Genomic DNA, 71,713 nt, shown 5'->3' on the forward strand with positions numbered 1-71,713 from the left:
ATCCTTACCTATTTTCCTGACATACACATGGTTCTAAGTACAAGCAGGTCTTCTTTTGACAACATTTGCAATGTTCCCTATATAATCCCACCCAGAAATAGTGGGGCAACTCTAGCTTAGATCTCTGGCTTAGAATTTGTAATCTCTCTTGTCTGTGTGGATAGCCATTGCTATATTTATTAGGAATGAACTTCATTCAGCTCGAGCAAATGGGTTCAGGTCCAAAGACAACTCCGTTGGTAAAAGTTGTTTAACTGGATTTTTGGATTAGTCCATTTTTCCTGTGAACATACAAAGCACTAACACATATAATTGTCTGAGCTTTGCACAACATACTAAGCCATAAAGTTAACATTAGCCAAGTCTAGGATTGCATGCCGATACAACTCCAAAATCTATAACTGAGTGTTGTGTGGAGGCAGGCAACAAGGGAGGCCTTAAGGCCAAACTTTTTTCAATGCCGCAGCATCTTTTCAAAGGAAGATGGCTGGCAGCAAAGTTATTTTGGTTTCTTTAATTGTCAGTCCACCGGCAGTCAGAAATCCTTGCCAGTCTGCAGCTAATCACTCAATGATCGGTAGATTTAAATCTATTTTCCACCTGAACTAATGGACCATACTGTTAGGTAAGTGAATGCATCTTTCTTTCTCAGACTTCTCATTTCTTACCTGTCATTCTAAATCTGCTGCTTGTGTTGTTTCTTTTCCCTGTGAACATTCCATTTTCTTAAAAGGTTCACACGCCCATATTCTCCATGAGAGCAGACTGCCAAAGTTCCTTAACTTCCTTTCGGAAGATATGCACACACGCACAGAACAAAGTAATAAATTATATATGTGTGGCTATGATGTATCACTTTGTTTTTGCATTAACTGACAAGAGTCAGAAATCTTTATGAATTGGCGACCCTATCCACGTTCATTTGAGACTAATCCCCATTAAATTCAACATGGATAAATTTGAAAAATGGAAGTAGGTCATGTGTCTTAACATCGAGAGCAGCCTGTATTCATCAGGATTCAGAAGCTAAGCAGGACTGGGTTTTACTAGTCTTGGGATGATGACATCTCCAAGGAATGACAAGGTGCTAGACTAAAGTGAAAAGACCCAGAAGATGGCAAAAGCAAACCATTCTGTATTATTGCCATGAAAACTATCATTTATGTCTGGAAGGCCACCAAAAGTTGAACTCAACCTAAGGAAGACCCGGTCTTTAATACACAAATAGTGTGAAATAGCATCCTTTTGAATTAATGTACTCTAATGTAATTTGGGGTAAAGTTCAAATAAATGACATAATTTAGATTTTGTACTGATCCACCCATTGGAAAGCACCTTTGGGACAACCATGACTTGGATGACTGAGAATCTTCATAGACATTGTTCCTCCCATTCGTTTTAGAAAGATGCTTACAAGTAAATCACTGAAACCCTGAAGGTGCCTCTTGGGTGTCCACATGGTCCCTAACCCCCACATGAAAGTCTCTGTGTGGGCTGTATCTTCAAGTTATGGAGCCAGTTTAAATTACTAATGAAAGTGCAATCTGAATTCATGCATATCCACTCACAAGTAAATTCCCCTATTTATCCAGACTCATTAAATTTACCTCTAAGAAATATTACATAGATTTTTTCCCCCAGAGGGATTTTTCTAAAAATAAAATAAACAAGCCCGCAATGATAAGACCTTAATTTGCTTTATAGGAATTAAAAAATATATTGAACCACCACTGGGAGATCCCTATTAGTAGCTACCAACTAACCCAACAGCTTTTACCCCAAAATAGGGACTCTCCAAATTTTGAGAATAAAAAGTCAAGAATAACAGAGGTGCTTTGACATAGTGGTGAAGTTGTTGGACTATGGCCAGAGAGACCCAGTGGGTGGAACTTCCCTGGATGACTTGGTTAATTCCTCTCCCTCTCATCCCAACCTACCTTAAGGAGTTCTGGTTGTGGGAACAAAAAGAGAAGTGAAGCCTAGGCTGCCTCAACGGAGGAATAATATCGAGTTCACATAAGATACCACTTTATACTGCATTGGAAAGACCACACTTGGAATACTGCATCCAGTTCTGGTCACCACAATAATAATAATAAAAAAAGATTGAGACTCTAGAACAGGGGTCTTCAAACTTGGCCCTTTTATGACTTTTTTTTAATCCCATTTATATCCCGCCCTTCTCCGAAGACTCAGGGCAGCTTACAATTTAAGCACAAACCAATGTGCTTAGCAATAGCCTTCATTCTATGTATATGCCTGCTTATTAGGGCTTTCGCCCCCCCCCAGCGGCATTATTACAAAGTCAGCTTATTGCCCCCAACAATCTGGCTCCTCATTTTACCTACCTCGGAAAGATGGAAGGCTGAGTCAACCTTGAGCCTGGTGGGACTCGAACCTGCACTAATTGCAGGCAGCTGGTGTTACTTAAGGAGGCATTAGCCCACTGCTCCACCAAGGCTGAGGAATTGTGGGAATTAAAGTCCACAAGTCATAAAAGGGCCAAGTTTGAAGACCGCTACTCTAGAAGGAGTGCAGAGAAGAGCAAACAAAGATGATTAGGGGACTGAAGGCTAAAGTCTATGGTGAATGGTTCCAGGAACTGGGTATGTCTAGTCTAATAAAGAAGAGGACTAGGGGTGACATGGTAACAGTCTTTCAATATCTAAGGGGTTGTCACAGAGAAGAGAGGGTCAACTTATTCTCCAAAGCACCAGAGGGCAAAACAAGAAGTAACAGATGGAAGCTTATCAAAGAGAGATTCAACGTAGAACTAAGAAGACTTTTCCTGAAAGTGAGAACAATTAATCAATGGAACAGCTAGCCTCCATAAGGTGTGAGTGCTCCATTACTGGAGGTTTTTTAAAAAAGAGACTGGACAGCCATTTATCTGGAATGGTATTAGGATCTCTTGCTTGAGCAGGGGGTCAGACTAGAAGACCTCCAAGGTCCCTGTTATTCTGTATTCTGCACGCTACTCTGAGCTCATGTACAAAAGCAGAATGCAAGTCTGCTAAATATAAACAAACAACAGCAGCTTAAATTATATCTAAAGACCAGATATTGGCAACCATTTTGGACAACTAGGACACATTTTGAAAATACTATTTTCTCTCCAAAAATGATAAAAGATGGTTGGTAGGTCAGCTTTTTGCTTGCCACTCTAATGTTTTCACAATCAGTTGTGGTCTATTCAACCAACCATGTTTAAACATACAATTCTTAGCACTGATGGACTTCTGTCTCTCAGCCAAAACTGTCTGAAAAGAATTATTGCGAAGACAAGATGGTTAAAATGAACCAGGTGGAAAGAAAGAATAATTAGGTTTTCAGCATTTGCTCATCCCACTTAATTGTGCTTAAAGAACATATTTATAAAGAAGCAGCAGAAAGCTAGGTTAGAGTCTTCTTCCCACCACTTTCAAGCTGTCTAATACTTTATTTAGGTCTTTTTTGACACCATGTGTTAGTTTTCATAATTCAGCACAAAGTGCCAAGTACTTTAAATGAACTTATTAATGACTCTTTAATTTACTTTACCAGGGCTAAATTCATAAAACATTCATGTTCCATTTACACAGAACTTTTCCAAGACTCCTTAGGGCAAACAATTGACAGGATCAACCAGGATAACAAAAGAGAATATTTCCAGGCATCAGTTAACTCTTTTCCCTCCTCTTTCCAAATTAAAAAGATTTGTGCTAGATGTAAGCTCAGACTCTGGCAGATAATACATGGTTTATAGATTCATTAGTTGTATGAACCAGCCAATGGTGGCCTAATCAATAAACCAAGGTTAGAAAAACTATGGATGTTTATATCTGAACTAATTATTATAACATGCAGTAGGATGAGCAGTTTTGTTTTGCCCCATATTCATACTTTATAAAATTACAATATCTTCCCAACCTTTACCAAAGTTTGCAGTTTTCTTCATAAAGATATACAATTCCTTTCGAACAATTCATGATTTTTTAAGACACCAACAAAAACTCTCATCCATGTACATACAGACAAGTGTCCCGTAATGAACTGAAAGGATAATTTGTGCCATCAAGTCACATAGCTGTTAAAGATGAAGACTTTGTCAAGTAAAAAAAAAGATATCAACTTTCATTCAGTGTTCACAAAGCTGACGGTTATTAACTCTGTATTTCTTTGCTATGTTTTGAAAATAGAATCGCCAAGCAAAATAGCTAGATTAAGATAATCCAGCTAGAAACCCTTCCCTTGATGATTTAGATCTACGGAAGCTTAATTTTTGAGTTCTAGAAATGACTTCCAGCATTATCCAGCCCAGCCCCCAATGTTCATTCCAGAATCCACTTAAAATCTCTGCTTAAAATGCACCAAAGAGGCCTTCCTCAGCCCAGCTGTCTTCGTTCTTAAGAAGCTAAACACGGTTCACGGTTCAGTTGATAAAACATGGTAAGACAAAACAATTAAATAGACCATGGCAGTGTGCAATGCAAAAATCACAGCCAGAGAAATGGTTTTCTTATGAAACGATAAATGAAACTCCTGTCCAAAGAGACAGAATTTTCAAAATATGTTACTACTGTATTTCAAATGAAAAGAAAAATATATTTATACATGAACAATGTAAAACCACATTAAAAATAAAAAGGGGGGGAGGGAGTGGAAAAACACCAACAAAAACACTCCCAAAGGATTGACCCAATTACTATAAGGTCCTCTGGTCTGTTTGCCAAAAGCAAAGCAAAAAGACAATTTCAAAGGTCGACAAACAACTTAGACCAGGGTCTTCAGACTTGGCCTTTTTATTGCTTGTGGACTTCAACTCCCAGAATTCCTCACCCAGGCATGCTGGCTCAGGAATTCTGGGAACTGAAGTCCACAAGTCATAAAAGGGCCAGGTTTGAAGACCCCTGACTGAGACCCATCTTTTGCTACAGATTCCTAGCCTCAGTGAACAAAATGTCCAGACGTCAGAAGGGACAACGTGGTTGGCCTCCAACAGAATTGGCTTATCTCTACATCCAAAGAAGAAAACTTTATTGGGATTCACTGGCAGCCTGGGGAGGTCCGAAGTAGTTGTGATCCATGAGAGCTCCAACTTTTGGCTCTAAGCAATTGTTTGCCCAAAAGAAAGTGCTCACTTGGGAGGATTGAGAAGCCAAAAGTGGCAGACTGGCAGCTCATTCTGACAATCACAACAGCCAGGAAGAGAAGTTGGAGGGTAACCTGAGTGAGAAGAGAGACGGCTTGGCTGCGGAGAGGCAGCACTTTGCATTTCTTAAGTGCTGCACCAGCAAAAATGTGTGGAGATTTATTGGGAATGCCCAGTGCTTTGCTGACACCAGTGTTCTAAGTGACGGTAATGTAGAGCAGGTGGGTCCTTTCCAGAAACAAAAGAGAAGGTCCACAAGCATTATTCGCTCAATCCCAGAATGCTCTGCTGCCAAGATAAGGGTACCCCCCCAAGCACTGGAAGGGGTTACATCAGGGGTCTTCAAACCTGGCCCTTTTATGACTTGTGGACTTCAACTCCTTGAATTCCTCAGCCAGGCATGCTGGCTGAGGAATTCTGGGAGTTGAAGTCCACAAGTCATAAAAAGGGCCAAGTTTGAAGATCCCTGATTTAAACAGTGCCGCTAATTTTCTGATCAGCTCCAAAGAGCAAGGTGATATATGAATATGTAGGTCAGGGAAAAACTGGCTGCCAAGAATAGGGTTGGGTTGTGTTTTTTTTAATTTGCTGGAAGCTATGAAGAAAGCCAAAACAAGTGGGAGAAACATTTTAATTTTTCCTAGGCCCATGCTAGATGTAATTTGAATAATCCTCCATTTTATCCACACCTAGGTTTCTTCTTCTTCTAGGCTAAAGAGCTCCGGGTATCAGAGGGATACAAATGGCCTTGTAATTTTCTCCAACAAGTTGCAGACAAAGAAATCCGATGAACGGTTTCCCTGAATATTTCGAGTGGGGGGGAAAAATCCATGACATGGGTTGGACTCCCCCGATCGATGACCACAGGCCCTCAGCAGAAATTTCCTTCTGATATCTTCTCTTAAGAATGCATCGAAGCATGGGGAGCCAGGAAACCTGCTCAGAGCTGGAGAGGGGATTGAATAACAAAAGACACCGCACGCCATCTCATCACTAAGTAAATGTAAGAAAGACATAATCCATCCATGGGAATTTCACCATGACTGTTTGGAAGACATTCCTCAAGCCATTTCTCTTTCATCATGGAGCCTTGTGGAAAATATACATTTTTTTTTTGCAAGGCATTTCTCCAAGTAGTGATGAGAATAACTCTGCTAGCCAATGTATCTCTACTCAGGTAGTCAAAATTTAGTCAGTCTTGGCAGTTCCCATTTATGTTGAGACCAAAGGACTACTGAACATTCTCCGGGGGGGGGTCAGTCTGGTGCACCCCAGTCCTAGACAGAAAACCACAAGGGATGGGTACCTTGCAAACAACTCACAGGGAGAACAAATATGCACTTTTGGCCTGCCCTGTGCGGTTTTGGCATTTGTTCCTTTTGGAACAGCAACTCTTCTAAACGCGGATCCAGACTGACTTTTCTTTCCAGCTTCATAGTTAAAAACACATGGATGTTATTTATTATATGTACTTAGAGTGGAAACACTGGCAGGGAGAGAAGACCAATGTTTTAAATTATATATACAGCGTTCCGTGCGCCTTTGGTGTCTAGTCATGCTGGCCACATGACCAGGGAGACGTCCTCGGACAAGCGCTGGCTCTTCGGCTTTGAAACGGAGATGAGCACCGGCCCCTAGAGTTGGGAATGACTAGCACGCATGTGCAGGGGAACCTTTACCTTTATATGTGTGTGTGTGTGTGTGTGTGTGTGTGTGTAGGTCTTGGCGTATTCAGGTCTTTTCCTGTGTAAGATTGAGGGTGTCTTGGCGACGTTTCGACGAGGTCCCACTCGTCATCTTCAGGCTGGTGTCTTTGGCTTCGTGCTTGAGCAGCACGAAGCCGAAGACACCAGCCTGAAGATGACGAGTGGGACCTCATCGAAACGTCGCCAAGACACCCTCAATCTTACACGGGAAAAGAAGACCCGAATACACCAAGACCCACATACCTGTACCCGTGAATATATATATATATATGTGTGTGTGTGTGTGTGTGTGTGTGTGTGTGTGTGCGTGTATGTCTCCAGCATGTGTGTCTCTAGCTATTTTCTTTTTATGACAAAATTCTACTCTGTTCCATGATAACTAGAATCTGGAAAGTACTTATTTGAACCTCATTAAATTCACAACTTCTATAGGCTAGGCTAGAAAAAAAGCTGCAGTTTTGAAGCACTGCCAAAATAGCATGTAAGACAGACCAGCAGTCTTCTGGATTGGAAAAGGACTTCCTATCACTCCATAGTCTGTATAGGCCAGTATAAAGAGTTGTATAGGCCACTATTTCTCAGCAACTTTAAGACAGGTGATTGCAATTCCCAGAATTCCCCAGCCAACATGCTTAAAGTTGGTGAAATTGAGAAACACTGGTTTTGACTAGGGTTCTCCAAACTTGGCAACTTTAAGACTTATGGAGCTCAACTCCCAGAATTCCTCAGCCAGCATGGAAGAATTCTGGGAGTTGAAGTCCACAAGTCTTAAAGTTGCCAAGTTTCTAGACCCCTGGTCTAGAACAGAGTAGCCTGTCTTACAAACTGTATTGAATCAGCTATTGAAGTTTGGTGGGGTAAATTTTGAAGCATCCCATTTGTATCTCATTTTCCACAGTGGGTTATTTAGGCCCTTGAATTCAAAATGCTTGACTAAGTCTCAAAGCTGATTGCTCAATGGTTTTATGTCTCTGGCCCAGTTGTGACACAATCTTTTTGGCACTGTTTGTGTTGATTTCCTATGGTAACACACCAAGCAGGACTCCATGAGGAACAATGGCAACAATCCTTGTTCTTGAACCAATTCTGTTGGCTGGTTATGATGGAACTGTAGTCCAGCACAGCTGGAAGATCAAGTTGGGAAAAGTGAAAATTAGATCAACAGTTTTCTACTCAATTACAAAAAAGATTCTCCTTTACCAATCACCTCGCAAAAGAGGCTTCTATTTTCCTACTTTATTTCCAGAGTGCTTGATGATTTCTAGAGTGCATCTCTTGGAAGTTCTTTGAGGCTTCCTTTTTTGGTTATGGGTGGTCAAGCGCTCCTAATAGTGCTCTTTTGTATGACTTCTTCCCAACCCTCTGTGGTCTCCCTAGCTGTCTCTACTTCCCAACTGGAGACAGTCCATGAAAAGAACCCCCCTCTTGATGTCTTCCTTGGCTCTGAAAGGAAACCAGGAAAGCTACCAACTGCTGGAGTTAGAGCTGCACAATGAAAGACAAGACATTGATATATGAACCTTAAGTTATCTCATATATTCCAAGCTAATAGCTTGGAGAGTAGAAGAGTTTGGTGCAATTCTTGCCTTTCGTTAAGAAGATGCCACACGCAAATGTCTGCATTATCAAACAGAAACTGTTCACATGTAGGCATCCAACTAGACACATACATGGGAATATACACAGAGGCTCACATGGGGATAGTAGCAGTGAGAAGCACCGTGTGGCAACTGGAACCTCTTATAGCAGGGGTGTTCAAGCTTGGCAACTTCAAGACTTGTGGAATTTAACTCTCAGAATTTCACATGTCTTAAATTTGCCACGGTTGGATATCCCTGTCTTACAGATTGGTTTAATCCTGGCAAATTACAACTGACTGCATGTGCATAAGAATCCTAACGCATGGACAACAATTTGCATGTCACAATTCATAGGATTAATGGTAAATTTATAATTTACTTAAAACTACTATATACAAGATTCGGTTTTTATCTTCCTTTCTAAAAAAATATATCAATAAATGATACATTTAAAAATTCATAGGATTCACATGATATGCTAAGCCAAAACTAACAACCAGACTATGGTTTAGAATGCTGCCTGTACCAGATCACCCAACACAATAAATCTTCAACTTGAATGGGTTAATAAACCACTGTTGCTGTGTTTATATATGGGATGCTTTGCTGAAAGAAATCAAACATATCAAGGCTTTAGATCAGGGATGTCAAACCTTGAGAACTTTTAAGAATCCAGTTTTGGTCACCACGATGTAAAAAATGATGTTGAGACTCTAGAAAGAGTACAGAGAAGAGCAACAAAGATGATCAGGGGATTGGAGGCTAAAACATATAAGGAACAGTTGCTGGACTTGGGTATGTCTAGTTTAATGAAGAGAAGGACGAGGGGGGACATGATAGCAGCGTTCCAATATCTCAGGGGTTGCCACAAAGAAGAGAGGGTCAAGCTATTCTCCACAATGCCTGAAGGCAGGACAAGAAGCAACAGATGGAAACTAATCAAGGAGAGAAGCAACCTAGAACTAAGAAAAAATTTGCTGACAGTTAGAACAATTAATCAATGGAACAACCTGCCTCCAGAAGTTGTGAATGCTCCAGCACTGGAAGTTTTTAAGAAGAGATTGGACAACCATTTGTCTGAAATGGTATAGGGTTTCCTGCCTGAGTAGGGGGTTGGACTAGAAGACCTCCAAGGTCCCTTTCAACTCTGTTATTGTATTGCATTGCATTGCAAGACCTGTGAACTCCCAACTCTCAGAATTCTCCATGCTGGGGAATTCTGGGAGCTGAAGTTCACAGGGTCACCCCTGATTTACCTACAACTGGGTCCCCAATAACACCCTGAACCGCAAACAGCTAAACTATGTTAGTGTAGACTAGCACAATGTGGCAGTGTCACCTTCTGCTTCAGTAAACAATAAAAAGAATTGCAACAAAAAGTCTTCCCTGCTCACATGCCCTGGGATAGATGGGCAGCTGTATAAATTTGTTAAATAAATAAGAGACAGTGACAAGAGAACAACAGTAGACCTTTCTTGCGTTAACATTTGCCATGCACTGCCACACAGTTCTATGAGATTTCTAGCAGAGTGAAGGGGGCTCTGAAAAGGCAAGCTGTGTGTGTGTGTGTGGGGGGTGGATTTATTCTTTTGAGGGGGCACCTAATAAGGTGAAAAGACTATTTACTCAGCTGAGTTCATTAGAACAATGTGGTAGTTCATCCAGCAAATTATCTTTCCTTTTTGCTACTTTTTGTTCTTCTTGTATTGAGGCCCATCAAGCAGTGATCCGACCATTTTCTGACCAGAATTTGAATGGGCCTTATGGAGGGGAGGGGAAGGGAGAAGGAGACCATAGGCAGGAATATGGGATTAAGAACACCAGAAATTGGCTTTTGTGAAGTCAAATTAAGTCCCACTTGCTATTGGGACAGGCAAATGCATTTCCAATCCAGGATTATGGCATAATCCAAACCTTGCTCCTTCAGCTGAATTGAAAAGCCATAATTAACTCTCTACTTTGTTGGTTTGGCTTTCCTTTTCTTTGCTATTTTTTTCCCCCTGTGGTCGTAGCTTTTGCTCAACAAAACCCACCTGAGCATTACTACTTCCACACAGCATTTTATCCCATTATTCAGGATTTGGGAGAGGGGTGGGGGAGAAAAAGCAAGCATAACTGATCTGCTTTTAAGGGGGTGTAAAGCGAACTCTGGCGCCATGGTGTTAAGCCTCAGCATGGTGTTAAGCCTCAGCCTCAGTCCAATGATGATGATAACTTTATTGTCACTTTGAATGTACACCACTCGGCATACATCAAAATGAAATTTCATTGCATACAGCTCTCAAAGGGTCACCACCTCCGATATATACTTCTTGTTCGTGGCCCGCTCAAATTTCACATTGTCCATTTTAGTCTCTAGGGAGTGAACGATGGCACACAGGACAGATGGAAATGGGGTTCCATGTGGATTAGCCCTCAAATTTGCTTGTATTCTGACAACCTCGCCTTCTTTCCTTTTTCTGATCCTGACTCTTCTTTTCCTTAAAGAGGCCTTGCTTCTTTTCACCCCTGGAGCACGCTGCTGCCGCTGCCACCAACTCCTCCAAAAGCCTCTCTCTCTCTTCCTCTGGGCCTGCCGACAGCCTCATCCAGTTCCTTCGCTCCATAAGCTCCAGGTCCTCTCCTCCTCTGCCTCCTCTGGAAACAGCCCTAATTTGCAGTAGAATCCATCACTGGGCCAGCAGTCAGATCTTGCTGCTGGTAGAACAAATTCAAACAACGCCAACGACTTTTAACGGTCTCACCAGCAGTTCCAAAACAACTAGAAACTCGCCAGGCCAGCAAAGATTGTTGGGCATATTCTCCCCCTCCCCTCAGACTACATTGTTAGAAACACATCTGGATCACCTTGCAGCTGGAAATTCCTTCAAGAAGCCAGGGTCGGTTTGCATTTGCAGATGCTAAAAATAAACAAGCCAAGTGCATTGTTGTCGTTGCAGGCACTCTGAGCTTTAAGAAAACAGCTTTAAAATGTTTTAGAAAGCGGGTAGAGCAAAGGAAGATTCTGAGGTGATCAAAGGCCCAAATTTAGTAAGGATGCGTCTTATACCTGCATGATGGAGGCCATGGCTATTAGCACTAAGTGTTTTTGTATCATTAGCAACAGTAGTTTGTTGATACCAGATCATTTCATAGGTTATCTTAAAAAAACAAACACATTAGTACAAGGAATCCTGCATTCTTTGTGAAGCCATCAGTAAGATACGTACAGCATATTGTCAAGCCAAAGATAATTCACCACAACTGTGAATTATGTTATTGTTGAAAAGATTTTGCCAGCTGTCCAACAGGGATTGTAACAATGACAGCAATGGACTGAGTTTGAAGTGGCTAGGATCAAAATTAATAAGGGAGGCTCAGCCAATCTCAATGTATAGATGGTTGTACTTTAACAATAAAGGTTCATTCATTCATCTAAATCATCACATAGTCATATAGCAACTCCCTTATTCACCCAACACTTTCAAGCTGCAGTGCAAGCCAAACAAACAGTGGTTTATTCAACAACTCATTGTTAAATCCTAAATTAAAAATAACAATGTGCAAACTCAGTGTGGCTCTCTTAAATGGGGCAGACAGAGTATCCTTCCCTGAATATTCTTTTCAGACACTGGATCACACAGTGTCCAGCTGCCATTTGAGAGCTTACATAGGAGAAATAGCCTTTCTCCAATTAACAAATACTGTGCTTAATTAGATAGCTGGTCTAGATATTAATATATAGAACACTTATCCTATTCTTATGAATCAAGGTATTTTAAAATGTAACTAGAATAACAGAGTTGGAAGGGACCTTTGAGGTCTTCTAGTCCAACCCCATGTTCAAGCCGGAAACGCTATATACCATTTTAGACAAATTGTTGTCCAGTCTCTTCTTTAAAAAATCTCCAGTTTGGAATATCCACAATTTCTGGAGGCTATATAACTTCTGAACCTATAATTTATATATAATTTTTTGAATTGACTACATATTTCCCTCATACATGTACCCCTAGTATCATGTGCTCCTTCTATATAATGTGCCTTACTGTTATCCAGGTGCTCTCTGCCGTACGCTAAATAAATAAGTCGCTCCCTCACATTATCTCACCTTGCAATATTGTTGTTGGGACAATAATATTGGGAAACATTGGGAAATTCCAGGAAGCTCCTGGAAAATAAAACTAGGTATCCCCCCTCCCCCCTCAAGCATAAAATAAACCCAAGTGTTGGTATTTCCACTTACTCTTTTGAGTATTGTTGGTTGGTATTTTGCTCAGGCTGAAGGGCCAAATTCCTCATGGTTTCACACCACTGAGAGATGTCATTTGGCATTACACACCAGCAGCAATTCAATTTGTCACTTTTGTCCCCCAGATACTAGCACCAGTTCTCCATGCTGAACCCCAACCACCCTTGTCAAGTTTCAAATTAATATTTATAAGGCAAAGGCAAGTTTACTTATCCTACTTTGCCTCAGCTTCTTCCAGCAAGCCCAGGCCTCTTGCCCTTCGAGAGCCCCAGCAGGCAATCATTTCCAATCTCATTAGTGCCTCAGGAGCAGCTGTGGCTTCACACCAGGAACTCAGATGGGTGGGACAAATCAGCTCCCACCTGCCAATGCTCAGCATATACAAATTCTCCTCCAAAAGGCTACATCAATATAGACATCTGGTTTAAATTACAGCTGTGGGGGCGCAGTGGTTAGAATGCAGTACTGTCAGGAGTTCGATTCTGACATGGTTGACTCAGCCTTCCGTCCTTCCAAGGTCGGTAAAATGAGGACCCAGATTGTTTGGGGGGGCAACATGCTCACTTTGTAAAATGCTTAGAGAGGGCTGTAAAGCAAAATGAAGCGGTATATAAGTCTAAGTGTTATTGCTAGTCCTTGACTTACAGCCACAATGAAGCCCAACATTTCTGTTGCTAAGCGAGATTCTGCTGTGATTCCACTTTAGGTGGTCATCCTTGCTACCACTAGAGCAATAATAAAACATAGGTGGGTTCTTTATCCCACTAAACCAGGGCTCTTCAAACTTGGCCCTTTTATGACTTGTGCCTGGCTGAGGAATTCTGGGAATTGAAGTCCACAAGTCATAAAAGGTCCATGTTTGAAGAGCCCTGCACTAAACCATAAAATGTTCAGTTAGCTTAGCATGTTGGAAGACTCTGCTAAGTGTGATTGGTCAATCATAGTTTAAGCCTTGGCATTTGTGATGAATCCGAATCATTATGGCTTTTCCTACAAGCTACCATTAAGCACTTGCAATGTATGGTAGTGAAAGTTGGACCATAAAAAAGGCCGAGCGCCAAAGAATTGAGGCCTTTGAGCTATGGTGCTGGAGAAGACTCCTGCGAGTCCCTTGGACTGCAAGGCGATCAAACCGGTCAGTCCTACAGGAGATCCACCCTGACTGCTCTTTAGAAGGCCAGATCCTGAAGCTAAAACTCAAATACTTTGGCCACCTAATGAGAAGGAAGGACTCACTGGAGAAGAGCCTAATGCTGGGAAAGGTTGAGGGCAAGAGAAGAAGGGGACGACAGAGAATGAGGTGGCTGGATGGAGTCACTGAAGCAGTAGGCGTGAGCTTAAATGGACTCCAGCAGATGGTAGAGGACAGGAAGGCCTGGAGGAACGTTGTCCATAGGGTCGCGATGGGTCGGACACGACTTCGCAGCTAACAACAACAACCATTAAGCACACTATGGCTTAGCATGATGAGGAACCCCCAACTACACAAAAATAGTGACTTAATTTTCTAGCATTAAATACTATGGATAATGCTTTTGACATCTGCAGTTTAAGCCATTTCACTGGATCCATTTGAATCTCTCTACAAGCTCTATGTTAATCTCTTTGAACAAGCCCTTGGTCAAAAAAATCAGACACCATACGTGGACTTCTCTGGCCAAAAGATTGATATTGCAGCATTGGAAAAATAAATCTAGGGCCCCTTTCACCCAATGGATTGAAGACCTGATTGGACTTGTATGAACGAATTGCCAATGGACATAGACTTTGTATAGACAAGTATAATGAAATATGGGAAAACAGAGAATACAGGAGATTAAAAAAATAGTTGCATAAAGGTATCAGAAATAGATTCATCTTGATGAATATTTGCACTAGACATAAAATTGTGACTTGTTGTAAGGAGGCATCCTATGTTTCTCTTTTTGTTATTTTTTCACTTTTTTCGTTATTGAACTTTGTATGTTTTCTGTTTGACGTGTACGGAGATTCTCCGTCATCCAGGTCATGGTTGTCCCAAAGGTGCTTTTTTCAAGAGGCAACTGGACTTTCTTGTTTTTCTTTGAAGACGTTTTGCTTCTCATCCAAGAAGCTTCTTCAGCTCTGACTGAAGCTCAGAAGCTTCTTGGATGAGAAGCGAAATGTCTTCAAAGAAAAACAAGAAAGTCCAGATGTTTCTGTTTGACAATGTACATATCACTATTATTTTTATATTTTTCTCTTTTTTTCCTTTTTTTGTTCATTAAAAACCAATACTAATAAAATAAAATAAAATCTTCTAAAAATACAACTGACGACCTGAATTGATAAAAGGAAAACCTCTTATCTGAAACTTTAGATATGTTGACGAATTCTTTTCAGTTCTCTTCTGTTCAGCCAATAAGCAAATGATTTAGTATGAAGTATAAAGTGGTGGCTCAGTGGTTTAGGATGCTGAGCTTGTCGATCAGACAGTTGGCAGTTTGGCGGGTCGAATCCCGAGTGCCGCCTATTACTCGTCCCAGCTTCTGCCAACCTAGCAGTTCAAAAGCACGTCAAAATGCAAGTAGAAAAATAGGGACCACTCCGGTGGGAAGGTAACAGCGTTCCGTGTGCCTTTGGCATCTAGTCATGCCGGCCACATGACCACGGAGACGTCCTCGGACAAGCGCTGGCTCTTCGGCTTTGAAACGGAGATGAGCACCGGCCCCTAGAGTCAGAAACGACTAGCACGCATGTGCGGGAGAACCTTTACCTTTACCTTTATAAAGCTGTTAGGATTATCTAGAGCAGAAAGAAAGCATTTCTTTCTCTGCACAACTGACACCAAGCAATAGATTTGCTGTTCGACAGAAGTTCTGTGCTATTTATCCTTATCCGGCTTCTACCTGCATATATTTGCAAATAAGCAGATGTTTCCAAATATCTATTGGTCCTCACTCTTCCAAAGGAGATGAATATTCATAAGACTGGCAATACCTGGAGCCATGTGGAAGGGTGGGGAACTAGGGGAAATGACTGAGAACGAAAGCAGCTTAAATTGCCTTCTAATGTGTTATTCCTGTTGCCGTTCCTGTTCAGGGCCATTCGGGTTGGGCAGGTTCAAAATCCTAAATAAAGAGACAATTTCCATATGCACCAGCAGCCGGCAAGCAGAGGGGGACAAAGAAGCGAATCAGAGCAATTAGAACGATGGGCTTAGAAGTCACGCCACGTCTGTGCTCACGTATCACGATGGGCCTGGGGATAAGCCATCTGCTTTGAAAGGCAAAGGATAAGCAGAAATGAGGCACCGCTTGGACCCCTAGCTGATTCACATTCTTCTTTTAGAATAAGTTTTTGATTAAGGTCTGGTTTGGACCTCTGGCCAAAAAAGCCTGGTGCTGGCAAATTGCTTGCCACCTCACTCTTGCAAGAGGTTGGCTGGCCACAGTCTGGTTAGAGATGCCAGATAGTGGAGATTACAGGAAATTTCATTTTGAAATAATCCATAAACCTGGCTTAGGGCAACCTTGTTCCATATGCATTATTGTGTAATCCCATGGAAGAGAACATTTCTGAGCCATGAGACTAATTCTCCCCTTCCCCGAAAGACCTCTGACAAGTTCCTGGTAATCCCCCCCCCTTTTTTTTTTTTTGCTGAAAACTACTTAGAAGAAATTGGCAAAGGCAAAAGCGGGTGTCTGCCAATTCCACAGTCGTGGGGCTGTTTTGTCAGTTGGTGACTTACTACACTCTGGGTCTGTGGATCCTCGGCTGAACAGGAGATGGGACCTTTAGAAAAAGGCCACTTAGATTCACCCAACTGCGAGTGAGGCTCAATTCCTGGTTATATTGAGTTTTAAGGATGGTTATTAAATAAGCCACTACTGGCTGGCTCCACATAGCACTCGAAGCCTTGCACCAGGCTTGAATAAAACAGCAATCTCTGTGTTGGGGCATCACATTTAGCCATAGCTTTTGAACTGCAGTTTAAGGGGGGAAAACACAATTTGCATAGTGTGCAAAACCACCGTAAACCTTTCTCTTCTTGTTCGCAAATCCAGTGATCCTTAGCATCAGGTCACATTAACAAAAGGATTGGGAAGCTAGTAGTTTAAAACCTCAAATCTAAGTCGCAGTGGCTAAATCCCATTAAATACCCTTCTGCAGCTCTTACCTTCTCTTAAGGAATCTCTTTCATTGTCTCTTCTTCAAGAGCAGAGTTGTAATTCTGTAACATGTTGAACCCAGTCCCCAGAATTGTGCAATTATTGAACCCCCAATTAAACAAACAAGTTGAATTTATGCAATACACTAAGGAAACTAACAAAGGTCAATATTTAACAAGTGGTATGAATGAAATTGTTAGAGCTTTGACTTCACTAGATTAAATAAGTAAGATCACGTGAAGTACTAATACCACTTTACAATGCCTTGGTAAGGCCACACCTGGAATACTGCATCCAGTGTTGTTCACCACGATGTAAAAAAGATGTTGAGACTCTGGAAAGAGCGCAGAGAAGGGCAACAAAGATGATTGGGGGACTGGAGGCTAAAACTTACAAGGAACAGTTGCTGGAATTGGGTATGTCTAGTTTAACAAAGAGAAGGGTGAGGGGTGACATGATAGCAGTGTTCCAATCTTTCAGGGACTGCCCCCCAAAAGAGGGAGTCAAGCTATTCTCCAGAAGCAATGGATGGAAACTAGTCAAGGAGAGAAGCAACCTAGAACTAAGGAGAAACTTCCTGACAGTTAGAACAATTAACCAGTGGAACAACCTGCCTCCAGAAGTGGTGAATGCTCCAACACTGGAAGTTTTTAAGAAGAGACTGGACAGCCATTTGTCTGAAATCATATAGGGTTTCCTGCCTGAGCAGGGGGTTGGACTAGATGACCTCCAAGGTCCCTTCCAACTTCTACTTATTATTATTATTGTTATTGTTATTGTTGTTGTTATTATTATCATTATCAATATGATATATGACTGTTACTTTGTAGTGATGGTGTTTGAGCTTCCAATGATGCTATGAACTAAATGATTGGAAGTATACATTTCAGAAGGCACATCCTTGATGAACAGGTCCGTAGATGAGGAATAAGACTAAACACAGTCCACTGAAGTAAGAAATGGAAACTCACTTTTGGCCAAGGAACACCAAATAGATAATCACACGAGAATGTCAGAATGTAATTTTGAGTACCCTTCCCTCAGTCATAACGTATCTAACAAGCAGAGAGCAGGCATGAATAACAGTAATGTTTTATGATGTAGCTAAACTTAAGCTGAAAGGATGTTTAGCTGCTGATGTCCCCACTGGCAAAATGAAAATTTGAAGCAGCAAAGAAATATAGAATTGAATAGAGCTGGAAGGGACCTTGGAGGTCTTCTAGTCCAGCCCGCTGCTTAAGCAGGAGAACCTATACTGTCTCAGACAGGTGAATGTCCAGTCTCCTCTTGAAAATCTCCAGTGATGGAGCGCCCATGATTTCTGGAGGCAAGCTGTTCCACTGGTTGATTGTCATCACTGTCAGGAAGTTTCTCCTTAATTCCAGGTTGCTTCTCTCTTTGATCAGCTTCTTGTTTCTCTTCCTTCCCTCTGGTGCTCAGATACTGGAATACAGCTATTGTGTCTCCCCTTTTCTTTAGACTGGCCAAACCCAAGTCCTGCAGCCGTTCTTCGTATGTTTTAGTCTCCAGGCCTTTGATCATCTTAGTTGCTCTTCTCTGATTTTTTTTCCAGACTCTCAAGATCTTTTTTGTGATATGCTGACCAAAATTGGCTGCAGCATTTGAGGTGTGGTCTTACTAGGGCTTTACAAAAGCACTACTAATACTTTGTGTGATCTTGATTCTATGCCTCTGTTTATACAACCCAGGATATATACCACTGGAATGTCATGACCATGACCCAAGAAAAAACTTGAGGTTGTCTAAGCACAAATCTCAAGATTGAACACAAACTTTCTGGGATCCAGCAAACTAAAATGGTCTAGAATGAATCACTTCACTCAGATGAGCATCAGATTTTTTTATTTTTATTTTTACTACAAACCAGAAAAATAGAAGAAATGAAGTAACCATGACATACAAAAAAGTATCAGAGTCAGTGCTCACATGAAACCTCCTTCATAATTGAACCAATCTTGGTACAAGATAAGTCCATCAATATTATGAAGACCTAAAATAGGGTTCAGTCCCAGGACAGCAGTTCTACAGTGACTTGTAGTGCCTTAGTGATACGATTAAAAAAAATGATGTATTAATTATAGGCAGCTGGAGTGCTAAAGCTGGAACAGAGGAAACATCTGGAATAATGGGGAAATTTGCTTATGGTGTAAAAGCGAAAGTAGAGACAGACTGAAAGATCTCAGCCAAGAACATTCAATGTTTATAGCAAATGTTTTTTTTCCCAATAGCCTAGGAGATGGCTGTACACATGGACACCATTGGACGAATAAGGGGATGAAATTGAGTATATGAAGTGCAAGTGAAATTGGAGAATTTCTGTTCTTGTCATCACAAACAAAACCTGATGCCGACTATGGTTGATATCACATATTTGCAAAATTGCTATTAAATTAAAGCGGGGGGGGGGGAAATCATCAGGCCAACAAGAATGGGCCTCAGGGATACTTTCAGAATTAGGCAGTAAAGGTAAATAATAGATATAAAGGCTTCAATCTCAAAACTTGTGACCGTCTTTAAAAAGCAAAAGGCACCGTAGCTGCCTGCTGACATATTGAAAACAGCTGAAGAAAGCAAAAGACAATTTGCCAGTGCAAACAACCTTCAAGAGAGAAGCAGGAAGGCAAAGATGGACCTAATAAAAAATAAAGAAGGCAAAGATATATCAGATCAAGAACGAAGGTAGGTAGGTATAAGATGGAGGAACAGTACAAAAATATCCCCAATGAAATAACAGACATAAAGGTTTGGTCAGTGAATTAAACCCGAGCATCGTGGAAAGTGAAGTGAAAGGCTTGCCTGTACAAGAGGGTGAGAGACAGGTATCTTGGTCTATATACCAAACGAATAACCCATTGGGATCCCCATATCAAAATAACTTACCTTATGTCCGGCCAGAACTTGAAAAATAACATTTAATGTAGCACAGTACTTAAACAAAATGATCTGGTTGAGATCTGCGTATGTGGGACTGGTTGGGTAGATTGCAAGGGCGACTCCGAAATATAATGTTATCATATTTTATATCTTAAATGATTGTACATTATTACAATTTTATTTAAGATTGTATTTTATTACTATTTCATCTTAAATTGTATTGTATTTTAATTCCATTTTAAATTGTACTTTATCAAATTCCATTTTAAATTGTATTTTATCAAATTCCATTTTAAATTGGCTTTATCAAATTTTAGTAACAATTTGTTGCTGGAACTTTGCACTTTGATATGACCCAAGGGCTAATCAATAATCAATAAAGACTTAAAGAATGAAGTGAAAGGGTCTCTAGAAAATATTGCTACAACAAAGTTGTACGGTATGCAAAGCCCAGAAATGAGCAAAGTGGTGGCCTAGAGGTGAAGACATTCACCTCAAGTTCAATCCTAGGCAGTGACAGATGTTTATCAGGTTGCAAAAAGAAAACATTTGCTGTGAACTCTGCATAGGCATCCAGAAGGGTATCCAGTCAGCAAATGCTCAGCACCATTCAGTTGCCCTGACTCCACCCCGATTAAAGGGATTAGGTAAAGGTAAAGGTTCCCCCGCACATGCGTGCTAGTCGTTTCCGACTCTAGGGGCCGGTGCTCATCTCCGTTTCAAAGCCGAAGAGCCAGTGCTTGTCCGAGGACGTCTCTGTGGTCATGTGGCCGGCATGACTAGACGCCAAAGGGGCACAGAACGCTGTTACCTTCCCACCGTAGTGGTCCCTATTTTTCTACTTGCATTTTTACGTGCTTTCGAACTGCTAGGTTGGCAGAAGCTGGGACGAGTAACAGGTGCTCATTCTGTTATGCGGCACTCGGGATTCGACCCGCCAAACTGCCGATCTTCTGATCGACAAGCTCAGCGTCCTAACCCACTGAGCCACCGCATCCCTAGAGGGATTACAGTGTCATAAAAAAAAATAATGAAAAGCCCCAAAGTTACTAAGGGACTGGAAGAGAGAAGAGCAAGGACAAAAGATTTGTGGTGCTGGAGAAAATTGTTGAGAGAATGATGGACTGCAAAAAAAGAACCAATGATTCAAAAGATATAAAACCGGTCAGCTCACGATAAGCAGTAATAATGAAGTTAAAACTTAGATATTTTAGACACATAATGTGAAGGCAAAAGTAATTGGGGAAGATCCTGATGCTGGGGGAAAAAATCGAAGGCAATCAAAAAAAAAGAGAGAGACCTACGGAAGATAAAATGGCCAGATAACTGTCACAAACTTGATCTTAAAAGAACTCAAAGAAGCTGTCCCTGATAACAGTAAACTAAAAGACAACTCTGACAAAATGACATTCATTGGGTCCCAAAGTGTTGGAAATGGCTAAACAACGATGAACACAGATAAGCCTGGGCAAAACTTTCCTCCTCGCCTTAGTCTACAATACAGATTTGGTGAGATAAATAAAACAGTCTTCTCAGTTCTGGATTCAGCTGTTTTTAATTCCATTGTTCAGGTTGTCCTTCTTGAAGGAATCTTGCCAGATGACATGTTATCATTGCTTTATTTATCTCAACAACTCTAAGACAGACTTAGTAAATGAAGTTGATGCCGGAAGCTAGCACTTTGCTTTCAGATAATTACCATAAATAAATAAATACACTTTATTTACAAGAAACGTTAAAACTGTATGAGAAATCAGGTAGATAAGTGCCCATCACACTGGAGGTTCCAAGGCTAGAGAGTTAATAGCAAGCTCTTGGTGAAGCTCTGCAGAGAAGAAAGATTTCCTGGCCTGATTAATTGATTGTCCTTTCCTTGCTTAGCTGCTTGCTTGCTTTTTATCTGGGCCACCTATTCCACAGCAGGAGATGGCCCAGAGATTTCCATTTATAGAAACACTGAACACCAACTCAATCTTGTTTGTTTAAAATGGTACAAACAAACCAAGCAGAAGAGAGGGAGAACATGCATGTGGTCGGTTCCAACCCATCCTTGTCTCTGACACATGAGATGCTCAACCTGAATTATTCCTCTTATTATGCCATGGAAACAACGAGCAAAATCCTGGCTCAGTGAAACCGATTTTGCTGTTATAATCTGATTGCGTATGAGAACTGGATTGGTCAATTGGTCAGACTTTCTTCGCTCTAGAGCAGAGGTCCCCAACCTTTTGGGCACCAGGGACCGGTTCCGTGGAGACAGGTTTTTCCGTGGACCAGAGGGGGCGTGGTTTTAGGTGCTGCCTGCATCCCGCGGATGGGGCTTTGCTTGTTTGTGCAGACCAGTTGCTGGCATGCTGTGGCCCAGTACTGGTCCACGGACCGGAGGTTGGGGACCCCTGCTCTAGAAGGCTGATCTTCAAACGTGTGTGTGTGTGTGTAAGAAAATGGGACAATTAATGTTGCAGTAACATTGTACATTTTATACAATATAAACAGCAACTGCCCTGTAGAACACCTGGATCATTCTCACATTGGATAATAAAACATCTGCAAGAAAACAACCACGCTCAGAGAGCACCAAGTACTTCAGGGAACACAGTTTGAATATCATGGTTCTAGAATCTAGAAAGCTCTGGGTATCAACAGACTGTGGAGAAAGGGGCCGCTTTCTGAGTTCAAATTGCAAGGAAAAGATTTGATTAACATTAAAAGCTTCATAGTGGAAGTTGTTTTGCAGTGGAAGATGTCACCAGAAAGTGATGATGAGATGATATTAAGCAGAAACTGGATGGGTGCTTTTAAGAATTCCTGATTGGGTTCAGACAAACTACTAACCTATGCATTCCTGAACTATAATTTTCTCAATATACAATTAAATTGATTCATATTAGACTCAAAGCCATAAATTATTGTTGGGGTCAGGTGGTACTAAGTCACATATAAATAAACTATGGTATGGTTTAAGCATACTATACGGCGCCAATCACCATCACACCTGTTTAACGCACCATCAGTGATTTTTTTTAATTACATTTATATCCCGCCCTTCTCCGAAGACTCAGGGCGGCTTACAAGCTTAGCAGTAGCCTTCATTCTATGTATATGCCTGCTTGTTAGGGCTTTCACACACACCCCAAGCGGCATTATTACAAAGTCAGCTTAATTGCCCCCAACAATCTGGGTCCTGGATAATCCCTGGATAAACACAATCCATGAAATTACACTGTAGATGGTTTCTTTCTGCCATGGAATGTTATATGATGTCCTGAATAGGTGCCCAAATGTAAAACCAAATGGTGGTGGTGGTGGTGGTGGTGGTGGAGGAGGAGGAGGAGGAGGAGGAGGAGGAGAAGGAGGAGAAGAAGGAGAAGAAGGAGAAGGAGAAGGAGAAGGAGAAGGAAGAATCACCACAGATATTTCTGGCTGGGTTAATGTACAAGATCCATTTCATTGTTGCTTCCCAAATAAACTATGATCTATTGATATGTAAACCAGCTCTTGGATTCCATAGATGAATTCATAGCACACATCATGTCAATCTAGGAATTGCTTCTTTGGAATTAACTTTGTTGCGCAAACCCAAAACACATTACTGTGTACAATATGTAATCTATTATAATCTATATATTAAGTATATAATATATAATCTGTATATAATGCATAATCTGTCATTGTGGTATGTAATATACAATCTATAAACCCATAATGGTTATGGATTAGTCGATGTGAACCATGCAAATTATAGCATAGTGAAAAAGTCAGGGTTTTCCTTTAAAAAAAATCTGTGTCATGTATGAAAGCAGCCAGTATTTATATGCTAACAAAATTTTCCTTTCTGAAATTTTCCCTGGTGTAGAATTACCAGAGCTTGATCTTTGTAAAGAACACAGAGCATGCACAATATCACACAGCTTTCTGTTCGTGTCTTGTTTTCCTTCCTCGCAAGTCACCGATGCCCAGGAGCTCACACAAAAGAGCAATTATCCAGAGATGGCTCCGCAGCCTCCAGATTCCTCTTGGGTGCACTGTGTTCGTATTTGAACAAAAGTAACTTGTCAAGGAAAAGTTGCTTAGTAAGCACTGTGGGAAACTATCCATGTGTCGGTGCTGAAATTAATTTTGGAAAGTGTCCATATTACACCAAAAAAGCAAGAGGAGCAGAATGTGAAATAGGAGGAAGATGAAATGTAGGATGCTGGCTTAGGCCTGGGTAAACACACTGGCTGGTTTATACTCCATTATCTAACTGACAGACAATTGCTATCTGGTTCTTGTCAAATGCTCTACATGCTAGCTTTGCCATGTACGGCGCCAATCACCATCACACCGACAAGCTGGGAAATTTGATAATGGCATACTAGTTTGAGACATATGCTCTTAATCCAGCAATCATTGAGATATGACCAAAACGTGGCTGAACATTTACAATTTAGTAGTAATGGTAGTATTTAAGGATGAGATTTACCACTTGACTCTTGTCACCATCTAGAAGTATAGAATTGAGGCACATACCTTAGTCATAACCTTCAACAGAACACTGGGTCAGGGGCACTTCTCAAACAAGAAGAAAATGATGATGGATGCAACTATGTCCATCCAATAATGGTATAGAAATAGATGTTTAAGGTTCACAAGCTGTGTTCATGTGCTCAAGAAGATAGTTAAATTCCTAACAGCCGTATTTGCACAGCATTGTAATCTTAGCTTAGCGTTAACTTTACTTTGCTTTTGGGAAAGTAGATTAGAACACAGAATATAGAATCATAGGACTGGAAGGGACCTTAGAGGACTTCTAGTCCAACCCCCTGCTCAAGACAGGGGACCTTATACCACTCCGCTCAAGTGCAAACTGGCAGCTTTGGTTAGTTTCTGGTTCCCTGCATCAACCAGATTAAGTTTGTGTGTGGTGTGAATTATTGATTTCTTTGTATGCAACACCACCAATCATAACAGCTCTCTATATAATGCATATTGTAGAGAGAAGGAAAATAAGCAAAACAATTCTAAAAAATTACGTCCCCTCAACTCAATGTGATAGTAACATGATCTTCATTTATCCCCAAAAGCCTATCTGAAGATCCGCAGCATTTATGGAGAGGAAGGGGTGGTGGTGTCAGAGTGATGCAGCCAGCAACATGATGCAAGTCCCACCCCTTTCCTAGATGCATTGCAAGATTGACCACATGCCTCAAAGGAGAACTTGTGATGCAATGCAATAACTCCTGTTTTCCTTATCTGGAAAATGGAAGCCATAAGAGCTTGCAGATATTGCCACGAAGAGCCAAATTTATATAGCATTTTGGAAACATAAGAAGGAAAAAAAACCTATTCTGGATACCTGAAGGCAGGATATTCCATAATAGGCTATCACCCAGAAGATTCAACTATGGGATTTTTGGAGATGATATTGTCTCACAAAGTCTTCCTTTAGCCATTCCACCAGATGGACAAAAATCAATCCAGGGCAGTCAATCTTAAAAACTTCTAGCCTCTAAGCCATATATATAAGTTTAACAGTGACAACCCATACCTTGAATTGTCACCAAAAACTAACTGACAGCCAGTACAGCTCCCTCAGTAATGGTGCCATGCCAATAAATCCAGAAACATCCACAACTACACAGGGTGCCATATGCTGAATAGAAACTTTCAAATATTGGTCTTCGAGCGTGGACTCAAATGGACTACAGTGCAGTAGACCAGCCACGAGGTTCAAATTTAATTTTAATAATTTAATAATTTAATTTGTATACCGCCCTTCTCCCGAAGAACTCAGGGCAGTGAACAGGGCAATATATAATAAAAAACAGGATACAAAAATTAAAAAGTGATTAAACAACTATGCCCGTAATAATTAATACATATTAAAAGTTAAAACTAATTTATAAAAAACCCAACCCCAACCCCATCCCCGGCCAGCTTGTTCAAAAAAGAAGGTTTTGAGATCGCGCCGGAAGGAGCGAAGGTCGGGGGCCATCCGGAGCTCGACCGGCAAGCGGTTCCATAGGTCTGGCGTGAGTCACCATGAGCAAGGCCTCCTTATCCAGAAATGGCCACAACGGGAGCCCATTTTTTAGTGCACCAACTGCATCATATCCGAAACAATCAAGAGGACCATTAAAAACAGTACAGGTTTGTTTAATGAGGGCTCGAAGTTATAAAGGCACTCCCAAAAGTGGCCTATGACCATTTTCATATTTACGACCGTTGCACCGTCTCCACGGTCACGTGATCAAAAATCAGCAGCTTGGCAAGTGACTCATATTTATGATGGTCGCAGCGTCCCCGGATCATGTGATTCCCCCTTTTGCGACCTTCTGACAAGCAAAGTCAATGGGGAAGCCAGATTCACTTAACAACCGTGTTGCTAACTCAACAAATGCAATGCTTTACTTAACAAGTGTGGCAAGAAAAGTCGTAAAATGGGGCTAAACTCACTTAACGAATGTCTCACTTAGCAACAGAAAGTTTGGGCTCAGGTGTGGTGGTAGGCCGAGCGCTACCTGTACTTGCAGTCTTTCTACACTTGTTTTATATCCTCAAAAGAAGCACCGATCTGAAGCATGTACTATTCGAGAGACGGGTACAATTCAGCTTATGTTTTTCCATGGCGATCGATCATTTTATACACCAGCTAGCTTAATGCAATTTGTTGATCTGCTCTTCTTTGAACTGCACATTTTTCCGCCCCTGCAACAACGTATTTTATGCTTTGCTTGGTGTTTATTTTGTGTAACTGTAGGCTAAGTTGCAAAAACATTCTTGTTGGCATTCTCCTTTCCTTCTTGGCTCCCCCAAAACCATACCAAGGGGTTGCTAAAATTGGGAGCTGGCTGTGATTAACAAGATAAAGTGATCCTTTCCTCCTTTTCAGAGTTTTAAATTCCAGAGACCCAGGCAATGAAATCACAACTTGTGAAAGAATAGCTCTTGCAACAGATGTAGATTCAAAAGGCATCCCCAAGGCAAAAATAGGGATAAATGAAGAGGAACTGTGTTTTTCATGGAGAAGGTATCTGGAACGTGGAACTATCCCTGACAATTGGAACATATGGCCTCATCTGAAAGAGTGTATTTGTTTAAACTATTTTTACATTGCTGTTCAGATGAAAAATGTTCCCGGGGTGACTTATATAAAGATCAATAACAAGGCTGTCCTTGCTCTCAGGTGTGCAATCCACACAAAAAAAAATGTGACATAAAGAAAAAAAGAGAAAGAGGAAAAAGTAAACTCAGCTGGAACAAAAGGTCTCAGAGTCGCTTGTTTGAGACTGGCAGTCTTATAAATTGAATAAACAAACAAACAAATAACCAACCAGTGAAAATCACCCAAAGCAAACCTTGCTGCTTTCACAGCAGAACAGAGAAGCTCTGCTTCCTTCTTACTTTCCCACAGATCCCCTTAACCAATTTTTCCAATTTTCCAGTAAATTGCCTCTTTCTGCCTAATGACTGAGCTGGCTTTGAAGCATAAGATAAGAGAGCCAGTTTGGTCTAGTGCACGGGTAGGCAACCTTGGCTCTTTTGTGACTCGTGGACTTCAACTCCCAGAATTCCTGAGCCAGCCACGCTGAGGGGAAATGGAGAAGTTTCCAAGCTGAGCCATGCTGGCTGAGGAATTCTGGGAGTTGAAGTCCACGAGTCATAAAAGAGCCAAGGTTGCCTACCCCTGGCCTAGGCCGCTTTATGACTCGTGGACTTCAACTCCCAGAATTCCTCAGCCAGCCACGCTGAGGGGAAAGGGAGAGGTTTCCATGCTGAGCCATGCTAGCTCAGGAATTCTGGGAGTTGAAGTCCACGAGTCATAAAAGAGCCAAGGTTGCCTACCCCTGGCCTAGGCCGCTTTATGACTCGTGGACTTCAACTCCCAGAATTCCTCAGCCAGCCACGCTCAGGGGAAATGGAGAGGTTTCCATGCTGAGCCATGCTAGCTCAGGAATTCTGGGAGCTGAAGTCCACGAGTCATAAAAGAGCCAAGGTTGCCTACCCCTGGCCTAGGCCGCTTTATGACTCGTGGACTTCAACTCCCAGAATTCCTCAGCCAGCCACGCTGAGGGGAAATGGAGAGGTTTCCATGCTGAGCCATGCTAGCTCAGGAATTCTGGGAGTTGAGGTCCACGAGTCATAAAAGAGCCAAGGTTGCCTACCCCTGGCCTAGGCCGCTTTATGACTCGTGGACTTCAACTCCCAGAATTCCTCAGCCAGCCACGCTGAGGGGAAATGGAGAGGTTTCCATGCTGAGCCATGCTAGCTCAGGAATTCTGGGAGTTGAGGTCCACGAGTCATAAAAGAGCCAAGGTTGCCTACCCATGGTCTAGTAGTTAAGCTGCTGGCCTCCCACTAGGAGATAGTGAGTCCCAGTCTCACCTTAGGCATGAAAGTCACCTGGGTGACTTTCGGCCAATTACCAGGAGAGCGTGAGTCCTAGTCCTGCCTTAGGCACCAAAGCTATCTGGGAGACTTTGAGCCAATCCCTCTTCCTCCACCCAACCCATCTCACAGGGTTGTTGCTATAGGGAAAAACAGGAGGAGGAAGTAATATTAGTGGATGTTCCAAAACGGGAGGTTTTTAAGAAGAGATTGGAAAACCATTTGTCTGAACTGGTATAGGGTTTCCTGTCCGAGCAGGGGGTAGAAGATCTCCAAGGTCTTTCTTTTCCAACTCTGTTTTCTGTTATTTTTGCCCTGATGTCCAACTCAAGCTTTCTATTTATTTATTTATTTATTTATTTATTTTTGCAAGTTAGGATCTGGGGGACAAAAGACTTATTTTGCAAGTCAATGTATTGCGACACCCACCTCCTACCAACTAGGAAGCCCATATCGTGTGCTAACATACACTCTGGATAAACACACCAGAAGAAGGCTTCCGTTGCTGCGAAGCAGAGATTAGGGTTAGGGTCTGATCTGCCCTATTAAATGACAATTATACTTAGTTACTTTTTTGCTCCTGGGCTGATAAATATGATGTGTCATTACTTTGATAGATGAAAGTAAGGGAGCACACCCAGCAACAAGGAGGCAAAGGAAAGGGAGAAAGCAGGCAGCAAATCTGAAGTGTATCTGATGCTGCAAAAGCCCACAAGCACTTGTCTTCAGAAAGCCAAGATCTCAGCTGGACTCCCACAATATAATGAAAGGGGGAATCTGAATTTCCAAGGTGGAACATAATAAGGAGAACGAGCATATAAAAGGACTGGTGTGCCACCTCTGAATAGCCTGGGACCAGGAAGTTTGAGGAACAACATTCTTCTTTCTCCGTTTGATGAAACCAGATGTGAAGGTTATAGGGCTCACTTTCCTGATGTCCCCTGCAAAAAAAGAGAGAGAGAGAAGACAGGTATGACTCTTGCAGGTGATTTCTCAGCATTTCTCCCACCGAGTGTCAACTTCTGTCACTGTCAAATAAAGAGTCCAGCTCCACGGATAAACTTTACTAGTCAGAATTGGCAGACAAGCTGTCAACTGTCCGGATGGCATGCACAGCGAAAGGAAACTCCTGGGACATTTTTATTACCAAGAGTAAAACTTTACTGACAGATCCAGACAGGCGCAGAAGTGAAGCCGTTCCTGAGCTTTTGAAGCAAAGCGCAGCATAGTAAAAAAAAAAAACAACGACCCTTTTTCTTTCCCCAGGCAGCCCAGGTTACCACTGCCCACCAATCCAGGATCAGCATTTTATTTTGAGAAATAGCCTGCCCCTTTCCAAAGTCTTCAGCTTCTGACCTTGAGGTTGCGGGATTTTATCAGGCTGCAAACTGCTTGTGTAAATTCCTTTTCTCCCTCCCAGCTTCCCACACCTTCCAATTATACTCATCCACACATCCCTTGGCTTCTTTGTCAAGCTGTGAGCAGAATTAGAGCTGCTTCGCCTGTCAACCTTGACACAAGCATTATTATAAGCTCAGCTACCTCCAGGGTCTCTGGATCCTAGGCCCATATGGGTAACAGGTCTGGAGAAATGGTTGCCACCACAACTATGTCACCCAGAGCTTTTTTTTTTTTTAGGGGGCTAGCAGTGGGTTAGGACGCTGAGCTTGTCGATCAGAAGGTCGGCAGTTTGGCGGGTCGAATCCCGAGTGCCGCGTAACAGAGTGAGCGCCTGTTACTCGTCCCAGCTTCTGTCAACCTAGCAGTTCGAAAGCACGTAAAAATGCAAGTAGAAAAATAGGGACCACTCCGGTGGGAAGGTAACAGCGTTCCGTGCGCCTTTGGCGTCTACTCATGCTGGCCACATGACCACGGAGACGTCCTCGGACAAGCGCTGGCTCTTCGGCTTTGAAACGGAGATGAGCACCGGCCCCTAGAGTTGGAAACGACTAGCACGCAAGTGCAGGGGAACCTTTACCTTTACCTTTACTGGCTATTCTAGCAGCTGCAGTTCCAGCTGTAACTGTAGTACGTCAGATTGAGGATTCAGGTCCTGAAGGAAAAAAAAGGGGGGGAAATAGGCTCTTCAGATTGTGTACCAAAGAATCCAAAGATTCCTCAGAGGTTCTGTGGATGATCTCAACAAAAAGAGTTGAGTCAGATAACATATATCCCACACAGTCACATCTGTTAAGGTACCTGTTAGGTACATTTGCACAGTATGCTAATCTTGGTTCATTTTAGCTCATGGTACAAACCCAGCCCATTTGATTAGTTTATGATTTAGTGTCTCTTGCACATCTAGCAAATGGGTTAGGACCAGTGGTGGGATTCAAATATGGGAACAACTGGTTCTTCTGTGTGGATACCGCTTCCGGAAGTCTGTTCTGGACCTGGGCAACAAAAAAAATTAGCTACCAGTTCTGCTGAAGTGGTGCGAACCGGCTGAATCCCACCACTAGTTAAGACAGAAACTAAGTCAAACATGGTTTCTGAACTGAGTTGTGCCCCTTCTTTTTATATTAAACTGCTCAACAGATCAACCTTTCCTCTACCTGTTGTCGTTCTGAAAATTAGAATTGCAACCCCCATATTATTTGGATGCTATTGCTGAATAATCTACAATAAGGCAGCATGGGCAGTGATAGGTTATCACCATGGATGGACTGGTCCTCAGATGGCTTCCAAGTGTAATTCAAGATGCTGGTTATTATCTATAAAGCCCTTCACAACGTAGGGCGGTCATTTGAGGGAGCACTTGTGTCCAATCCTTGTTTCTACCCTTCCTGTAAGTTCAGGAAAAGTGAATGTGCTTCAGTCCCCACAATTAATGCCATCTATTGGGACCTCAGAAGATGATTTCACTGTCCTAGCACTTGCATCTCTCCAAGATCCATATGGCTCCCACTCTGATGATGTTCTGTGAATGTTGATTTTTCTTTTGTGTCTTACGTATGGTTTTATTTCAGATATATACATGATTATATTCCTCATTTAATTCTTCCTTAGCTTTTAAAAAGGTACCGGTAAGTGTTCCAAAGTCTTTTGAAGGAGGAAGCAGGCAGCCTCTGAGATAGATAGATAGATAGATAGATAGATAGATAGATAGATAGATAGATAGATAGATAGATAGATAGATAGATAGATAGATAGATAGATGATGGACGGACGGAAGGACAGACAGACAGACAGACAGACATGCAGGCATTAATCCTGAATGGGGAATTCTAAGAGTTATTGTGTCTGGAGGGCATCAAATTTGGGAAAGGCTAATGTTCCCATGGATAATTGAAGGTCAAAGCACCTAGACCAAGCTTTCCAGAAATGGAACGGAATGTGACACACTTCTCACAATCCCTTTTCACTATGCAAGCGTTCCTTGGCAGCCAACCCGGTATTCCTCATTAGGCATATTTAATCTGGGAAAGAGATGTTTGAAAGCTTTGAGCATCCCTGCCTTGAACGGCTGCGCCATCTGGCCCCCGTGAATGGAATTCCTTTTTCCATCGTTGGCCCCTTTCTGAGCGCAGATGCCAACTCGTAGAAAGGAAAAGAAACAAGCCCCCAATTCTCAGAAATGGTCAGCAAAAGAAAGAAAGAAAGAAAAAATCTCATCCAAAAGCCTGCAGGCTTCCGATAGGGAAGAATTTACAACCTAAACTTTTTTTTTAAGAGTCTTGGTGTATTTTAAATGTGGAGAAGGCTGCCAAGAAAACTAGCTCTCTCCCCCACTTCCCTCAATCCTGCAAGAGTGCAGTAAAGCAAACATAACAGATGGGGCTTGATTTGAATAAGCTTTGCTTTTTATAAGTAGATGAGGCAAGGGCGGGGGGGGGGCGGGAATGCAAGAGATCCGGCTAAAATACATCTTGGAAAGCCAGAGAAAAGGCCGACATCTTTGAAAGAGAAGATAAAGCTTTGCAGGCAGCTGAATATCAAAAATTGGGGTATTAGACATACATAATCCTGAACACAGGGAGGCAAAAGTGTCTATATATGGTCACCCAGATTACTTTCATACCTATGGCGAGACAACAACAACAACAACAATAGTTGGAAGGGAGGTCATCCAGTCCAACCCCCTGCTCAGGCAGGAAACCCTATACCATTTCAGACAAATGGCTGTCCAGTCTCTTCGTGAAAACCTCCAGGGTTAGAGCATTCACAGCTTCTGGTGGCAAGCCGTTCCACTTGTTAATTGTTCTAACTGTCAGGAAGTTTCTCCTTAGTTCTAGGTTGCTTCTCTCCTTGATTAGTTTCCACCCGTTGCTTCTTGTCCTGCCTTCAGGTGCTTTGGAGAATAGCTTGACTCCCTCTTCTTTGGGGCAGCCCCTGAGATATTGGAACACTGCTATCATGTCCCCCCTCATCCTTCTCTTCATTAGACTAGACATCCCCAATTCCAGCAACCATTCCTTATATGTTTTAGCCTCCAGTCCCCTGATCCAGGGGTCCCCAACGCCTGGTCCATGGACCAGTACAGGGCCACAGCATGCCAGCAACCGGTCCGTAGCAAAGGCCCATCCATGGGATGCAGGCAGCACACAAAACCACCCACCCTCCAGTCCGCGGAAAAACCTCTTTCCACGGAACCGGTCCCTGGTGCCCAAAAGGTTGGGGACCTCTGCCCTAATCATCCTTGTCTAGATATAGAAATATAGAAAGACAGAGAGACAGATAGGACAGAGAGAGACACGAGTTCTACCACCGTAGACATGAAAGCAGGCAGGGTGACTTTGGGCTTGTGGAAAAGGGGCACAAGTTACTCAAGCCTCAACAGTCATTGTTCACCACTCTCCAGATCTGGTATCACCCCAGCGGCCTCACACTCAACTCTGCATCAGGACTCAAGCCAAGCTGGGGGGAGGGGGGGGACGACGGGGACGCACACAAACAAACTTTGTCATGCCCTGTGCTTAGCCATAGTCTGCTGTTTTTAACCTCCTTCTCCTCACCCACCCATCAGGAGAGGCTTTAGTTATACCAGACCTTGGGGAAACTAATTTATAGTTCTTTGGCTCAAATCCATCCTTACCTCTTTTTATTTTTCCCTCCACCGTCTGCAATTGCTCTGCTTGTCCAAGTCTCAGCAGCTGAGCTGAGTCCCTAAGGAGTCTCCTGGGGTGTTTTCAGAACACAGGAAGGTTGGTGTGTAGAAGTATCTTTTATTTATTGCAACCCTACAGCTTGGCAACAGCAGCCTGGATTTTACAAAATAAAAAGCTGACATACTGCACTTCAGATAGCTTGCAGCACGGGGGGTGGGGGGGTGGGGGGGTTTAAAGGTTTTGCTTTTTCTTTCCCCTTTTCTTCTTTTAAAATTTGGGAGCACTAGCAAGACAAACTCCCAAGTGGATGATCTAATGTCTCTGCCAATTACTCCATTATTTTTGTAGTCCCTGCAATGGTACTTAAGTAATTGAAACGTGGATCTTTTTTATGTGTGTGTGTGTGTGTGTGCGTGCGTGTTACTGCCAAAAAACAAAAACAAAGGACAAACATCCTATTTGAAAACATCCTGATTACAAACATCCCATTTTAAGAGCTGGGAGTTTATTTTATTTCCTATTGCTTGCAAATCTGAGATGAAGCTGACACTAAAAGGTAAGTTTATTTGATTTATAGGGGGGCCAAAGACTACAGAAGACAAGATATTGTTTCATGATTAAAGGAGATCCCAAACTATACTATTACACTATGTATAAACATCTTCCGCTTTGAATCCATTTTAGGAGACTCATCATGTTCTGTTCTGCACCACTGTCCAGAGGAAGCAATAAGCCTGGAGTTTCAGTATTATTACAACAGTACTCTAGACAACCTTGGTTGCACAAATAAAATTGGTCATGTCTCCCTCTGGAGTTCCAGATGATATCTTCTATTTATCTCAAGACCAGATCTTCCAACTACAGTTTTTCTTAAAAAAGAAAAAGCAATAGCAGACTTATCTACCGCTTCCTAGTGCTTTACAGCCCCTCTCTAAAAGGTTTACTTACAGAGTCAGCCTATTGCCCCCAACAATCTGGGTCCTCATTTTACCGTCCTTGGATGGTTAGAAAGCTGAGTCAACCTTGAGCCGGTCAGAATCGAACTGCTGGCAATTGGAAGAATTAGCTCACATTCTAACCACTGTGCCGCCACGGCTCTTAGTAGGATATAAACAAGCTACTCTTTCAGGTAATAAGGATGTTATTGAAGCGATTTTTTTTTGCAAGCCTACAATGTTTGGAAACAGTTGACAAACCTACAAGAGATTGCTCCTTCCTAACCAATGAGACCAAAAATGCATCCACTAATCAGTTCTCATTTGCCAGCTTAGAGAAGAGCACGAGTTTCTACTGAAAACACACCCCACTTCCTCGTAAAGAACAAAACTCCATCTCAAATTTGCCTTTTGCTCAACCAAGTGGATGCCTTACATTTGGACGTTTCCCCTCCATAGTCTGCAACGCACCAGGGGAGAATGTGACAAGCACGCACACCCTTCCCTTGGCATGATGGCGTATTAGGAAAGGAAGACAAGGTCAGAACTGTCTCTTCCAATGGCCGCACAGCTTAACTTATGCAAGCCCACATCTCTATGCTACTCCATTGTGGTAGCAACACTTTCTTGATCGTAGACAAGAAGTCCCCATCCGCAAACAACCTGGCAAACACAGGAGGATTTGGGAGGAAAGGCGGGGGGGGGGAGCAAAATGACATAACACACCCTGAATGTGTATCATTTGATCAAGTACTATAGTTTATGATTCAGATTCACTTGCAAATCCAACAAGAATTGAGAGCTTCGTTCAGCTGCACAAGGGTGTGCGAATGCAGCCATAGTTTCTTTCGCTACTCATGTATTGAGGGAATGCTCCAAAGGCCACTATCAGCTCCAGAGTGGTGCATACGGTAAATCAAACGATGCATCTCTCGATTGAAAACAGGTAGCCTACCATTAAATCCAGCAAATTGTGGAGGAACAGGGCACACTGCCCATTCCATCTCTCCATCTGCTGGATTGTTCCAATCCACCTGCCTCATGGTATCTGCATGTCCTCGACTCACGGCAGCATGTTCTGCAGACCCTGTTTTTTTTTTCTTACACCTCCCCCCTACACACACACATCCTTAGGAAAGCCTGATGTCCCAGTAACAAAGAAGCTGCTTTCATCAGACCAGTATCCTCATTGGGTAACCCAGAGAATGGATTTGTTAGCCTAGCCCAGGGGTAGGCAACCTTGGCTCTTTTATGACTTGTGGACTTGAAGTCCACAAGTCATAAAAGAGCCAAGGTTGCCTACCCCTGGCCTAGCTATAGTCTGCAGTCTTACCAGCTATGCGCCTTAGACCGCTGTTTGCGCTGTGCGAAAATGAAGACACCAGACAGCTTAAAACATAGATGTCGCCATTTCTTGGCTTGCTTATTTGGTATTTATTTTATTATCCTTATTCTCCTGGACCCAACGTGGCCTCTACACGTACAAAGCACAAACGGCGCCATCTCCTCCATCCAAGTGACGTGACTCCTGTTACTTTCCACACTGATGCTGGCAGAAGAGGAATAGTAGCTCTAGGATTCAGATGTCCACTAAGAAACGGGAAACCTGGGAATGATAGGCAGGTTTCAAGTAGTCCCCCAGCTCTCCTTTGCTGACCCACAAGTAGTCCACTGTCTCCTGGGATGACAGCTGGGGGCTGCCCTCCAAGAAGGCTTTGAAGAAGAACACTTTTCCTCCAGTCTTGGTCTCGGAGCGGATGGCCTTGGGGAACTTGAACTTGTAAAAGCCACAGGGTGCATTTCCTAGGAACTTGGCCTGCATCTGGATTCCTTAGCAGGTTCAGAAGATGGATAAGAAAAAAAAAGACAAAGGCAACAACCTGGTGAATACAACGAAAGCAAACAATATTTTCGTCCCTGTCCCTTACCGCAACCCCTTTTTTAAAAAGTGCTTTCCTTCAATTCCAACGTGCTTTCTGATATTGACTATGGAGGTTCTCAATCATTCAGATCATGGTTGCCCCAAAGGTATTTTTCCAAAAGGTAACCGGACTTTCTTGGTTTGTTTTTCTTTGAAGACGTTTTGCTCCTCATCCAAGCTTCTTCAGTTGTTAACATTGACTTAATTTCTGTTGCACTAAGCCATTCTGCCATGGTGGTGCAGTGGTTAAAATGCAGTATTGCAGGCTGACTCTGCTCACTGCCAGGAATTCGATCCTAACCGGCTCAAGGTTGACTCAGCCTTCCATCCGTCTGAGGTTGATAAAATGAGGACCCAGACTGTTAGGGGGCAATGTGCTGACTCTGTAAACCGCTTAGAGAGGGCTGTAAAGCACTGTGAAGCGGTATATAAGTCTAAGTGCTATTGCTATTTAACTATGGTTACACTGCAACTGAATAGGATTCACACATCATGTTGTTCCATTAAACCATGGCTCATGATGCACAATAGCTGGGTTCTCAACAGGTTAATGCACAAATAACAAATTGCAAGAATGAAATTTCCTGCCTCCAAAGCTACAAGCCACAAATGTTCAATTTACCACTCTATCTAAGCCGTTTTCCAGACAAGCCCTGCATTGTTATTCACTCTCAAATCCTGGCTTGTCTGCTAGCAGTAAACTATAATCCTTAGCTTGAATGTAATGCCAATTTAAATATTTCTGGACTGATTTTTCTTTCTTTCTATAAAGGGAAAGAGAAAGTAGAATTAAATAGTAAGCTCTGCGGGCTGGCTTAAAACACAAGAAACCAAGAATTTTGGTTTACCCCTTCCATACAAATACAATCATTATTTGTGATCATCCCCACCCTTGAACGTTTTTGGAGGAAAAAGCACAATGTTTTTCAAATCCCAGACATTAGGCCAAGGCTGCAAAAGAATAGTTGGTATTGGGCATAAAATTCCCAGCACAAAATCTCAAAAATGAAAAAGCACAGTGCACTACCGTGTTTCCCTGAAAATAAGACTGGGTCTTATTTATTTTTTTTGCCTCCAAAAGAGGTACCAGGTCTTACTTTTGGGGGGGGGGCGCTTTTCCACTCACCTCTGGCAATGACAACCCCTCCCCCAGCCGGTCCACTTCTTCTGTGGCCAAAGGAGCAGTTTCATTCTACAGCCGAGAATGCAGCTCCGGCCTGCATTTCGCAAAGGCCTTTCCAGAAGGCCTCTGCAGCCAATAACCGAGTAATGGATTCAATCCATGGCTCAGTTCTTGGCTGCAGAGGCCTTCTGGAAAGGCCTCTGACTGCAAAATGCAGGCCTGGGGACACTGCAGAAGAAGTGGGCTGGCAAGGAGAGACCTGGCTGCCAGGTGACCAGGTGCGGGGTGCGTGGGACAGCTCCACACCCCCAACCCAGCTTGATTTTTAGGTGCGTGCCTCGCCCCAAACTAGGGCTTATTTTTGGGGTAGGACTTATATTAGGCCCACCCCCACCCCCAAGACCAAGCTAGGGCTTATTTTGGGGGTAGGTCTTGTTTTCAGGGAAACACAGTATATATTTAAGAACACGAGGAGGAAACTGAAAGTACATAAAGAAAGAGAAGGGAAAAGAGAAGAAATTTTAAAGAATATAGATATGTCACTGACCTGGAAGGGTAACCAAGACCCGTTCTACTGTGTTTCGCAATGTCTCTCCTTGTTGCCATTCTGTCTGGGGCAGCAGCCATATATCCTCCTCTCCAAATTTCTGCTTAACCAGCAGCAGCAAATTCTGGTCCAACTTCCTGTTCAAAGAGGTCCGGTCATTGTTTTGGTCAGCCTCTGCTCAGAAAGAAATTTAGTATTAAAAGTATTCAGCTAATCAACAGATACACCTCAAATGACCAAGAGAACTTGCCACCAGATGTAATTTACAAATTGAACTGGTTGCACAATGCATTCCTACTTCAGGTGATAGCAACAGCATCTATATTTATTTTTTAGAAAGTAGTAATGGAGATCATTTCAATACCCAATTTCCACCCAGTGACTTGCTTAACATTGGCTTTGATTTTGCGAAGATCTTGACAAAAATCACATCTAAGGCACAGCAGCCTTGTACAATCAGCCATCTTGAAGCAGCACACACACAAAATAAAATTACAGAATGTCATTCAGTTCAACTTGGCCATTACCTAGATTCAGCCAGGCTTAATCATACCTATTCCTGACAGTTGAAAACAGTAAAAGCAGTTTGGTTTTAGCCAGCCTGGAGACCAACCAGACAGATGCTTTACAAGAGCGGGTGACAGCCACTTAGTGAGTTGCCTATTGTGAGTGGGAAATGCCTCCAAGGGAAAAAGCAGAAAAATTATCCACAAGTTCATTCTTTCAAATCAGAAAGGACAACCAGTCCCGGATGGTGCTTACTGGATGTAAGGGAGATTCTTCTGAAGATATTTAATATTTAAAGATGTGAAATTTAAAACCATACATTGCAGTTAAGCACGCATATATTTTTCATCCTATTAATATTCAGCATCCTTAATGTTGGTAGCTTGTGACTAGCTGATCTAGTGTTAACAAAGGTCATTAGAAATTGATCGGCCTTGGATGGAATTAATCACATGGTCTTCCACATAAGGAGTCCCAGTGAGGATTTTAGTCTGTTAGTCGTTGCTAGCTTATCTCTGTTTCAAGGCCATTGAGCCAGCACTGTCTGAAGACATTTTCACAGTCATGTGCCCAGCATGATTTCATGTGAGTTCTGTTACCTTCCCACCAAGGTGGCACCTATTTATCTACTCTCATTTGCATGCTTTCGAACTGCTAGGTGGGCAGGAGCTGGAGCGAGGACGGGGGCTCACCCAGCTGTGTGATGCTCGGGTCTCGAATCTGGACTGCCAGGTTTATTTTTAATTTTTATTTTAATTCCATTTATATCCCGCCCTTCTCCGAAGACTCAGGGCGGCTTACAAGCTTAGCAGTAGCCTTCATTCTATGTATATGCCTGCTTATTAGGGCATATTAGGTTTAGAACCAACAAGCCCGTTTTAACCACTGAACCACCTCACTGCCACTTTTCCACATAAGGGAAAAATGAAATGACTTCTTACAGTGTGAAACCTGAAGGAAGAATGTACTCATCAGGACCAGATTGGTATTTTAAGTTTGGCACAATGAACCTTCAATCATATTTTCTCATGAGTTATCTCCATGTGCATATTTTATTATTATTACTCTTTGGAAGTCACAAGGTTTCTCCTTTCCCTATATATAATGAATTCTGCTTTGGACTAGATACTGTTTCTCCTCTCTCTCCCCACCTTCCACCCAACTAAAAGTATACCAAAAGTCACTCTCTTTTCCACACATTGCCTGCGCCCTGCTTTCATCAGCATCAGAAAAGCAAAGGAATATTATGGGATGAGGCCTCTGTGTTCAATGCAGAAATTCAGAGTGAAGCATGACTGACACTTTCACATACTAAAAAAAAAAGAGGAAGAATTAAGAAAGAAACCGCCACCTCTCTTTGTAACTGGTTTGCTTTCGGACTGCCCAAGAAGCTTTCTACCGAATTCTCAAACCAGAATCTGCCTTTTTTGTAATTTAGGTTTTTGTGGAAATTTGCACTCTGAAATGATTTAAAAAAAAAAAAAGATTGTGGCCTTTGCCACCTGACTTGAAAAATGCTGATTTCTCCTTTAATGGTCGAGCACATAGTTCTCCCAATTTACATTCAGCTATAACCAAACATATTCAGCAAACTTAGTGGGGAAAAGCATGGATATGAACCTGTTATCCGTGGGGCAGGTTTAAACTTCTGAAATTTCTGTTCCCATGCGTCTTCAATATCTTGGACCAGGACAATCTTCTCAGGAATATCGTATTTTTCTTTATTCCTTTGACGCAGCAGCTCATCCTCGGTGAAACCTCTGAGTTCGTGGTCTGAATACAAGCTTTTCTCTACCTCTATCTGAAAAGAAAAACAAGTTGTAGAGTCTAGCTTGCTGGTACACGCACCTTAAGAGTAATATTTGCAAACCCGGACCATCCCGAAGTCAAGACATTCGTTTATGGTACTGCCTGTCACGCTATCCCTAGTTCAGTAAATCACAATTAAATAAAAACTATGGCTTAGCACTATACAGGCATTGGTCCATCTGGTTTGAGATTCTCCACAGCAACAGTTCTCAGGTTTTCATATTTTAAGTCTCACTGGTCACTCTACCAAAGAGGTCCTTTCTTCAGAGAAAAGATATGTTTTATTTTTATTTATTTTAATCCCATTTATATCCCGCCCTTCTCCGAAGACTCAGGGCGGCTTACAAGCTTAGCAGTAGCCTTTATTCTATGTATATGCCTGTTTACAGGCATTATTGTACTTTCCAGTTATGGAAAGTTTTTAGGAATATAATGTTGACAATACTACCGTAGTTCAGATCAGGGCTTCTTAAATCTTCCACCCAACCCACCCTAGCCAAGTCCCCGGGCAGCGCGCGGCTCCAGCCTCGCCCACCTGCTGGGTCAGCCCGGCCATTTCCTCCTCTTCCGGGCTGGGCGGCTGCGCGAGGAGCGGCCTCCGCTGCAGGCAAAGCGCCCCGTAGAGCTGCCATCCCGAGGCGGCGCTGGGTCCGTCGGAGAGCGCCCGCCGGCCGGCGCAAAAGCGGCTCCAACTGCGGACGGCCAGCAGGGCCCGGCTGAGGGGAGCCATCTTTCCGCCAAAGGCCCACAATGCCGCGCGGCGCCCGCCCGCCTGCCTACCTGCCTGGCCGGCGGATGCGGACTTCCGCTTCCGGTAAAGTTCGAAACTCGGAGGCGGCTTCCACCACTCTCAGCTCCACGTGATCAGCTGCCCTTGAACCGTTTTGCGTCTGGTTCTTGCAACTCAATAAAGCCGGACCTTCTTCCCTAAAGCAGCCTCCATTTTGTTTATTCCCGGCATGGACTGGCCCCCCCGACGAAGAGTTTTTCTTTCAATCAACGCTTTGAACTAATAGGAAATATTTGTAGCTCGGGTGTGATCTTGAGGCAGCGGTTTAATCTATTGCTAAGGACATTTGATTTGTGCTTTAAATTGTAAGCCGCCCTGAGTCTTCGGAGAAGGGCGGGATATAAATGGGATTTTAAAAAAAAATTAATCTGCAAGCTCGTTTCCATTTAGTTTCTGAACATTTCGTTAACCAGGCTAGGTACATAGCATCATCAGCGGGATTTTCTTACCCTGCTCCTCTTTAGTTTATATACGTCTTGCGTCACGTATAAGCTAAAGAGGAATAGGGCAACAAAATCCTGCAGGTGATGTTACCTAGTCTGGTAACGAAATGTCCAGAAACTCAACTGAAACAAGCCTGGAGAGCAAACTGTTCCGAGGCTCTCCTGCTCTGCTCCCAAAGGCGCTGAGGCCAAACCAAGCCTCGTTTCAAAAGCCAATCCAGGCATTATCAGGGTCACCACGAGCCTGCCCGCAAGTGCCGTCCAGAAGACCTGGCAATCGCGATCCTGGCTGCTTTCATCTGCCTGGTGATGGAATGGAATAGAACATGGCATGGCAATAGAATGGAATGGCACGGCATAGAATAGAATAGAAATTGGATTGTCAGGCTAAATTAATAGAGAATAGAAATAGGAATAGAAAATATGGAATTGAATAGAATAGGAAATTGGGTTGTCAGGCTGAATTAACAGAGTAGAAATAGGAATAGAATAGAAAATACGGAACAGAATAGAATATGGCATGGCATAGCACAGGGGTAGGCAACCTCGGCTCTTTTATGACTCATGGACTTCAACTCCCAGAATTCCTGAGCCAGCTCAGGATTTCTGGGAGTTGAAGTCCATGAGTCATAAAAGAGCCGAGGTTGCCTACCTCTGGCATAGCAGAATAGAAAATGGAACAGAACAGAAGCAAAGCAGGAGACTTGGAAGGGACCTCCAGAGGTCTTCTAGTCCAGCCCCCTGCTCGGTCAAGGGAACCCTAACCCCACGGCTTCCTGGAGCGGCTTGCATTCCCGCAGGGAATTCCTCGAAGCTAACCGCGCGCAGCGCCACAAGAGCCTAAAAAACGGGCTTGGGCGAGCGGGCTTAAATCTCCCACGGATAAAGACGTCTCCTGCTCGGGAACACGTGCTCGCACACAGACACACAAAGAAACCCAGATCGTCCAACGGCCCTAAATCTGGTTAACGTCCCCACCCCGCCGTCCCGCTTCTACTACCAGAGAAGCGAGGGGCGGGGGGGGTGTAAAACTAGCCCGCCGGCGCCTGTACGGACCGACCCTCCGAAGGCAGGAGGCGGCCATTGAAGGCCCGCCTACTTCTCCCAGCTGGGCGCCGCCATGTTTCCCTCTCCAGCCACGTATCGCGAGATTTGACTGGCGGCGTCGGCGGTTCGGGGTCTGGAACGGCGGAGCGGGGAAAGCCATGCAGGCTGCGCTGGCCATCGCCCGGCGGGGGCTCTTGGGGGGCGGCTCGGGGTAAGCTGGGAAAGAAGTAGGCTGGCCGCTCCGCCTTCTAGGGCTGCAAAGGGTGGGGAGGGGGGGGGTTTCCCGCTTTTCAGCGGAGGAAGGCAGAAATCCAACAGGTCCAGCCTTCCTGCTGCGTTTCTGCCTTCCCTACACCCCCCCTCCCTGCACCGATGATCTTAGGTTGCTTCGGGGTCCCAGAGCGATTCAGCGATGGTGATCTGCGCATGCACCGAGTCCCCCGTGTTGCAAAGGAGTTGGAGGAGTACAGTTCCCATCATCCTGCGCCCGCTCACCCCCACCGCCCAGGGCAGACGGTCTTAGTCCCCACCTTTTTGTCGTGGGGGGCGAGGACCACTTTGGAGGGAGCGAGGGGGGGCAGGAGGCTTCCGGCAGCCTTTCGCAGGGAAGTCTCTTCTACTCTGACTACAGTCTCCATGCTAACTGGGAGTCATGGGTTCTGTAATCCCAGACTGGTTGCAAGCCTGCAAGAGCTGGCTGATGAGGATTTGAATGCCCATTTGATGCCCAGAAAGAAGGGGGCTGCATAAGCGTAATTAGACATCGCACCAGGCATCTGCAAGGGGGGGGGGCGAGAAAAAAAGAACTTTTTTCCCCCCTGAAAAGCTTTAAGCATTAGAAAAGGTAGTTGACAGGACACCAATATATGTGCCCAATTCTTATTCCTTTTTCCTGTGGTTTGCTTTATTGGATTGGTTGACGAAACTTTTGCTGAATTACTGTCATTAAGCTTAATGAAACGTTTTTAACTTTTGCGTTGTTTTTTTTTTACGGTGGAAACCTTGATGGTGTGGGCACCAAGGTTAGTTCTAGCTGAAAGAGGAAGTCATGGAGATATGCAGCTGTCCATTAACACTGCCTGGGTAGCTTTGAGTGTGTAGGACCTACATCTGGAAGGTCACATGTTGTAAAATTATCCTCTCAGCAGCTGGAAGCAAATGCATCAACCCTGACAGTCCGTACAAATTCTGCACTCGTTCCTCGACACGCAGTTCTTAAAACTTGATCTTTTGCTTTTCCTTCTTTGCAACTGCTTCAGCATCCCCTTTCCTAGGAGTATACAGACGGGCATCCAGAGATTTCAAAAATTGCTGGAAAACTCAGACTCGGCAACAGACAAAGAGCTAGATTCCACACAGTCACAGGGCTTCAGGTGAGTTAAGGTTGCACGTTCCGGGATGCAGATATATGCTTATTTCTGAAAAAATTATGATGTGCGTAATTGCAGTGGCGGTGGGGCATTTTGTGAATAGGGTATGCCACATATTGGGGGCGGAGTGGGCAGAAAAGAGACAAATTTTGAAATGTAACATGTCAAACCAGCATGCGTAGCTCAAAAGCTGTATTCTAAGGAATCCTTTAACAAGATATTAGTTTGTCGTGTTGTGTTCTTGCATATTTGCAAGATTTCTTCTTTTTTTTAACCATCAAAAATGTCCAGGAAAGAAACAAACAGAAAGAAATAATCAAGTTTGCCTCAGATTACGTCAAGCATTGGAGAGTTTGTGAAGGTGTGTGTAAAATGGGGATTAGGTTGCTTCAAGGAACTTTGCCAATGTGAGGTGCAAAAATGAAATTCATAATATTTTGGGGTTTTTTCCCAGTTTTGGAAACGTTAAATTCTTCAGAAATTTACTTATGATGTTTGCCACCACAGAATTATATTTTTTGCCCCTGGTGGATCACCTGTACTTTTATTTTCAGAGCTTTTAGTCTACTGTGATGAGCTGAGCAATACACAACTCCCAACTTTTAATTGGGACTAAAACTCTACAATATATTTAAAAGCAACTATTGAAACATGTTCCATTGGACCCAAAAAACACAAATGAAAACCTGAAAAGCCCAATCTTGTGACCCAAGGGGCAGTCAAAACAAGCCAACTCGTCAGTTTAATGGAACAGCCAGGTTTTTTTGACCATGTTTCTAAAAGCCTCTAGGGCTTTATTGATTCATTATTTTTAATAATTTGGGTTTGGATGAGAGCTGCATCAAAAGATTGTCGATCAAATTTCAAGAGAGTGAAGAGGTGCTCCAATTTCAACATTTAAGAAAAAAACACACACTCTTCCTCTTGAAAGCTTTGTGCCAGAATGAGAGACGACTTTTATTTGGCTTTAGACGTCATTATAAAAACTGAGTGTACATCGCATTACACCATGATGCTCTTTATTTGATGTTTTGGCTTACCGTATTGTGTGAAGCTAACTGGCTTTTGAGTTGATGAACAGTGGTTTATGGCTTAGTATGTTGGAGTGCAGATGCTAGAGGGGGAAATTGAATATCGGTACAATCCTGTTGTGTGAGCATCTTTGAACAAAGATACCCATTGACAATCTGATAAAATAATCCTTAGATCTCTGGAATATTGCTGGGCTGCCTGAGCTGTGAAAGTGGCTAATGTGGCTATGTTCTCTCTCATTGTTTTTTCAGCTATCTCCCTCCAGCACCGGGAGCAGAAAGCTCCATGCGCTGGGATGGAAAGAAGTTTGAAGAAATCCCAATAGTTCATATCAAAGCTACTTACAATAAGTAAGTGACTGGAGGTTCTTCATGCAGAACCGTTAGTAATAGCACTTAGATTTATATACCGCCCAACAGAGTCCTTCGGCATTCTTTGATCAGATTACAAGGTCAGCATGTTGCTCTCAAGAGTATGGCTCCTCATTTTACCAACCTCAGAAGGATGGAAGGCTGAGTCAACCTTGAGCCAGCCCGGATCGAACTGGCAGTGGGCAGAGTTAGCCTGTAATACAGCACTCTAGCCCAGTGGTGGCGAACCTATGGCACACGTGCCAGAGGTGGCACGCAGAGCCCTCTCTGTGGGCATGCATGCCGTCACCCCAGCCCCGCCTCCCCCATGGCTCCCTCCTCACAGAGGCCCCCCAGAGGAGAGTCGCCCCCAGGCGCAGCCCGCGTGGAGCAGTACAGCCAAGGACATGGCAGCCGGGCAGCGGGGACAAAACTCCGCCCTCACACCCCGTCACGTGCAGATGATGCTATGGGGCACAAGCGGAGGGCATGGCCGCCATGGTGCTGCAGGGCTGCCTGGACAATCTGCGGTGGGCTGTGGAGGCGGTGGGTGGCCCTGCGGGCGGAGCGGAGCATCGGGGAGAGGAGCAGGGGGGTCGGGGCAGTTTTGGGGCACTCGGTGTCTAAAAGGTTCGCCATCACTGCTCTAGCCACTGTGCCACCATAGCTCTTTTAATTATCTGATGCTAGATGTTTTGTGGGTGGTAAATTCAAGGGCGCAGGTCTTACAAGATGTATAAGGATGTATTAATTAGCTTTGCAATAAAGTACAACTAAAGTACAGCTAGAAAGAGTACAGAGAAGAGCAACAAAGATGGGTTAGGGGACTGGAGGCTAAAACATACAAGGAAAGGTTGCTGGAATTGGATATGTCTAGCTTAAATAAGAGAAGGACGAGGGGGGGACATGATAGCAGTCTTCCAGTATCTCAGGGGCTGCCCCAAAGAAGAGGGAGTCAAGCTATTCTCCAAAGCTCCTGAAGGCAGGACAAGAAGCAACGGATGGAAACTAACCAAAGAGAGAAGCCACCTAGAACTAAGGAGAAAATTCCTGACAGTTAGAACAATTAATCAGTGGAACAACCTGCCTCCAGAAGCGGTGAATGCTCCAACACTGGAAGTTTTTAAGAAGAGACTGGACAACGAGAATTGGGAGTTGGACTAGATGGCCTCCAAGGTCCCTTCCAATTATTGTTGTTATTCTTAATATTATTCTGATCGTGTTTTCTCTCTTTTCCACCTGGCAAGACTGACATAATGCTACCTTAAGTCTTCACGTTCTTTCCTATCTTAGAACGGCAAGCACTAATTTGAGTAATTTTCAGCAATAACTGTCAAAGTTATTGCTCTTCTGTAGGTGACAGAAGAGTTTCAGTGGCCACAAGTTCACCTCCCCACACCCCTTTGAGGATTAATTGTCTTCTTCCAAATTGTTACATGTCTAAAACAGCCTGGTCCAACCTGGTGGTGCCTGCCAGACACATTGGAACTGGAACTCACTGAATGCTCAGCAAACAGACTGCTTGGATCTGCTGAGAACTGCAGTCTGAGCACATCCGGAAGGCAGCAAGTTGGGAAGAATTATCCTATATTTTTTTTTAGTCCGTTTGGGGGCAAGCAGTGTGTCTCAAACTGGCAGTGATTCTTTTCATTTTTTTTTGTATCCCAATTCACGCATTTGCTGTCTCCCCATGGGACAATGCAAGAGCTGAGTTAATTGGGATACACAAAAAAAATGAAAACGTTAGGGGTTGGTTTTCAGACAATTTGCAGGGCAATCCAAAAAATAGCACAGCTTATGGATTTCTAACATTGTTCCTGTCATCCCATGATTCCTGTAGCACTCACATCCAGGTTTTCACAGCTGAGAAAGTCCCTCTGGTCCTACTAACCTGTGGCTACATGGGATTCAAGAATGCAAAGAAATCCACAGCTCTTGCAGCACAGACAACTGGAATTGCAGCAGGAAACGTAAGTCAATATCCTGTTCTTTCAGATCGTGGAACTAATCTTTTCCCCAAGTTGAAATGGGCAAAGACTTATCAGGCTGACCAGAACTGGCTGGAATCAGGCGTCTTAAATCCGCAGCTCTTATTTTACTTCCAAGGAATCCTTATTACTATAATCCCTAATATTTCCTTGCTATTTGAGGCACCACCCCTTTAAATCATTTTTGTGGGAGTCTAGAATCCAATTGCCTATGCATAGATAAGATCGTGATCAGGGAACGATCAGGAACGAATGATCATAAATGAACAGAGACCAAGATCAGGGAGGGCTTGGTTTTATATATTAAATCTGAAGGATTTGTATAGTTTTGGGCTTTATGCAGTACAAGGACAAAATCTTATTAATCCTAGATTTGTTGCCTCTTTTAACCTGTACCAAGCAGTGGGGAATCAATTTGCAAAGAAACCAATGAGCAGCAGTCACTTGCTCCAGATGAACCAAATTGCTGCTCCTTGGGGTGCAAATACTAGGTCACTTTCTGATCCTTCCTCAAAAAAGGGAGCGGGTGAAGAAAGCGTTAATACTGTACTTTTGGAGGGGAAGACAAATATTCTAGTCTGGTTCATCCTCACTGCTAATCCACAATGGCTAGGTTCACATATGCTCCTAAAACAGACCTCCTTCCAGAGGTGTGAGTAGGGTATTTATACTAAGTTAGCCTTTGTTTAAGGACCATAATTGGGACTGCGAATTCCATCTTTAAGCAACTGCACCAACAGCCACAAGCCCACTACACAAAACAGCCCAGTGAAATCTGCATTGTGTGTCTGTTTACTCTCTTGCAATCCCTTTCTCCTCTGCGGGGTGTGTGTGTGGTGGGAAGAAACAGGTCATGCCCAGGAGAATGCACACTGGCTGTAAGGGCAATCGTGTGACTGAGAGACCTTGCCAAGGTCATAAATGCTGACATTGGTTATAAAGTGGTTTTTTCAGCACTGTTGTTAACTTTGACCGATCACTGGGTGAAGCATTCATTAATTGAGGACTACCTGTACAGTCAGATTGATGCAAAACAACAGTATTTATAAAACACAATCTTGTATTTTAAAAGGTGTCGTGATGGGGGGAGAGAAAATATAGTAAATCAAGGCCTCCAAGGGCCCAGGTGGAGTGTCTTGAAATAGCCACTAGATGGCAGTCTTCGCCCAGCAGACTTACTATAACATTGTCAGGCTTCTCTGGAAATTCACATTAATCACTTTGGATACAGGAAACATTTAAAAGAGCTAAGGCATAGCAGAAATGGAAGGCTTCCAGCTGAGCATTTTAATTTTCCCTTTCTAAATGTAACAAGATTCTTGCGTACTGCAAAGCAAGCCATTTCTTCCATGGTGGGTTGAATGTAAATGACTTTTGTAAGTACTCTTCACTTGCGTGCGTTTTCAGGGCTGGAAAACGATGGCAAAGAGCAGACCAAACCTCTGGACTTGCAGGACTTCAGTGCCCAGCATTTCAGCCAAGATGACCCAGTGGGTGCTTTGGCTGGAAGCCATTTGTGAGAGGGGGTAGTTAAACAAGACTGGTGAAAAAGGGTTATTTTTTGCTCAGCCACAAACTACAAAAAGATTCCAGCCTTCCTATTTATACGGGCAGAGATCCTAGATTTCTGCAAAGCACCCACCATCATCGCTGCCTTTTCCACAAGTGGTTCTACTGGGGAAAAAATGAGCATCTAGGATAATGATGGTGATGATAGCAATATCAATAGCACTTAAACTTATATACCGCTTTACAGTACTTTACAGCCCTCTCTAAGTGGTTTACAGAGCATCTTGCTCCCAACAATCTGGGTCCTCATTTTACCGACCTCGGAAGGATGGAAGGCTGAGTCAAGAGCAGTATTACTTAGACTTATATACCACTTCACAGTGCTTTACAGCCCTCTCTAAGTGGTTTACAGAGTCAGCCTGTTGCCCCCAGCAATCATTTTACCCACCTTGGAAGGATGGAAGGCTGAGAATTGAACTGCTGGCAGTTGGCAGAACTAGCCTGCAATTCTGTGTTCTAACCACTGCACCACCACGGCTCTTGATGATAAACAGATCACAGAGTATCAAGATCTGAAAACCAAAATTGAAGGATTACGGCATAAATCGGCTCTGGTGATCTCAGTGGTTATCGGTAGACTGGATGCCAGACCAAAAGGTCTTGGACAGCAGGTGAGAAAATCTGGACGTTGACAGAATTTCCATCTGTCAATTGCAAAAGGCCACACTGCTTGGATCCACTAATTTACCAGGCTAACATATTGCAGCATACTAGGTTCTTGGGAAGAAGGCCCATTCCAGCAAAAGAAAGTCCTGGCAGCCGTGCTTTCACATTGCTGTGAACAGATAATAATAACTTATTAAACTCTCATGCCACCCGACTCTTAGCCGCTCTGGGCAGCTCACAACAAAGAAAGCGCCATAAAATCAATAATGTGTTTTGTTCAAAAGAAAATTGCTGTCTTTGTCCCACTGAGCAGAAGCTCCTGTTCAGATGAAAGGGGCGATAGGATCTAGGTGGCATGTCAACAGTAGCAGCCATTATACTCTTTGCTTCATTGCATGACACGTTTCTTTCTCTCTCCGTCCAGAAAGCAGCTAAAAAGGGCGTGCACCACGTACGAGTGGTTGTGAAAGGCCTGGGACCTGGACGGTTGGTAAGCACCTCTTGTTCCTTTGCATTCATTCTGTTGGAGGGAAGGCAGCCTCTGTTGGCCGGCTCCTGCCTTTATCAAGGGCCACCGCGATGGAGGGATGTCTCCTAAGTGGGATCAGCGATGCCATGCAAGCCAGCCGAGGAAGACACCAATTACAAGCCCTGGAAACCTGTTCTCAATTTCAAACGGCCTTCCCCATCTGCTCTCCTCCAGCTGTGCTTGTCCAGAAGGCCAAAACTTTCTCAACAACTTGGCGTTCCCCATGCTGGCAGGGGCAGTGGAAATCAAAATCCAACTCGTCCAGAGGGGCCAGCAGTTTGGAAATGGCTGCCGGAGATAATCAGGCTTGGCAGCTCCTTGGCTACGAAGGAGAAAAACTAATTGAAGGGCAGCTAACGGAGCACTTGTCTGCAACTTCTTAAAGCAGCTACGTCTCTTTCCTCCACCACCCCACCCCGCCCGTTTGCGTGGCTGCTCTCTGCAGCGGACGCATAATCCTGGGAGAAGCTCTCTTTCATATGAGACAGATTTGGTTTTAAGGCTCTGCAGAGGGGTGTAGCATGTACACCTCCGCCTTCCACTTTTTGAATCTGAAGCGCCGCTAGGTAACGCTCGACAAGATTGAACAATTGTTCCCTAAAATATAAGAGAGAGAGAGAGAGAAATAGAATTCTGTTGCACGCGAAAGGTAAGATGCTGAACCCGAGGCATCATCAAGCAGGGTAAACGCTGAACCGTTCTGAAGGTAACGCATAGCTGGCGCAAGCTAGGCTAATTCTATGTGGCAAAGCAAGGTTTAGAGCTTTGCAGCTTATCCAAAGCGAAGCAGCGGCGGTTTATCCTAGAAGCTGCGCTTCAACAAAACGTGACTTAGCATTCCATGAGCGCTGGGGTTGATCTCTCTCTTTCCTTTGCAGGCAGCCATCCAGGGCTTAGCCTTAGGGGGGCTGGAGGTGATCTCCATCACAGACAACACTCCGGTACCGCACAACGGCTGCCGTCCTCGGAAAGCCCGAAGGCTCTGAGGAAATGGAAGCAGGAGAGAGAAAAGAGAAGAGATTCCGCCTGGTTCTCCCAACAGCTTGGAGTGGCCATCTTCAAGCAGCCGTTCCATCTTTCCGCAGCTTTCAGAAAAGAACTGAGACAGGCGTGGTGGGGCTTTGCCCACAGGAAGGCAAGCCAGAGACTTATGTTTATAAAGTGTGAATGTTTAAAAAAAAAAGTTGCCTCCACCTCAAGAGGGGCTTGTTGAATTACGTTTTTGCTTGGGGCTGCTTTCTGCTTTTTTTTGTGATACACAAATCGTCGGGTTTTTTTTAAAAAAAAAATATCGTCCTTTTTGACCAGATCCAGGCTGGTTGAGATGAGCAGGACTTTTTCCAGTTGCAAAGGATCAGTTGGAAACTCCACCACCTGCAGAATTCCCCACTCTGCCATTTGGGATCCAATTCTATGTCTCTTATATGAAGAGTTCACAGTTCTACTTGCCCAGGAAGTGGGGGGTGATTATTTATTGTTCATCAGGAAGTAGAGAGATCTCATTTCTTCTGGAATTTCTCTACTAGTCAGTCAGGAAAAAACGGGGACTCCAGAGCAGTTCAGCAGGAAATACAAAAAATGGTTGTCGGCAAGCCAACATTAGTGAATATCTTTCATTCTGGACCTTATAACTCAGTGCTTCCCAAATCTCAGTAAATTATCCAAAATTGGATATATATATTTTTCTTTGACAAGTGAACCCATTACCCAATCAAAACAGGGCCATTTAAATTCACTTAAAAGATTGTCAGTTGTACTAAAATACACTCCCAAATCTCCTGCAATCCTTTTTTTTTTTTAAGATGAAAATTTGCAGAATTACTGGTAGTCGTCGGTTGATATTACATCAAGATCATTCAGTGCTAACGTTTTTATAATACAGGCAATTCTCGAGTTAGGACCGTTTGTTCAGCGACGGTTTGAAATGACAACAGGCCCTGAAGAAAGAGAGTTAATAATTAGTTCTTGAATTTCAGTAAGACTTTCTGGTGAGTGGTTTTGGGTAATTAAGGAAAAAGGTTGGTAAGCATTGTTCTAGCCCAGGTGTCTTCAAACCTGGCCCTTTTATGCCTGGCACGCTCTGGCTGAGGAATTCTGGGTGAAGTCCACAAGTCATAAAAGGGCCAAGTTTGAAGAGCCCTGTTCTAACCAATTTATTCCGGCAGTTGCTTACAATCAAAAGGAGGCTGCTTTTATGTCTCTGTAGTGTGTTCCAGAGAATTTTCACCATGAGTGGCAAAACTACAGATGGCTGATGACTCGACATGAACACATCAGGAATTATCCTGGGGAAGCAAACGATGGGGTGACTTGAAAGAAAGCAGGACCCTTTTATCTTGCTCCGCTCACACAACATACAGCTGGGATCCCCAGTGCCTCAGTGGAAAGCTGGCAAGAGTCGGCCTCACGATTGCCAAGAATCTCTCTCACTCGCTGCCATTTTAGAAAAGTAATGATAGTTCATCTCATGCCACAACTGGCTTGTATAACCCAAGGAAGCTTGTTCTGCTTTCGCTTAATGCAGAGAGCCTGAACCCAACGGACCGTAGCTCATCCAATAAGCCACAATTTAAACAAACCCTGGCCGGGTGAGGCGCACGGGCTGTGTTTTTCCCTTGGGAAATGGACGCAAGACAGTAACTGTAAGGGTACTAGCTGTTGGCTTTTCTCCTGCAAACCCAACAGGCGGCACGGGAACATCCCAACATTTCTGCTGCCAAGGAACGGCAACCTGGGACAGCAAGTCAAATGATAAAACAGCCTGCATCCCAAAGTCTTTTATCACTTCCCAGCCTGTCCAGGTCAAGCGTTAACCGTTGAGAAGGCTGGCAAATCAGGCCATCCATCCCGGAAAGAACCAAGAAGGAGATGGTGGAAGTTAGCAAGCAGGCTTTGTTCTTAGTCATGAGCACTCGGGGAACCGTTCCGTACATTGTTCCCTTTGGTCCAGCTGTCAGAACTAAAAAGAGTGTTAGGTCTGCCTTCCTCTCTCCCTCCCTCTGGATAGCATTATTCCCCTGTCGGGAGGGGCTGGGGGCTGCTCTGGTTTCTAATGTTGTAATCAACTCTGCTCTTCTTTAAAAGAAAAAAGGCACCATAGCAACCAGACAGCTTCCCCCCCCCTTTTTTTTAACTCCTTCCTGGCTTGGTTATGTAATAACAGCGGGATTCTTTTTCCCTTCGTCCCCCACCCTCCCCAAATAATCAGCTTTGGCTTCCCATGCTTTAGAATTCAAACCATTTTCCCCAAACGAGATTTGGATAAATGTTTTCCCCTCTCTCGAAGCGAAGGGAGCAAAATCAGGCCTAGGATGGCGCCAGGGACTGTGGTGTCTCTGCGAAGGCTCCTTACGAAAAGCCTGTACAGTGGGAGACGGCCAGCTAGAGGCGGGAACGCACCCTTGCACGTACACACACAATTACAGTGATTATTCTGCTAACAATTTGAAATGCACAGTGTGTGGGAAGGCTGGTTAGAGTTCCATTTACCTCTTACAATAAGGGAAGCGGGGAATAATTTTTGCAGTGGAGTTAAATTGTCGCAGGTATCATACCCCTTCGGTTTTTAATTTACAGGGTATTTTTTAAAAAGCCTGTGAGATTAATCATCTTGATTGGATGTGGGCTTTCTCCCCCCCCCCTTCCCGCTGCAAATTTTTAGCTGCATTTTGCCAAGCACCGCTATCAAAAGGGATGGCTGCTTCTCCCTTTATTTTGTGGAACAACGGCCATTGGCCTGGTTGCCAAGGGTGGACAACATTATGGAAGGAAACATGGAACATAGAAGATAATTCTCTTCTTTCAAGATTGTTGGTGTCTCTCACTCACAGAATCATAGAATGATAAGGCTGGAAGGGACCTTGGAGGTCTTCTAGTCCAACCCTCTGCAAGGTAAGGAGTCCTATCGCCACGGACAGAGGACTGCCCACTGTTTCCTTGAAAACCTCCAGCAATGGGGCACCCACAACTCGGAAGCAAATTGTTCCATTGATCAACGGTATTCATTAGGAAATTCCTCCTAAGCATTCGATGTAAAAAAGCAGGGGTCTTCAAACCTGGCCCTTTTATGACTTGTGGACTTCAACTCCCAGAATTCCTCAGTCAGGCACGCTGGCTGAGGAATTCTGGGAGTTGGAAGTCCACAAGTCATAAAAGGGCCAAGTTTGAAGACCCCGGTAATAAAGCATATGACTGGAGTTTAGGAGCTGGTGCCTTATGGTGGATGATGTTAATTTCACTTTTGATACCAATAATGTCCATGTAGGTTAAAGCAACTTATTCTGAGTTCCTGGTGTCCTTGGAAAGACCCATGGAATTAGCCCTAGCTGTATGATGAAGGAATTCACACTGCCCAGCCTATACTGTGGTTTTTCTGTGTATTCATACCATATTCAGAATTAGGGGGGATTGATTTAGACACTGGTGTGTGTACTTCTTTCATTCTTTAACACATCTATGGTGAGAGCTGAACCATGGATCGTTAAACAACTAAGCATAGATTTTAAGAGCATTGCTGGATTAGAATAGAATAGAGCTGGAAGGGACCTTGGAGGTCTTCTAGTCCAGCCCCTGCTCATGCAGGAGAACCTATACCATCTCAGACAGGTGATCGTCTACACCAGGGGTGTCAAACTCAATTTCATTGAGGGCCGCATCAGCATTGCGGTTGCCCTCAAGGGGCCGGGTGGGTGTGGCCTGGGTGGGCGTGGCCTACTGGGTGGGCGTGGCTAGAGTGTGTATGGCCTACTGGGTGGGCGTGGCCAGCTCTACATCGTTCGCATCAAGGGTGCCTATGGGGGCCTGGGCAGGAGTGGGACAGATCTGAGGGTCTCTGGCAGAAGGAGGGTCTCTGGGCCAGGGCCAAGGCAGAGGGGGCCATTCCCTCACTGTTTCCAGGATGGCTTCAGGGGCCACATGAAACCACTTTGCGGGCCGGATCCAGCCCCCGGGCCTTGTGTTTGACATGTCTGGTCTATACAGTCTCTTCTTGAAAATTTCCAGTGATGGAGCGCCCACGATTTCTGGAGGCAAGCTGTTCCACTGGTTTATTGTCCTCACTGTCAGGAAGTTTCTCCTTAATTCCAGGTTGCTTCTCTCTCTGATCAGTTTCCAACCATTGTTTCTCGTCCTTCCCTCTAGTGCTTTGGAGAACAACATGACCCCCTCTTCTTTGTGGTAGCCACTCAGATACTGGGACACTGCTATCATGACTCCCCTATTTCTTCTTTTCTTTAGACTAGCCAAACCCAAGTCCTGCTGCTGTTCTTCGTATGTTTTAGTCTCCAGGCCTTGGATCATCTTAGTTGCTCTTCTCTGATTTTTTTCCAAACACTCTGGTCTGCGTCACATCGGGCAACTGAATTCATTTGGGAAGCTCACAAGCTTGGGCTGGAAGATGTAAGTCCCTTTCTATAACTCTTAGCCAGTAGCATTTATGCTCTGCTGCCTATAATCTGGAAGGTAGTAAATAGCTATTAATACTAGCGGCCATTGGAAGATTGATCCATCCAATGCAGATTGGGTGGAGCAGTTGGCCATGGCCCAAACCTTGTCACCTTTTGAAATAATTCAAAGCCAATTCATGACCATGATAGTTAAAATGTGGTTTGGGGATTTGGATCGGACCTGATGTGTGAATTTCAACCAGTCTGGTTAAGCCAAGAAACCACAAATTAGTGACTTTTGTAAAAGTAGCCTATTGCAGTGTTTCTCGTTGCTGACTGGGGGAATCTGGGAGTTGAAGGCCACTCATCTTAAAATTGCCGAGGCTCAAAAACACCTCTCTACTATTACTTAACTCCACTGTTGAGATCCTTAAGTTCTCTTCCCCCAGTAAGATGAGATTTCCACGTTTTAAGAGGTGCTTGACCTAGAGATAGCATATTTTATTTGTCTTGTTTGTTTAGCTTGCTTGCTTAATTACTTATTTATATTTCCCATTTCTAAAGGGCCCGTCTCCCTGGGTCTGTTTCAAATCCACACCATTCTAATAAAATCTACACAGCTGTAAAATTAGTCTAGAAAACCTGACTTGACAAGGAGCATGATTGCCCCTCTCTTCTCTCCCCCCCCCCCGTCTCCGCCCCCATCCCACTGGCACAATCTGGTCCCTGTGTTTTTCTGGATCTATGTTTGTTTTGCACTTGAAATCCATCTAGCCTGGAAGCAGTAGCTTTTTATTTTGCCAGTTGCCCATTAGGTCATGGAAAGGGAGCATCTTGACATGTTTGTTTCTTTGCTCAATCCTGCAGTTCAGCATAACCTTTAGAAAGATTTGGAAACAAACTCCCGTCGGTCTAAACAACACACACACAGAGAGAGACACACACTGTTTAAAGCAGAATAAACGCTGGACCTGTGGCTAATGAAGGGCAAAGGAGAGCTCCAACAGCTTTCGTTCACATTTGTGCAAAGCAAAGGCTAAGACAGACTGGCGTGTGCAGCTTTTCTGAGCTAAATCTGTCTAGCATTCACTGCTAGGGCCTATATGATGGAACTGGATTATGGGCCATCAAGTTGGCATTGATTCTTAGCGATCACATAAAGTTTCTCCATGACGATCTAGCCTTAACTTGGTCTTCCAACGTAACTGAATACTTCCCCACTGCTGCTGATTGTCCTCTCCTTCTTTCCTTCTGCCTTCTCCAGCATTGGAGCCTTCTCAAGAGAGCTAGGTCTTGGTGTCACTGGTGCAGGCAAAACATTCTATTTTCGCCTTTAAAAAAAAATCCTAGACCACACTGATCCCGTTCCAGGTACGGCTCCAAAACTTTCCGAAAGTAAATTGGTCAGAACAGGAAGCAATTTGAGGCATAGCCCACTGTCTACTTTGTGTGACATTTTAGATCAAGGGTCCCCCAACCTTGGCAACTTGGCAAGACTTGGGGACTTCAAGCATGGAAGGCTGGGGGATTCTGGGAGTTGAGTCCACAAGTCATAAAAGGGCCAAGTTTGAAGACCCCTGGCCTAAAAGCATCCAAGAGGCCTGAATATGATGGAAGAGTTTACTAAGGGACTACAGCACTTCTTTAATTCTCAGAAACCCGGGAAGGCAACCCAGTCCCCCAGAGCTAATGTTGCTATGGGCCTCGCGCGTTCTCATGATCTATAATACTCTGATCGATACAGCTGTGTTCAACCTTTTCTTTACTTCACATCTGCTGAAAGCCTAAATCCTGTACACTGGTGACAAACTCAAGCTATTCTCCAAAGCGCCCGAAGGCAGGACAAGAAGCAACGGATGGAGACTAATGAAGGAGAGAAGCAACCTAGAACTAAGGAGAAACTTCCTGACAGAACAATTAACCAGTGGAACAACCTGCCTCCAGAAGCTGTGAATGCTCCAACACTGGAAGTATTTAAGGAGAGACTGGACAGCCACTTGTCTGAAATGGTATAGAGCAAGAGGTTGAACTAGATGACCTCCAAGGTCCCTTCCAACTCTGTTGTTGTTATCTTGAGCAGAGGAGGTCAGCAACTCCTGCCCAAATCTAGCCCTGTGAAGGACAACAACGTCTCTCCCAAGTTAGTAAATGTACTAGTGCCTGAAATGACTCTGAAGAGCACAGGCTAGACAACAGCCAGATATGTGATAGCTGAATCTGTAGAAGGAATCATAGTGGAAACATCTCAGCCCTAGTTTCTTGGACTGTAAAGGCAAGCGAGTGTGGTGGGATTGAGGAGATGTACTTTCAGACTTGCAAAATTCTGTTAGAAGTACTATTTTCTTTTAAGGTTACATTGAGCATGCTTTCTTGTCTGGACTATCTCATAAGGCTGACAGTAATCCATCTGGTATATATATATATATACACACACATACATATTGGAGCTTAGCGCTTACCAAATAAGTCGTCTTCTCTCTAATCCAAAATTAAAAACATATATGGAACTTGCAGTTACCTTAAAAGTTCAGGGAGGAGCCCAACTCCCACCCTCTCCCAAATATGGCCACATATATGTGTGGTAGTTTGGAGACCTGAATATTGAATTGGGCAGACAGGGAATAAACTCTGGTTAAGCTCTGGTTGGTCTTCCCAGTTGCAATGTATGGCAGTGAATGTTGGAGCATAAGAAAGGCTGAGCGCCAAAGAATTGAAGCCTTTGAACTATGGTGCTGGAGAAGACTCCTGCGAGTCCCTTGGACTGCAAGGAGATCAAACCGGTCAGTCCTAGAGGAGATCAACCCTGACTGCTCTTTAGAAGGCCAGATCCTGAAGCTAAAACTCAAATACTTTGGCCACCTAATGAGAAGGAAGGACTCACTGGAGAAGAGCCTAATGCTGGGAAAGATTGAGGGCAAGAGAAGAAGGGGACGACAGAGAATGAGGTGGCTGGATGGAGTCACTGAAGCAGTAGGCGTGAGCTTAAATGGACTCCAGAAGATGGCAGAGGACAGGAAGGCCTGGAGGAACGTTGTCCATGGGGTCACGATGGGTCGGACACGACTTCGCAGCTAAAAACAACAAAGCTCTGGTTAGCTCAGCCCTTAGGTGAGGTCAAAGGCTGCCCCCTTTTCCACGCGCCATCCAATTCAGATACCTCCAATAAATTCTACATTAAGGAGCATGAAAGCAGCATGCTTCCCCAGTTATTTTTTTTTCCACCAGCAATTGAAAATCAGCAGAATAGTGTGTCTGTGCCTATCCCAAGAATGAAAACAAAAAATAGAATTTGGGGCTAGGTCTTAAAAAGTTGAACAAAATGTTCTTCACCAGCTTGCAAACGTAACTTCCAGATTCTGTTCCTTCAGACTCTTAAGGGCTTGTGGATTCTTTCTTCCGGCACATTGAACAGCAGTGTCATTTCCCTGAACTAACTAGCCTCATAGCCATGTTCTCACAACGTGCGAGCCTAAAATGGGATCCGGCTAGTTTGTGACTCAGGGTGTTCTACAGACCCGAGCAATTGAATTAGTTCAGTAAACCATAGTTACCATGTCCTGCAAACACAATCAGTCAAGCATTGCATGAAGGATTACACCCAGTGCCACCTGCTAACGTTTGCCGATCAAAATGTGGTTGAAAAACAGGAGAATGGAAAAATACAATAAAACTTAAAACAACTGAGCCGGGTGGCTGTTACAGGGCTTGGCTTTAGTCAGAGACCTCGCAGCTTAAAGGAATCAACCTTACTTGTGAAGTGCAAACTGGAAAACATCAGTGTTTTGTTTGCTCAAATGTTCACGGCTTAGCTCTGAGTTCATTGCAGGGTCTGTAGTGGCAAGTCTCTGGATAAAGAGAAAACATAATATAGAATACAGTAGAATAGAACTGGAAGGGACCTTGGAGGTCTTCTAGTCCAGCCCCCTGCTCGAGCAAGAGAACCTATACCATCTCAGACAAGTGATTGTCTAGCCTCTTCTTAAAAACCTCCAGTGATGGAGCAACCACAATTTCTGGAGGCAAGCTGTTCCACTGGTTAATTGTCTTCACTGTCAGGAAGTTTCTCCTTAATTCCAGGTTGCTTCTCTCTTTGGTCAGTTTCCAACCATTGTTTCTTGTCCTGCCCTCTGGTGCTTTGCAGAATAACGTAACGTGTGGCAGCCCCTCAAATACTGGAATACTGCTTTCATGTCTCCCCCATTTCTTGTTTTCTTTAGACTAGCCAAACCCAAGTCCTGCAGACCTTCTTTGTACGTTTTTAGTCTCTAGGCTTTTAATCATCTTAGTTGCTCTTCGCTGATTTTTTTTCCAAACTCTCAACAACTTTTTCGTGATAGGGTGACCAAAATTGGCTGCAGTAGTCCAGGTGTGGTCTCACAAGAGTTTTGTAAAGAGGTACTAATACCTCGCAGATGATACCACTCTAATGGCAGAAAGTGAAGAGGAACTGAAGAGTCTCTTGTTGCGAGTGAAGAAGGAGAGTGCAAAAGTTGGGTTGAAACTAAACATTAAGAAAACCAAGATCATGGCATCTGGCCCTCTCAATTCCTGGCAAATAGATGGGGAAGAAATGGAGGTAGTGACAGATTTTATTTTCCTGGGCTCCAAGATCACTGCAGATGGGGACTGTAGCCAAGAAATTAAAAGACGCTTGCTCCTGGGGAGGAAAGCCATGGCAAATCTAGACAGCACACTAAAAAGCAGAGACATCAACCTGTCAACAAAAGTGCGTATAGTCAAGGCTATGGTCTTCCCAGTTGCAATGTGTGGCAGTGAAAGTTGGACCATAAAAAAGGCTGAGCGTCAAAGAATTGAGGTCTTTGAACTATGGTGCTGGAGAAGACTCCTGCGAATCACTTGGACTGCAAGGCGATCAAACCGGTCAGTCCTAGAGGGGATCAACCCTGACTGCTCTTTAGAAGGCCAGATCCTGAAGCTAAAACTCAAATCCTTTGGCCACCTAATGAGAAGGAAGGACTCACTGGAGAAGAGCCTCATGCTGGGAAAGATGGAGGGCAAGAGAAGAAGGGGACGACAGAGAATGAGGTGGCTGGATGGAGTCACCGAAGCAGTAGGCGTGAGCTTAAATGGACTCCAGAAGATGGTAGAGGACAGGAAAGCTTGGAGGCACGTTGTCCATAGGGTCGCGATGGGTCGGACACGACTTCGCAACTAACAACAACACTAATACCTCACATGATCTTGATTCTATGCCTCTTTTTATGCAACCCAGGATTGTATTAGCTTTTTTGGCGGCGGCTGCACACTGTTGGCTCATAGTCAGGTGATCGTCCACTAGGACTCCAAGGTCCCTCTCACAGTTGCCGTTTTTAAGCCAGGTCTCGCCCACTCTGTACTTGTACCTTTGATTGCCGTTTTTCCTTCCCACTGCCGCAAAGTCACCAACTTTCCTGTGCAATTGTCAGGAATGGCTATTTTGCCACTCTTTGTAAATGGGAGCTTCCATTCAGCTCGACTCAACGCACAGGAGTGAAGCAGTATTAGGGAGATTCATTGCTGTGAGTTATTCATAAAAATAATAATGGTGGGGTACAAATAAAATAAATAAAAACAAATGCAGGTAGTCCAAAATCGATGTGGCTATAAGTGAGACATCGGCTAAGTAGGCTTTGCCCCATTTTACGACCTTTCTGGCCACCGTTGTTAAGTCAACCGTGGCACTTGTTAATTTAGTAACACGGTTGTTAAGTGAATCTGGCTTCCCCCATTGACTCTGCTTGTCAGAAGGTCACAAAAGGGGATCACATGAGCCCGGGACCCTGCAACGTCAGAAGTACATGCCAGTTGCCAAGCATTTTGATTTTGATCATGTTACCATGGGGATGCTGCTATGATCATAACTGAAAAAAGGTCATAACTCGATTTTTCAGTGAACAGTCAGAGGGATGGAACCAAGATCATGTGAAGTATTAATACCCCTTTACAATGCCTTGGTAAGGCTACACTTGGAATACGGCATCCAGTTTTGGTCACCACGATGTAAAAAAGATGTTGAGACTCTGGAAAGAGTACAGAGAAGAGCCACAAAGATGATTAGAGGTCTGGAGGCTAAAACATATAGGGAACGGTTGCTGGAATTGGGAATGTCTGGTTTAATGAAGAGAAGAATGAGGGGGGACATGATAGCAGTGTTCCAGTATCTCAGGGGCTGCCCCAAAGAAGAGGGAGTCAAGCTATTCTCCAAAGCGCCTGAAGGCAGGAAAAGAAGCAATGGATGGAAACTAACAAAGGAAAGAAGCAACCTAGAACTAAGGAGAAATTTCCTGACAGTTAGAACAATTATCCAGTGGAACAACTTGCCACCAGAAGCTATGAATGCTCCAACACCGGAAATTTTTAAGAAGAGACTGGATAGCCATTTATCTGAAATGGTATAGGGTTTCCTGCCCGAGCAGGGGGTTGAACTAGATGACGTCCAAGGTCCCTTTCAACTTTATTATTATCATTATTACTAAATGAAATGTTAAATCGAGGACGATCTGTCCGTTTACAGGTTTGTCAGCCATATATGTCTCTCTCTCTCTCTCTCTCTGTGTGTGTGTGTGTGTATGTATATATATATATGCAAATTATTCAAATTGCTAATAAAGAATTTTGGGAGGCTGAGATGATCATTTCGAACTCTTTATGTTCTCATCAGTCAGTCATACCCTTTATCTGAGATTCGAACCTGGGCTGATTATATATTAGGCAGTGGTTTTAACTTCCTGAGCCACAGGTTCTTTCTCTCTTTTATTATATACATATACATATATAAACCGAGCCAGGCTGTGTTATTCTTCACTATTAAACAAATGAATCCTTTGCCTCATCTCCCAGATACGTATCGCAAAACACCTCCCTACTTTGGATAATTTGGAACAAGGACAAGAGGTAGGCAGATGTTTGCCATTTCTCTCTGGAAAAAGAAACCACTGTGTCCAAGGTACAGATAAGCCCCTCGTCCATGTTGCTCGACGAAGCACCTGATCTCATCAACCTTCCAAGCTGCTCTCAGACTTTCCTCGTTTAAATGTTTTTTTCCAATTAACTTGGATCGCAAGAAGCATATACGTTTTTCCATCTACCGCATCCTTCACCAGCTTCCTATTTGCCAAGCGTAATTAGCGGCCAAATCCATCTCTTAAATTTGGCAGAGGGTTAGGGTGGGGAGCCCCATTAAGCTACACATCAGAACCAAGAAATCAATTATTTGTTGATCTAATTGCTCTTGCCCGGAGATCATGAGAGTTAATTAATTCAAAGGTGCATGATCTGAAATCCTGAGGCTAGATACATTCAGATCAAAATTATATATAGCTCCAACTCTTGGAACTTCTCCAAAAGTTGTCACTAGCTTGTTGCTGTTGTTGTTTTTTTTTAATGTGATAAAAGGAAAACTACTGGATACCTGGGAAACAAACATCAGTTGCCTTTAGTTTAAATTTAAATCGATTTGCTCTGGCCTCACCTAGAGTTTGGGGAGCAACCACTGCCTATCATTCAAGAATTAAATGTGGTCCTTAGCTTCAAAGCAGTCGCACACCTTTGGATTAAACAAAGGGACAGTACCATTTTGGGCTTCTGCCGCTCAGTAAGAGCTTTGCAGCACTTTCCAAGCATGGCTTGAGACTAGAGAACAGGCTTGTTCAAACGAAACCTTTGCTCTGAGAAACCACTTTTCATTCATCGTAGCAAATAAGGCTGTCGCAGATCGTTAGACCTGTATTTGAAAGGTCTGCAGTTGGAAAGTGGCTAGTTTTAAAATGCAGAATGTACAGAACGTACTCGGTGCAGTTCCAAGTTTCGCTATAGTCATGGTCACAGACCTTGCGTAACCAGATCAAGTAGAGCAGAGGTCCGCAACCTTTTGGGCACCAGGGACTGGTTACGTGGAGAGAAGATTTTCTATGGACCGGAGGGTGCGTGGTTTTGTGTGCTGCCTGCATCCCGCAGATGGGGCTTTGCTTGTTTATGCGGACTGGTTGCTAGCAAGCCGCAGCCAGGTACCGCTCCGCAGACTGGAGGCAGATTGGAGACCCCGAAGTAGAGTACAGATAGTCCTTGACTCTCAGCAGCTTGCTTAGTGACCGTTCAAAATTATAACGGCACTGGGAAAAGTGACTTATCACCATTTTTCACACTTAACGACTGTTGCAGCATCCCCAGGGTCACGCGATCTACACTCAGATGCTTGGCAACCGACTTCCACTTATGACGGTTACAGTGTCATACGGGGGGTGTGTCATGTGATCACCTTTTGGTGACCTTCTGACAAGCAAAGTCCTTGGGGAAGCCAGATTCACTTAACCACCGTGTGACTAGCTTAACAACTGCAGTGACTGGCTTAATCAACGTGGCAAGGTCCTAAAATGGGGCAAAACCCACTAAAAAAAATTTTTTTTTCACTTAGCAACATGACTTGGGGGCTCCATTGTGGCGCTATGTTGAGGATTGCCTGCGCCTGGCTGTTGTTTTCATGCAGGCTAAGCTTGGTTAGTTACTTACTTAGTTAGTTAGTTAGTTAGTTAGTTAGTTAGTTAGTTAGGGACACGGTGGCTCAGTGGGTTAGGACGCTGAGCTTGTCGATCAGAAGGTCGGCAGTTTGGCGGGTCGAATCCCGAGTGCCGCGTAACAGAGTGAGCGCCTGTTACTCGTCCCAGCTTCTGCCAACCTAGCAGTTCGAAAGCACGTAAAAATGCAAGTAGAAAAATAGGGACCACTCCGGTGGGAAGGTAACAGCGTTCCGTGCGCCTTTGGCGTCTAGTCATGCCGGCCACATGACCACGGAGACGTCCTCGGACAAGCGCTGGCTCTTCGGCTTTGAAACGGAGATGAGCACCGCCCCCTAGAGTCGGAAACGACTAGCACGCATGTGCGGGGGAACCTGTACCTTTTTTAAGCTTGGTTAAGCTTGGTTAGGTTTTTGCGGTCTGTCTGGTGGGCCTCATCTAAGATGGTTCATTTATTATTTATTTATTTATTTATTTGGCGTAGAGCAGAGAGGGCTAGGGGGTCTCCACTGTTTACCCATAGTGGAAGTTCTGGCAGCTGACAATCACCCGTCCCTTTCTTCTTGGTTAGTTTGCAATTGAATATAACGGGCAAAGCCCATCCATAAATTCGGTCAGCAACTAGATTAAGCACGTTTGGTGACACACAGGGATGATGTGTACCAGAAACGTGCCTTTTTTTTCTTTTTCTTTTTTTTGCAGACAAAGAGAATAGACGAGTAACCTTGGCTGTGTTGTTGTTTTGTTTTTGCTTTACAGTTACCAACATCACCAACAGCTCACTTCTTCCGTCTGGACAGAGGATTTGGCAGGGCTTTCTCTTCCCGTTGCCATGGATACTGCAATTGTCAAGAGCTCCACGCCAGCATCGGCATGAGTAAAGAAACCACAGTCTTCCTTGATCCTCTCCCAGGGCACCTTCTAAAAGCAACTTACTTCCTGAGTCGCCATCTTTTAAGCGTTCCGGGAGGACTTAAGAGCCACTCAATGGGAGGCAGGGCCATTGTTCGGATAGGCCCCTGCCAGGTTCACCTCTTCTTAACTGGTCTTCTGAGTCAGCTGGAGGATTTCGCAGGTGCCCCTAGTCACCTTGACTCATTCCAGGCCTTCTCCAACATGTGCCAGCTCAACTCACTTCTGCGGTTGGCGTCTGGAAAAACCAAGTGGAGATTTAAGTGGACGGCCACTAGTATGGCCAGCAAAAACTTGTCTAAATGTTCCTTACTACCAGCTGAAAGACCTGGTGTCCGGCTTTTCTCCAGGGCTGAACAAAACTTTGTAACTCACTAGTCTTGGCAGAAAACTCTTCAGACGACTTGAGTAGAAACTTCATTACCGACAAGAATAAAACCTCCAACACAATAGTTAATTACCCGTAGCAGAAGGAAACCGGAGTTTATATAATTATGCTCTGCTTGGCACTGTGTTTTCCTGATGTTCCAGACAAACAGACACTTAACATCTAATTATCTGTAACCCTTGAAAGCAGCTGGAATATGTTTTTTTTTTACAAAGGGTCTCTTTATCCTAGAAATTGTAGCTTCCAGACGGGCCGGTTTCCAACCTTCTACCTACAAAGCCTTTCATGTAAGCAGGTCCGTTGCTTAACGACAGCAGGCTCAAGAGACAAATTGCACATCTGAATGAACTCTTCTAGATCCTATCGGCCTCAAGTTTTAGAACCTGCATATATTATCTGCTGTGTTTACTGCGTCTGCTGGCATGCCTCTTCCCTGTCTCTGCTCCTTGCAAACTCAAGATCAACAGACACGACAGGGAAGCCCCAGGGTTCATTGTCCACAAAGGCGATTACGGCCAATTTTCAGTGAGGGCTTAACAGGCTTATGGAAGAGAGGGCTACCTGACTTGAAAACTGTATCTTTAATCCCAGGAAGGCAGTGTGGAAAGAGAGTAGAAAAGGGAGGTCCATTTTTCTACAAAGTTGTAAGCCTTCAGCCGACAAAGAGTGAACAGTTCACTAGGCCAGGCTAAAAGAGATTTGAGTAGTTTGTCGTTCAGTACGTGGTAGGCAGCCATTATCTTCTATGTTGTGTGAATCAGGTCATCATAGTTAAATCAGTTTGTTTCATCATCAGGTTAGGGGAACTCAAGAGATATATATTGTTAAGCAAGGTTTATTATTCTCTTCTTCTGCCAACCTAGCAGTTCGAAAGCACGTAAAAATGCAAGTAGAAAAATAGGGACCACTCCGGTGGGAAGGTAACAGCGTTCCGTGCGCCTTTGGCGTCTAGTCATGCCGGCCACATGACCACGGAGACGTCCTCGGACAAGCGCTGGCTCTTCGGCTTTGAAACGGAGATGAGCACCGGCCCCTAGAGTCAGAAACGACTAGCACGCATGTGCGGGGGAACCTTTACCTTTTATTATTCTCTTCTGCACACACAGCCAGTATCGTGGCTCTTTCGCAAACCCCGATCGCAGCCAGACAGGAAGCAACGAGGAAGGGACTGGGTTGGAATACAAAGGAGGGGGGAATGGATTGCAACAGCACCAACTCGGGAGCCAAGACATACCACCGTCCCAAGACCACTGCTGGGAAAGTCCACCGGAGTCTGTTCGCCAAACAAACTAAGCATAACTGGAGGGAATAAAGTGGCAATGAGAGGGCCAGGGAAAAAGGGGAACGTTTTAACTATGCTATTTGCACGCGAAAACGTTAGAATTGGCTTTGCTACTTCTGTATCCGTTGTGCTCTTGGCAACAAAAAAATGTCCCAGGAGTCTTTATTTGCTGTATGTACTGAGCGGGACGGTTGACAATCAGTGCGTTGCAAGATGCCAGTCCTGACGTACCCTTAGATGCATCTGGACAGATTCTTCTTGTTTACTCTTTATTCTGGAATAGTTAATTCAGATGTGTGATTCGTCTCTTGAGCCTGCTGTCACTAAGAAGCAGACCTCCATACATGAAAGGCTTTATGGACTGGAAGGTTAGAAATCGGGTGCCTCTGCAACCTACAATTTCGAGAAGAGAGAGGAGAGAGAGACCCTAGGAGTAAGCAAGATTCTTCTTGTTTACACCCCTTTATTCAAACTTTCAAAGCCCGTTTCACTGAACAGAAAGGGAAAGTTCTTCAAATAAAGAAGGCTTCCCATGGAAGTGATTACAGGGAATGGTAACAAGTGGGAAGAACTCGGAAGCCTTAAAAGTATTACAAAAGGCTATTGTGAAACTAGTAATTAAGAGTTACATTTGAAGCATTTTATTTGTCTGGAGGAGAATCCTGTCTCTTTCATCCCATATTCTTCTCGTAGGCAAAAAGGTCAGTAAAAAACTAGGCACTGACTATATTTATTTATTTATTTATTTATTTATTTTAATTCCATTTATATCCCGCCCTTCTCCGAAGACTCAGGGCGGCTTACAAGCTTAGCTCAACCGTTAAGAGGCTGCTTGTTCGCAAAGGTAAAAGCGAAGAGGAGACAGATAAAAGTGATTAAAAACAGAATTATGATTTATTTTTCTTACCACAACTGGAGATCACATTTATGCTGTAGTCCGGATGGAAGGGGGAGAAAAATGAGGTATAAATATTTTCCTTTCTCCCAAAGTCCTCTTTTCATTTTTTCTAAAAACAACGGGGGATAATAAGATGGAGAAAATAAAAATGGGAAATGCTGCAAAGAATGCAGTTTGGAGGCTGTAGGGTGCAACTCTTCATCACTAATCCCCCAATGCGCTCTATACAGGTAGTCCTCGACTTACGATAGTTACTTACGAAGTTACAACGCCACTGAAAAAAGGGACTGATGACCGGTTTCCACACTGAACGACCGCTGCAGCATCCCCCATGGTTCACATGATCAAAATCCAGATGTTTGGCACACATGACTCACATTTATGATGGTGGCAGTGTCCCAGGGTCATGTGACCCCCCTTGTCAACGGGGAAGCCAGATTCACTTCACAACCGGGTTAACTAACTTCACAACTGCAATGACTCACTTAACAACGGTGGATGGAAAGGTCGTAAAACGAGGGAAAGAGCACTTAAACAAATGTCTCGCGTAGGCACGGAAAATTTGGGGCTCAATGATGGTTGTGAAGATGAGGGCTATCTGTCCTTTGCATTTACGCTGCTATTTAAATCACAAGGTCAGCATGCACTAAGGGCTGCCTTCAGAATTCATCATCATCGTCATAATAAAGTTGGAAGGGACCTTGGAGGTCATGTAGTCCAACCCTCTGCTCAGGCAGGAAACCCTATACCATTTCAGACAAATGGCCGTCCAGTCTCTTCTTAAAAACTTCCAGTGTTGGAGCATTCACAGCTTCTGGAGGCAGGTTGTTCCACTGGCTAATTGTTCTGACAGGAAGTTTCTCCTTAGTTCCAGGTTGCTTCTCTCCTTGATGAGTCTCCATCCATTGCTTCTTGTCCTGCTTTCAGGTGCTTTGGAGAAGAGCTTGACTCCCTCTTCTTTGTGGCAGCCCCTGAGATACTGGAACCCTGCTATCCTGTCATCCACGCCCCTTTCCTTTGATTACAGTGCGACAACAATAGAACAAATCCAAAATTCACTACATTGTAGGATCCTTGGTGCTCTTAGCTTGGTAGTGTTCTTGCAGATGTTTCATTACCAGATTAGGTAACATAATCAGCAAGGGGCCCTTGGTGCTCTCTGAGCTTGCTTGTTTTCTTGCAGACGTTTCCTTACCCTACTAGGTAACTTCTTCAGTGCTAGACAGGAGTGGGATTTGAAGAATGACGGAGGAGGAGGAGGAGGAGGAGGAAACGGAGGAGGATGGTGAGGTCCTGGTTGCGCTCTGAGCTTGCTTGTTTTCTTGCAGGCGTTTCCTTACCCAAACTAGGTGACATCCTCGGTGGCCACCCCTCATTTCAACCCCGAGCGACAAATATCCTCCTTGATTGGTAACATAATCCAGTGCACGGAGGACGTTACCAAGTTGGCTAATGAAATCTCTGCAAGAAAACCAGAAAGCTCCGAGAGCGCCAAGGACCCCGCAGTTCAACCCTGAGCTACAAATATTCTGCTCTGGCTGAATTCAATTCATCGTGCCTACAAAATTAATGAAGCTCAGACCTCAAGGGACACCCTCCCCTGAGTTTTTGTGACAAAACACGTGATGCTGGAAAGTCTGAGCAAATACTCGGGAGGCTGGTTTTGATCAGGAAACCAGCCTGTGGAGGGGAGATAGAAGCGACCCCTTCTTAATAATACCACTTAAAAATCAAAGCCAATTCGAGCACGTTTTAAAGAGAAATCTCCCAGAGCACCTATCTATTTAGGGGACCGTAAGCTCCCGTTTTTGAAGAGCTGGTTTTGTTCACCTCACCCCTTTTCCAAAAGCCGTTGTTTGGGCTCCTTAGAAAGACAGGATTCCACCTAACCGCTTTAGTCTTTTCAGCTCCGACCAACAGTAAAAACGCAATAATAAATAACATGGAGTCAACCGACGGCCACCATTCTAAGCTATCATTTGTCTCGTTGAATTTCCAATTTACATCTCACGTGAACTCAATCTTTTATCTTTTGCAAAAGAGTGACTTGCAGGTTGGTAGACGGCTGACTGGGATTCGACCACTATTCAGCAAACTACAATCTCGTCCAATTTGCAAAGCCAAATCTATTTATATTGATTTCCTTTTAGCGTTTTTTTTCTCTTTTTTTCTTTTTTTTTTTAAACTGCTGCCTTTTGTGTTGAATTAAATAAAGGCAATTATGTCTTATTTAACCCAACGTTAAACCTTAGGAGGTAGCATCTCACCAACCACAAGTGATATGGGGGGGGGGGAGCCAATTAAGATTAACAACTAATTAGGGCTCAAATTAAGAGATCACCAGGAAATTTCAAGGCTGTTCTCAGAACTTGAAACTGAGGGGGGTGGGGTGGGGAAATCCTAGAAGAATGAACAGTACCGTTGCTGAGAAAAGTAATGTGAGCATAATTGGGTACTCCTTGGGAATTACGATGAAGTCAAAGGAGATCTTTATCTTTACAACTATCGGTGGAGAAGCTTAGCATGTTATGTCCACGGGCATCCAACCGGGCCTCTGTTTTGACTTGCCTTACCAGGTGACTCAACTCACAAGGCAATTTGAAAACTGGGAGTTTAATGTCGGTGAAGAAATGCTGGAGTTGACCCACTTCAGATGATTTCACGGGAACTTTTCGAGTGCTCGTAGGAGCCAAAAGCTATCCAAGTCCTCCTTGCACGTCCAATTCGGCTTTGTCCATTCAGCCGTTTCCTTTCAAACGCGGCAAGAGAAAGGAAAGGGCACTCGTAAAGAGCAAACAACACTCTGACCTTCGTGTTACTTTTATTTTCCCAAACTTCTGGGTCAAAGACAAAAAGCCCGTAATTTTGAGCATCTGAAAATGTCCTCACGGCGGTAATTTCTGAAATTCTTGCCTCCTCCTGAGGATTGCCTAGAGCCGTGGTGGCGAACCTATGGCACGTGTGCCACTGGGGGGCACACAGAGCCCTCTCTGTGGGCACGCATGCCATCGCCCCAGACCTAGGCCTTCAGCTGGGTTTTATAAAACCTTTTCGCTTTAGCCCTCCGCCACCATGTGCAAAAAAAAAAAAGGTTCAATCAATTTTAACTTCTCGCGGGGAAAAAAAAATCTCGCAGTTGGAATTGATTAACTTTTTAGTCCCACCCAGTCTGCCGTTACCACCGCAGCCACGCCCGCCCAATGGGCCACGCCCACCCAATGGGCCACACCCGCCCGGCACCTGACGATACATAAGTGGGTTTTGGGTTGCAGTTTGGGCACTCGGTCTCTAAAAGGTTTGCCATCACTGGCACCGAATTTAAGGAAAGAGAAATGTTAAGATACGTACCTATAAAACGGGCCTCATCCTGCAACCTGGCTACGAGTTGACTAGAGGCAGGGAAGAGGGCTGTTTTGTTTTAACTTATTCACTTATTGATTGGTTGGTTTGGTTTGGTTCAATTTTTATAGCCGCCCATTTCAGCAAATGATTCTGGGCAGCTCACAATTTGTAACCAAGGATTTCCAAGCAGGCTGTGCTATATCTGGGATGCAGCCTCCCACTGCCAACCCAAGTTAACAATTTCCCCATTTAAAGCCTGTATGAGTCGAGTAGGCACATAATGCAACTGCATGACAGTTCAGTAATAATAAAGTTGGAAGGGACCTTGGAGGACATCTAGTCCAACCCCCTGCTCAGGCAGGAAACCCTGTATCATTTCAGACAAATGGCTGTCCAGTCTCTTCTTAACAACTCCCAGTGTTGGAACATTCCCAACATTCTGGAAGCAGGTTGTTCCACCGATTAATTGTTCTATCAGGAAGTTTCTCCTTAGTTCTAGGTTGCTTCTCTCCTTGATTAGTTTCCATCCGTTGCTTCTTGTCCTGCCTTCAGGCGCTTTGGAGAATAGCTTGACTCCCTCTTCTTTGGGGCAGCCCTTGAGATACTGGAACACTGCTATCATGTCAACCCTGGTGTTTCTCTTCATTAAACTAGACATACCCAATTCCAGCAACCGTTCCTTATATGTTTTAGCCTCCAGCCCCCTGATCATCTTTGTTGCTCTTCTCTGTACTCTTTCTAGTCTCAACATCTTTTTTTACATCCTGGACCCCTGACACCTGGAAGGCGGACACTCTAGGTTAGCAGTACAGTTTTCACTGAAGAGAACTTAGGCAGCACAAAACCCTTCCTGGGTTATAATCTAATCTAAAGAGAAAGAGAGGGGATGAAAAGATAAGGTCCCTCCCAAGTGTTTATAGAAGAGTATTTTCTCCCATGAGGTCTATGGAGAGTCTCCGTCGTCCAGGTCATGGTTGCCCCAGAGGTGCTTTTTCAGGAGGCAACTGGACTTTCTTTGTTTCTTCTCTGAAGACGTTTCGCTTCACCCTCTGAATGGCAAGAGAGTATGAACGGATGTCCAGGAAACACTGCAGACCACAGGAACCACTTGTGCTTCAGTTTGAGATGCAGACAACACAGACTTATCCCCAACAGCCTGCGCCTGTCTTCAACAGTGAAGGGACACAGGGCAGAAAGCATCCTGCAGCCACGAAGGCTCCACGGACATCTGCACTGTTCCGGTGACCCTGAGGACACGGGCAAACCTCCGAGCGGCTCTCCAAAAGAAAGCAACTAGCCAGCTGTCTGCAACGAATATAAACCCTTCCATTCCCCAC

At 43.9% G+C, this 71,713-nt stretch overlaps 2 protein-coding genes across 2 annotated transcripts; one reads left to right on the forward strand and one right to left on the reverse strand.

Annotated features, from left to right (window-relative positions):
* Nucleotides 1–35,416: 35,416 nt before the first annotated feature.
* On the reverse strand, nucleotides 35,417–40,704 carry MRPL46 (mitochondrial ribosomal protein L46). The gene is made up of 4 exons (XM_081337466.1): nucleotides 40,469–40,704; nucleotides 39,745–39,925; nucleotides 37,618–37,791; nucleotides 35,417–35,856 (listed from the first exon to the last, which is right to left on the reverse strand). Exons 1-4 carry the CDS (start codon nucleotides 40,661–40,663, stop codon nucleotides 35,606–35,608), a joined length of 801 nt encoding a protein of 266 aa, XP_081193592.1. The 5' UTR covers nucleotides 40,664–40,704; the 3' UTR covers nucleotides 35,417–35,605.
* A 1,579-nt stretch (nucleotides 40,705–42,283) lies between these two features.
* On the forward strand, nucleotides 42,284–52,143 carry MRPS11 (mitochondrial ribosomal protein S11). The gene is made up of 6 exons (XM_081337327.1): nucleotides 42,284–42,424; nucleotides 43,473–43,586; nucleotides 44,867–44,965; nucleotides 46,806–46,935; nucleotides 49,553–49,618; nucleotides 50,536–52,143. The coding sequence occupies exons 1-6, from the start codon at nucleotides 42,372–42,374 to the stop codon at nucleotides 50,641–50,643; spliced, it is 570 nt and encodes a 189-aa protein (XP_081193453.1). The 5' UTR covers nucleotides 42,284–42,371; the 3' UTR covers nucleotides 50,644–52,143.
* Nucleotides 52,144–71,713: the final 19,570 nt, after the last annotated feature.

Source organism: Vipera berus (assembly GCF_964194415.1).
Source record: "Vipera berus genome assembly, chromosome: 12".
Lineage (NCBI taxonomy): Eukaryota > Metazoa > Chordata > Lepidosauria > Squamata > Viperidae > Vipera > Vipera berus.

What these genes read in the sequence shown, in the direction of transcription:
- MRPL46 (XM_081337466.1), bottom strand. Translation starts at nt 40,663, where the DNA reads ATGGCTCCCCTCAGCCGGGCCCTGCTGGCCGTCCGCAGTTGGAGCCGC. An exon ending in ACCTGCCCCACGGATAACAG is followed by an intron (nt 37,792 to 39,744) that starts GTTCATATCCAT and finishes CTTTCTGAGCAG; the next exon opens with AGGCTGACCAAAACAATGAC. An exon ending in GGTCTTGGTTACCCTTCCAG is followed by an intron (nt 35,857 to 37,617) that starts GTCAGTGACATA and finishes GAACCTGCTAAG; the next exon opens with GAATCCAGATGCAGGCCAAG.
- MRPS11 (XM_081337327.1), top strand. Translation starts at nt 42,372, where the DNA reads ATGCAGGCTGCGCTGGCCATCGCCCGGCGGGGGCTCTTGGGGGGCGGC. An exon ending in CTCTTGGGGGGCGGCTCGGG is followed by an intron (nt 42,425 to 43,472) that starts GTAAGCTGGGAA and finishes CAACTGCTTCAG; the next exon opens with CATCCCCTTTCCTAGGAGTA. An exon ending in ACACAGTCACAGGGCTTCAG is followed by an intron (nt 43,587 to 44,866) that starts GTGAGTTAAGGT and finishes TTGTTTTTTCAG; the next exon opens with CTATCTCCCTCCAGCACCGG.